Source organism: Cyclopterus lumpus, chromosome 19 (genome assembly GCF_009769545.1).
Source record: "Cyclopterus lumpus isolate fCycLum1 chromosome 19, fCycLum1.pri, whole genome shotgun sequence".
Classification (NCBI taxonomy): Eukaryota; Metazoa; Chordata; class Actinopteri; order Perciformes; family Cyclopteridae; genus Cyclopterus; species Cyclopterus lumpus.
In genome coordinates, this window is record NC_046984.1 from 5,444,365 (window position 1) to 5,505,312 (window position 60,948).

Below are 60,948 nucleotides of genomic sequence, written 5' to 3' on the forward strand. Positions count from 1 at the left end.
TCTACCTTCCCTATTCAAGGTATATCTATCAAACAGTAGTTGAGATACTTCAGTTTGGACCAAAGTGGTGGTTTGACCAACTGACCCATTGACCATTGCTGCCATCCCTAGAGCCAGAGTTGCTCAAAAGTTAACGATTAACTGGTTTCCAGCAACAAACAGAAGAAGAAGCATGCTAATAGCAAACATCATCCTTTCTCAATTTGTGATTCGACAGCCTCGCCAATCTCAGATGCACTGGACTGTGACTTTGCTGGCGAGCACGAACGGGAAGCTCCAGGAAAGAGTGAAGGAATGACACATTATTTCTAAACAGCAACATAATCTACATAACTGCGCAGAGCATGGCGGAAAATTACGGAACTATGTACAGCTGTGTGTCTCGATTGGTTTGCGTAATGTCATGATGGCTAAAAGAATCTCCCGCAAGAAGAAGTCAGTGGAACATGCTCCCAATATATTAAGCCAACATATTCTACATAACATTTTCTTCAGAGAAAGTCGGATAAAACTTTCGGGAGCTAATTCCTTGTTTTCCACCGTTTGGGCATCATGACAGTTGCATTTTTTTTGTGGAAGTTACTCACATCTGTTTTCTTCATAGAGAACAGTTCACAACTTCAAAATAAAGTTCTCGTAAAAAGTTTTCTTGTTTTTTGTTCGACTATAGTGTCTGAACATATGGCAGCTCAGCATGAGTTCCTCCTCAGAACACCATGGACCTTGGTGTTTATTTCAAAACATGCTTCCCACTCAGATGGCACATGTGTGTTGATGTGTGTATGTGTGTGTGGTGAGTGGGATCGTCTAGTTTGTCTGGGAGCTATTGGCTCACCTTTCATCGCTTGTCAGTTCCCCCTGGGCTACACGATGAGCTGGTGAAAACAATAGCGACCCATCCAGCTGTGAATGTGAAGATTGAGAGATAGAGAGAGGTGAGAGAGAGAGAGAGAGAGAGAGAGAGAGAGAGAGAGAGAGACGGGAAAGTGTGGCTTTTTTTGGGAAGCTCTCTGGGTCCCTCATATACTGTGTATTCCAGCAAGAAAGTGAACACCTGTATCTGTTGGATCTTTTTGGGGACTTGTGCAAAAATGTTTAAAGCTGAGAAGAAGAGAAGTAGACAAATAGAGAGCATATGGTGTCAATACTGTATATTTTTTATTTATTGCCACTAATTATCTCTTTCCTGTAACAGACGTGCCGAGGCGCACATCTGTTACTGCTGAGAAGTGAACTTTTACGTGGTCCTTTACTACCCCCATCAGGTCAGGTTAGAAACGGCAACTTAAAAGAAAATATTTGGGCATTGAAGATGTGACTTTTGTTTCCAGTAACGATCAAAACATAAACTCATGAGTAAGGTGTCTTTTCCAGAGTACTTAGCAATTACAGTCCGTAACCTTCATACAGTATATGAACTTAAGAGGGAGGTCCCCACCCTCACCTGACCAGAAAGATCACTACTGCTACCAGAAAGATCATCCTACTGTAATTAAAGTTAAAGTAAAAGGAAAGGGTCAAATTTACATTTTTCAATAAAAGTATCGACTAACTAAGTTCTTCCATTGGAGCTACTACTGCAACTCAACCAAGGAAGAAATGTCTTCTGGGAATAAGCACACAGTTTTTAAAATCCCATTTCGTACATTTTTTTTACAAAGGTGACATTGCCTCCTTGGTTGAGGTTATCGGGGCTGAAGAGATTAATAGACAGGGCTGGGAAAAGCTGTTCTTCCTCCTCCGCGTGATTTTTATTTTTTTTCAAAAAGCAAATATTCCAAATATTCCTTATTTGGTAGTAATTCGTAGATAAGGCTGTATACGGTTCAATTTTAAGTAGATAAGTGCAGTAATGATGAAGAGATTTACACACAAGTTTCTTCTTCTGGTGAAAAGCACCCCTCACTGCGCTTGACAAGTAAATAGTGCCTCTGTACTATTTTCACTTATTTAAATTTGGTAATATGCATGCGTTGACCTTGAGACAGGGGCGGGTAGCGGTTGCACGCGATGCACAATTCACGGCGCTAGAATCGGCCTCTGTGTCTTTACTAAGAAGGATATTATCTACCGATATGACTTCTGACGGAAAGACTCGTGATGAGAGCATTTGACCATAATCACGAGGACCGTGGTGATGGAACAGAGCCGGCTGGACACGGGACCAGATTACGGACTCTATAAGTCCTAAAGGCCCATCCCCCTCTCCATACTTATCAGCGACTATCACAGACTCCACCTGACAGAGAGAGAAGTGTAACGTATTAACGTCCACCGATTCTAAAACGTATCTACTGGATTGTTGACTTCTTTCCTGCATTCAAAAAGCTCAAAGTGCTGCACGTTGTCAGCAAAACGAAACAACCGACAAGGAAACGCAGACTTCCCGAAAAGGATCCGAACGCTCCTCGCGGCGCACGAGGCCGCGGCTGCTCTCTTCCCACACGACTCGGTTTTTCTGTGCTTTTCATCAGCACTTTGAGCACCACGCGGTGCCCGGTCACGCCTTTTCAAAAACCAATGTTGACTTTCAGTAGCATTAAGACACCAAGAGAACCCTGACACATGTTAAATAAATCTCAGCTGGGATGGATTACCCATCCGCAGTTTAAAAAGTCTGCGACTGAAAAAATCATTATGATCTGACTCCCTGTTCGCGCAAATGGTCCATAGAAATACATGTTTGAGATTGTGCTCGCACACACACACACACACACACACCACCAGTCACGACTCATTAGGATAAATTGTCGCAGGGGGAGTGTCTGTGTTCGCGTCTGGGCTGATGGGTGAGTTTTAAGCAAAGCCTGCACGGTGATCAGGGTCCCGATTGAGTTTGTAGCGCTGCCTTTCCCTGTAGTTGTAAAGGAATTTGGCAACTACGTGGTTAGAAAGTTCTCTTGTAATACAATAGAATTTCCGCTCAGTAACACACCCAAAATATCCACTACGTTGCTCCTTTGTGTTCATTTCTTCTTCTCTTAAACAAACTCTAAACACATGTACCATGTCCTGTCCGACAGAGAGAGTTCACTGTGAGACCACGACCTCTTGCAGATGGGTTTTTTCTTCTTTTTTTTTTTCTGTGCCTGGATTGTTCTGGAAGACAGTCGGAGACAGAAATATAGTCCAGTGTGGCATGGACTATAGTCATAACCTTCATTGGCCATTCATGGGGCAGGGTGTAAGATGTGGCTCCAGGAGGACCCCTGGCGCTGGGTCCAACCTGTCCAACGGCAGCAACAGAGGTGTTTACTTTCTTGTCTGTCTCCTGGAGCTGCCCCCCCCCCCCCCTTGTCATTCTCTCATTTCTGCCGCTTTGGATTTAATCCAATAAAAACGAAATGTAAAAAACGTATGCGGACCCTCCAGCCCGCGGCTCGTGGCCCAGTAAACACACAGATGGCTTACCTAAACCAAACCGACCAGCATGAAGATTATACGATGGTAGTTATATTTTTAATAGCTCTGTGAGTTTCAGCTGTTTGTTTTAATTTGACGTATTTCTGCCCGTCTGTTAGTTACTGAGTAGCTGGCTTTTCTTTATATATCCGATGACTGTAAACTTAGTAGAGGTGAAATGCTGCCCCCTATTCCTTTGGAGTATATTCACCTACATCTTTGCACCTTTTTAAATACAAAATGAAAAGTAACGTTCAACATTTTGCTCATTTGTGATTCATAACAGGACACATAATTCATAATTCATGAGTTTTCGGACACATAATCACTTGTGAATGAGGCCCTTTTGAGGCGGCTATACAGCAGTTTCAGGGAGAAGTGTTCAAAACAATAGATTGAAGTGCTTTGTGCTGTTGCGCTCACTGTGAATTGTTCTGGATGAGAGCAATCAGAGAAGCGCCTAAGTTTTGTCTCCCAGTAGGTGGAACAAAGCAACAGCAATGCTCAAATCTCCTGCCAGATGAGGCTGCAGAGGAGAGCCGGAGCAGATGTCTGATGGGAGAAACTTCACCAATTCTGCCGAACCTTCCAGGGAGTTGTACGCCGACAAACGGCAAGAGATGCCAGAAAAAGAGAAACCGAGGGTGGAAAAGATTTGATAGAAACTCCAAATTTAGAGCGGGGTCTCGTCGTAGGTTTTTGAATTACAGTTGAGCGTCGGATGTCACACCTTGATATCCCTTCTGCAAGACATGTGTCGTGTATGATCGAGGCAGTTTTGTTTTTTACGTAACACTACAGTATTCCATTGGCTTTCTCCCAGCACTATTTCCGCTCATTCTGCACATTGAAAACATATCCTACATGTTTGTATTCGCTGAGAAGTTGAGCTATTTTGAGTGAGGGGAACGTATTATTACAAGATGAAAGTTGTGATTTGAAGAGAATCAAGTCGTAAATGTTTAAAGAACAAATGTAACTGCCCTATAGTCTGCTCTGCATTATGTAAATGCTCAACTGATGTTCCCTTCAGACTCTCTCTGGATGAGATAAACCTCCGAGAGCCGCTTCCCCTCAGCTTTTCAGTGTGAAGCATTCTGGACAGACAAGAAAAGCTCCAGTCAACACAACTACAAGAAGTTATCAAGGAAACTCAATCCGACAAGAGTTGTGCAAGATGGCAATACTACAGATAGCAGCGATAGTACCGGTCTGTGTCAACGCAAAATGATTCAAGAAAGGGAGTTCTTGTCTATGCTCTGCTAGATTCACAAAGTGATTCTTCCTTCATTCTTGAGGAAGTGGCAAACGTTCTAGATACGAACACAGAAGTGAAGCTGAATCTATCTACAAAGTCGTCAAAAAGGACAATTGTACACTGCAAAAGAGTCAAAGACCTACAAATAAGAGGGATATTCTCCTCTAAGAAGATCACAGTGCCAACAACGTACACTCGTGAATTTATCCCTGCTAATTGGACACACATTCCAACTTCAGAGACCGCTAAAGCATGGCCTCATTTGGAGCATCTTGCAGAACACATTGCGCCGCCAACGGAATGCGAAATTGGTCTGTTAATCGGGTACAATTGCCCACAAGCGCTAATGCCTAGAGAAGTCGTATGTGGAAAACCAACCCTTTGCTCAGAAAACAGATCTAGGTTGGAGTATAGTGAGTTATGGTGACCCACGAGAGCACTGCAGTGATGCAATTGGAGTAAGTTACCGCATCATTGTAAGGAAAGTGTCACCTGAACCCAAACCAACAATCGAGCTCATAGGTGAAGTTCACTATGAATGCAAGACTCAGATCAAGGAAATGATCAGTCCAGATGATGTAAAGAATCTGATTTCAGTGAAAGAGTTGAAGAAGATGCAACCGTCTCTCAGGAAGATCTTCACTTCTGGACTAAACTGAGAGATGAAATCTTCCAACTGCAGAGAAAATCGTCTTCCTTCAGAAATATGTGGGAGGAGCCGTAGAAGGTTACGTTCTGATTGTATTTACACCTGATAGGAACTATTATTACGTTCTATGCATTTCGTAGCGACCAGCTCCTGAAGACATGTGCAGCGGAAGAAGTTTTGTACTCCGCTAAAAGATTTAAGTTAAAGAAGTTAAAGTGACAACAAAGTGTTGGATTCTCGAAGATTCTTGTTTTCTAAGTGGACCCATTTCGCTCTCGGTTGTGTGCGACAGTTTTTGCGTAATGTGAACGCCAGCGTATATGTTGAAATGTATTTATACAGTTGGATTGATGACGGTGGCGTTGGCTGAGGTGCACGTTAGACGAATAAATCCATCAGTAACCGAAGAACCTTATAAGGTGTTGTGTATTTCCTGGAGGGAGTGATCAACGCATTTGACTAAAAGTCACCAGATAACACGGTTAGCAGACACTGAGACACCATAACATAACACTGGAGTAATGGCTGTTGAATTGAAAAACAAAGGTTTTAATGGTAATGAATTTGACTTTTTATTTGTAACAATACGTTTTTATTATTTCTTATGTAAAAAGATGCATAGTCTCTTTGTCGATCAAGTGGGCAATTAGTACTACTAATTACAATACAAGGGTCAATTGTTGCTACGTTATTTATTAATCATTTCACTCTCAACTTCAATTGACACGTTTATCTAGTTTGAATCCACCTTAGAGTTTCAACTAAAAAAACAGAGCAAGTAATTCCAATGTAAACTCGGCAATACACAAGTAATTATAAGTGTGCACACTCTATTTATGCAAACCATTTGCAGATATTTAGGAGTATGGGATTACCCATTCGTTTCAGTAATGTGTAATTCTTCAAAAGTCATGCTGGATAACAGAAACATTAGTGCAGTAATATGTCACTATAAAGAGTGCAGTAAAAAATGATGCTGCTACAGTAGAATGCACCCAGACAAAGGTCATTTTGATAATGATTATAATTCATGTGTGTGAATTAAGGGCAGTTTTGGTGGGGGGTAAAAAGAGCATGTGTGCTAACTGTTTCTGAGCTTTGTGATTTAAAAAAAAAAAAAAAAAAAACGGATTCAAGAAAGCTTGTGCAGTTTCTTTATGTTGTTTTTGGCACTTTTTGCCTCTGAACAGAACCGCTAATAAGCGGTGGGCGGGCACTCTGTACCTCCAGCCAGGCTTGGCTGTCAAAGCCAACCGTTTAAAAGGATATCATTTCGATACATCCTGGCATTTTGAAACTATGGACAAAATCAAATGTTGGTTGTTTTTAAGGGGAATGAGTCCCTCCCCCCCCCCCCCACCCCAAGCTGAATGACACACACACCTAAACACACACACAAGCTTGTTTCTCTCGTGTCCCACATCATATGATGAAAGGTTAAGACCGGCTGGTTATATTTGACCATGTTGGTGGAAATGGTAGTAAAGGCATTCCAAAGCAAGCTGAAAAACATCCCAGTGTTCAGCGCTTTTCATCAGTAACATCTGCCCAAACCATCTCTCTCTCGCAGTGAATGAAGAACATCGACAGCACAATGTCACTTTTAAGGTCCATGTGATCCTGTGCAAATGTTCATGTTCATGTGATCTTAAATGATGTGTTTGCCATTAAGGCTGCAAAGCATAAGTGACTGGTGCGGCTGGATGCAGAATCGGTGGACCCCAGCCCCCAGAAGCCCACTGATTTGACGAGGCCGTTGCAAGAACACCCAGGACTATAGTGATAAAAAAAAAAAAAACAGCTTCCAGGCGGAATTTCAGGAACAAATTGCAGGAGCTGCGACCGTTGTGTATCACCGGATCGAGCAGCACTCCGAGGAACCAACACAAGCAGAGCTCCGTGTCATAAATGCAGAAGTACAGCCATAAACACAAGCGAAGGAGACGTTAGGATAACAAGACTGCTGTCCTGCTATGTGGCGTCCACGCTGTCGGGGCCCCGAGACTCCTCTGTTTGTCTTGGACCAGCTACAGCAACACACAGATGACCCCAGTGAACTCTACAGTGTGATGTGTGTGTGTGTGTGTGTGTGTGTGTGTGTGTGTGTCTGTGTGCGTACTAACTTCTCACATAATTTATCCTAAACTACAATATAATACCTATTCTAGTTTAATGGCTATGTGTCGTAGCCATTAAAGGCAGTAAGGTGAAGCTAAAAATGAGCATCGAGGACATAATGAAGGAAATTAAATCATATCACATCTGCATGATCGTACCCTGAGAGTCCATTTGGTGCTCTTTATGTTTAGTTTGACTTGGCTCCATCAGATCTCACATTTTCTCATCCCATTGCCTCTTACCTTTTCCTCTGAGTGTCCTCTGCCTGTCTCCTTCCCGTCTACAGCTCTGCTTTAAAAAAATTAATAATAGTTACTATCCACAACTTTTGCCAACGGAAAACAAAAAAAAGAACGCTTCCAAGCTGTATCGTACCAATAAGTGGAAATCTGGCATAGAAGCACATTCAACATTGGCTTCAACACTCAGGTGGGATGGTTACCTCTTTGTGTGTGAAGTCACGTTTGAGGATTTTTTGATAGTGAATTATGCCTCAATGATGTAATTTTTACTTAGATAAAACATAAGACGCCGTGTCCTCTGTTGACGTATGGCTTTGAGCGTCCTCCTTCTTGCCTCTGTCTACTCAAACTTGGGTGTGATGTAACGTTAAAAAAAGAAAAGAAAAGAAAAAAAACATTTGAAAGATTAGTTATTGTTTGGCAGTGAAGAAATTGCAGAGATTAAACCATCACGCCGACTTGTAATCTATGTGTGAACGCCCGTTGTCCCGTTTAAACAAACCCAATGATCGTCACTCATTAGAGCCTCGACGGCCGGGGAACGTGATCCATACTGCTCAGCAATCTGAGAGGCGATAAACATTCCTCCGATGTAATTATCCATTAAAGAAGACGTCAAATAGCAGTAGCTGTTCCAGAGCCAGGCCTAACACCTCAGCCCAACTCGTGTGTGTGTCTATGCACGTGCTTGTTTGTGTTTCTGTGAAAATTGGGGTTGGCAGTGGCAAAAGACTTTTTGGTCATTAATTAAATGTAATTGCAGTCAAACCGAACTGTTATCGGCTTCTCCTCAAAACAAGCGTTTTGGTTGAAACTCAAGATCTTCGCAACACTTGGCCCCGGCTGTCCCGCTCACACTTTATATAAACACTTTGTAAATCCTTCTAACTGGGAGTGTCCACACACACACACAGTATCTCCCGGCTCCAAGCAATCAAGGCACTTATTTATAAACGAGGCCTGTCTCAGATTGTTCATGAAGGCTTCGCAACGAAACCACAATCTGCCTAGAGCGAAAAAAGCCAAAGAGGTTATGAGCCTTGGCCAAAAGCTTACATAAAAGGAATATTTAGGTGTGCGTAACGTTTAACCGGCTGATTGGACAGTACATTTAGTTTCAATCTCACTGATTAACACAATGTATCCTGAGACAGGTAAATAATGTCAACGATGTCATGTTCTGAAAGATACCGCTGTTCGAAATAACCAACTTTACTTTAGGTATCCGACTTAGTTTGACTACTTTCGTTCAGTTCTTTACTGTTTTGAATGCCCACATTTTCCTCAAACTCCAACTTGGACATGCTGGTCAAAACTCACCGGTATCAGAATCAGTGTTTTTTTTTTGTTAATATGCCACTTTCATAAATCTGGAGAAAAACAAACACTTATTGGAGATGTGTAACGTGTCACGTCGTATTTGCATTTTAGACAAACCATTGCACACTTTGTGTTAACGTTACAGTCCTTTGCACAGACGTCCCCTTCTTTACTGTTGACCCTGGTTGCTGCTCTCATGTGGCTGGACTGAGGCTGTTGCCACGCCCAACACCTCCCCAGGACTCCAATGAACTGGGCTGACACACCCCATGATTGGCGTGACAAGCTCCTTCGTGAACTGCTTGAGGGAACGTCGTGATGCTGAAGTGATAGTCTGGTTCTTTTCATAGGAGATGTCTGATTCTAAGTCGAACTGATTCCTCCTCCAGTATCTCTGAGACTCTTCAGGCTTGTTGAAAGTACAAGAACATCAAGAATGTTCCAGAGAGAACGTCACTCAATCACTATGCATGCATACAATTGTAAAACTATGGACGGTACGTAATCTCCCACGCAAAGAAATTGATGTGAAAAGTACAGATAATGCTTGTGTCAAATATGAAAGTGTCTTGCAGTGTAAAATAATGTCGCTGACAACGGATCTCTGCATTTTCGGATATACTGTCCAGTCGTGCTTGGGGTCAAGGGTACTCGGATCCGGGCCCCGGGTCCTTCCTGTGAAAGCATCCTCAAAGTGAATATTCTTGCCAAAAAAAATAACCTATAAATATGACCCCCAAAAAGAAGAGGGTAAAGAAAACTTGGGTTATTGATCAACTTTATTTTTTCGTAATTTAAAAGAGCAAATCAGGACGACCAGCCGAGTTCATTTGGATCCACACACGCACATGAGATTAAATAAAGGACTTTATGAGCCAGTTAAGTGATATAACCAAGCAGGATATCTGGATATTGTTACCTCATAATGCTTAAGGCCTTCTGTCGTTTAAAGACCCTTTAGAGGACCGAGAGCCATGAGGATGAAAGAGTGAAGAGCATTCGGCGTATCACCGGCTCACCGGTCAACCAGAATCCCAATTTGGCACAACAATGGAGAAAGGAGAGGAGGGTGATTATGAAAAATGGATGTATGTGGTGGATGCGTTCCATATGCCTCTCCCCTCTCAGACGGGAGCAACAGGCCTGGATCAGGTTCCCCGTCCTAAATCCCAATACTAGACCATCAGTGAGAAATGCAAGAAAACTGACCACAAATCAGCATCTCCAGTTCCTTTATCCGCAGGCATCGAGCTTTTTGTGTATTACATGTATGCATGGACTTTATATTTTTTACTCAAGATGACATACAAAGAGTATTAGTGCATCAAGCTTTTGCTCAAGGGCAATCTGACGACTAGGCCGTGTCACATCAGGCTAAGGAGCACAAACGAGATGCTATATTCCACAACGTTATCTCCTATTTCAAGAACAGATTAAATCATCCCAACTACTGCATTGGTAAACTGGTCGCCATTACGTCTCTCTTTATGTGCTGCTTCAGCATTTACTTTGCCTCGATACTTTGGATTTGAAAAAAAAAAGAAGGTCTGTAGGCTGACGAGCTGACTGGCATGCACCGTCATGCAGGTCTCTGGATTTGCGGCATGACTGAAAAACCCACTGCGCTGTAATTAGGTTTTACAGTTCATCCCAACCCGGGGGCTTGGTCGACTTTTGGGACCGCAGCCTTAAAGACTGTGTTCCCCCCCCCCCCCTCCCCCGACATAAGTCTCAGATACTGCAGGTAAAGAAAATGGAAAGAACAAATTGAAGCAGAGAGGCAAAGGTCCAGATTTTCCTCGCACCATTTGTGATCTTTTTCTTTTAATTTTTTCAAACCAGTGACCAGTTTATGCAAATAAAGAACACAAACAGGGAGCTGGAGATGTGTGGTTCAGATAGTAGACCTCAGTAATAAGTATGATGTATGAGCCAATATAAATAGCATAAACCCTCACTTCATCTGGAAACTTGACACACACACACACACACACACACACACACACATGCACACACATATCATCTAGGTATGTGCACACAGTGGTACAGCCCACATGGCATTAACAAACAGTTGCTACTCCACGGGCCTGGCTCCCTGGAGCCACTGGAGCCTTAACTGCAACAACTGGGCTACTTCAGTCTATTTGGCCAGTCCACTTTAATCTACATCAGTCTGTCAGGAGCCAAAGGGTGTTGGTACATAGAGAGAGAGAGAGAGAGAGAGAGAGAGAGAGAGAGACAGAGAGAGAGAACTTCCCTTCCTGCTCCATTTCTTTGAATAACATCTTGAATTTCTTCCCTGTGAGAAACAATGACTGTCCACAGGTAAAGCTGCATTCATTTGTGTTTTGGGCACATCGGGGCATCGGAGATAACCAAAAACACAACGATGAGATATTGTCATCTTATTTAGCTGTTATGTTTTCCTGATCAGCGTTAATATAGAGTCACGTTTCTGGACACTGGAAAAAAAAATAAGTATAATATTCCTTTATGACTTTGAGCAAACCCAATCACATAGTACATAGTCATTTGATCCATTGTTTCTTTTAAATACATACGTATTAATGCAGACTTAAAGGCATAGTTAAACAACAAAATGGCTTTATAAATCAGTCACTGAGGAAATCTGGCAATTATATTTTGTATATTTGGCTTTCTATGTATCTCATTCTTCTGTGTTTGATCACCGTTTTACGATATTTTGTCACATACTTGGTTAGTTGTCTTGTAATCTATTTGTGATCTTGTTTACTTGTAGCTTTTATTGACCGATCTTTTCTGCATCAAAATTGTCCAAATAGATCTGCCCCCATCTTTTCTTTAAGTAAAAACTGTTACATTGCCATTTGGTTGCCTTACTTTTTTTTTGTTCCTAATGTTGAAAAAAAAAAAAAAAAGTGATTAATTTTTCTTTGGCTACATTTGTGGAATCTGTTGTGATTTGTTGAAGAAAAAAGAAAAAAAGAACAGCCTTTAAGATGCTCCCTCCTTTCATCCTTCTGCCACCAATGTACTCATTGGTGTCCTCCGTTCCACCATCACTGACATCAAACTGGCTGAATTAGCCCTACATTATTTAGGTTTTTTTGGGAGGGGGGTGGGGGGGGGGTTGAAAATCCCAACACGAGCAACGCCTACTGAGACGCAACAGAAAAGTCGGCTCCCACCTGCAGTGGAAAATAAATCCCAGCAATGAGAGCTCAGCAACAACAATGGAGACCAACTGAGTAAGCTCGTGGTCATAAGCACAGCCACGGAGTGCAGACGCACTTATGCAATCAAATATGAACGTGTATCCCTGCAAGAGAACTCTCGCACGCATGGACCACGCAGGTGGCTGAGCATGATAACAAACAGCATAATTAGGAACAGGTGAACGTTATGAGGCAATTTCTACTGCAAATATTGGACGAGTGAACACGGGGCAATGAGGGAAACGAGTATGTTTCAGCGATCAGGAACATCATCGAAAACCGCAACAATTTGCGAGATGAAGTAGCGTCTGGCTCGCTTAATGACAGAAAGGTGAGGTCGCCACGCTGAACAGTGGAGGGGAGGCATGGCGGAGAGTTAGAAAAAAAAAGATTTGAGAAAAAAAAAAAACATAACTGGTCTGCAGCCACATGCAATCTGTTGCTTCTGGAGCTCGAGCCCAGACTAAATGTTCTCTCCCTTTCTTCTGAATTAAAGCTTGAATGAGACGAAAGATTGATTTCAGACGTATGGCTAAAGAAAATCTAAATAAACGTTGGAAAGGGAGTGAGGAGGAAGTGGGATGTTATTCACTATCATCTTCATGCTGCACTCACATGGAATCAGGCAGACGGTCAACAGTTTCTGGACGGCAAGTCCAAACCAACGGTTGGGCAGAATGCTGCATGCAGTGCCTCCTCCTCTCCTGGAGTATTTATTGAGCTATATGGAACAATATCGCCAAGGCGTCTTGTCCTTTGACATTTTCGTGAATCCACTTTCACGACTTCCTGTCTTGCAAGAGTCACGTGAGAAGAGAAGGTGTGAGTTGGAGAGCTTCGTTGTTGCTGTTTTTACACTTTGGAGCGAGCCAATCGAGCTGTTTTCGGGCAATATTTAGCTTCATATTCAGTAAAGAGATATGACAGTGGTGTTGTTGTTGTTGTTGTTGTCAGCAAGACCCTGAGATTACCTTTCAGAAAATGTACAACAAGAACTGATTTAGGCAGAGTTGCCCTAAATCATAAAAGAAAAATTTGGAGGTTTTATCATTTAGTTTTATACATATAGTAATTACTTTTCTATAGGCCTAATCTATTTAGGGTTTGTGATCTCTGCCGTTTTCTTTGGTTGGATTTCTTGAGGGGTAAAAACTACCAACTAAAAATCTTCAATGTAGTCGATTTAATTCTTTTATTTCTTATGTCCTCTTACTTTATGAAATGCCTATATAGGCTATGTGTTCATAGGCTTTACAGTGGCCATGCACACATAACCATGCCTGCTCGCACGCAATATACACATTTGCACACGGTTGTAACTTTTGGGCTTTATTAAAATGATGTATTTAAAGGCGAGCCAATCCTTCATTTATGGACAGATGAAACAGGAAGTCCTCTAGTCCCTTCCTGACCAGCACTATACACTCCTTTTCTCATCAGCTCTTTTGGGGCTGAGGAGGATATCCTCTCGTCATCCTAATGGCTCCAGTGAGCATTAATCTAATACTCCTGTCTCAAGTGCGGCAATAGAGGCTTACGGAAACCTGGCTGCATCAGTCTAAATCTTCACTTTTCTACGTCGCTCTGTCTTTTTTTTCTCTGTCTCGGACTCTCTTTTCTGTCATCCCCTATCAATGTCTGTCATTTCTCTTATTAGTCCTTTTACGATGTGTCTGTCTCTAAACACTCTCATTTTCAGCTCGCCTTACTGCAAAATGTACTTAACCGGCATTTTGACATTTTTATGAAGCAGAGATTTACGAGAAGGTATGTCCAGATTGACCTAGAAGGGAGTAAATAGAGGGAAAGGGGAAAGGAAATTGTATAGGATGAAAGGCAGACAAAGACCTGACATGTTGGTGTTCATACAATCAATGCAGTTCTGTCTACTTGCTGGACGACCACTACTTTGCTCCAAACCCCGAGACTTATTTTTAAAAAAACGTGATTTTCTTTTTTCTGAGCTGTTAGGGGCTGTGAGCACTTTTCTGTTGAATTAGGTATATTAATATAGTTTCACAGAAGAATAAATATGGTCATGCTCACCACCAGGTTCGTTAAGGCCCCCATGGACGTTGATTCCATTTGGCTCAAAAGAGAACCAAAATAATTTGTCCACATCCAGGTAATGTGGGTCTGCCTGTTGGGGACCGCTCCAGGTTCAGATGTTGGGGACCATGTTGGCGAACCTCTGAGGCCTTCAGAGACTGGAGCTCACAGCTAACTGGAAGTAACACAAATGTATTGATGAAAACCACTGTGGTGGAAATGCATGTGAAGTGAAAAATGTATCGTTGAAACGGGATGAAAAATTAAAAATTAAGGGATTCGATTAGTTTGAAGCCACGTTGATTAAAATGGTCGTAATAGGAGAAAGAAATAGAGCCATGCTTCCTAATTTTCCCCATCTTACTTGAAGACATAAAACATAAAAAATGTAAGTGGTAAAAATGCTTACGGATTAATAATGTAAATGATGAAATGTATGTTTTCTAAAATAGTAATTAATTGTCAATTGATTTGATAAACTTCACAGAAACTTAATTTGAAACAGTGTAGCTCAGATAATCAACTGTCTACCAGTCATCTTTCACCTCTCCTGACTGACATAAAGCATGTGCAGCCAAGATTTGTGTAACTCTCAAATGTCAATCAAATACCATGCCCACTGCATCAGAGCACACCGCAGACAAATGCTTCACAGAGAGGTAGAACACTTTTCTGGTTTGGGCAGGTTGCTTTGGGTAGGCCCCACCCCCATTGTCTAAAAGTAGATATGTGGCATTTAGTAGAAGATCTTTAGTGTCGAGCCTCCAGATTTTTAACTTTTAAGGGAAATTTGACCGGAAGGTAAAACATGTTTCATGCAAATTGCTGGTTAGTAATCTGTGATTTCATATGCGTGTATTAGTCATTGATTGATTGTGGTGAAAGTTCTAGATCAAAACACATTTTCAATAGCTTTCACCAATAGTAATCAATGTTTATGACAAGGCAACGTGGGCAAACACAGAATATGTAATTATACACAGGCCTATTGTTTCTCGTCACACGTTTCACTTTCACTTTTTCCTTTCAGTTTCACTTTTTACTTCAATATTTTGTTTTATATCCACTTTAGTTTTCTAAACTATTGTGGCCATTTCTTTACTGACTTTTTTTTTTTTCAATTTAGACATTTTCATTTTATTTCATTTTGATTTTTAAAATTTGCAAAAAGAGAAAAAAGCTTATGTAGCATTTTGGTAAGATTTTCCCAGTGCTTCTGCTGGGTATTTCCCAAGATGGTGGGGTGTATTGACTGAACACTTTATAACCACATTTCTACAACTTTGACACATTGAGTTTTTTTTTCCTTTCAGTGCTCAAACACCACTTACATTTTTGCTTTCTGTTTCATATTGAAAGTGGTTTGATGGCTTTATATTGGCATGTGTGACAATGGAGTCATGTGACTGACGTGTTCTGTATAAGAAACAAGCCGTGAACAGAGAGAGACAGAATGCCTTTGCAAATGAAAGTAGTTTGTGAGACGGTACAGAGGACAGAAAGGATTGACAGGTAACTTCAGGTAAGATGTTTTTTTCCTCAATTTACCTCATTGTTTTTGTGTCCTGTCCGTAAATATTGCCTGACTTGCCCTTTTTGATTAAGGTAGTGTTAGCAGAGTGCTCTGAACTTAAAATCCTCTTGAAATACTGTCAAATTGTATTTTCTTTAAATTTGTCAGTGGCTAAAAATAAGTTATTATGTTTGGGATATGTGATGTGATTTCAGTTTAAGATTGCAGAAGCATTAAAGTTATGGGATCAAGAGGAATCAGGGCAAGTTGGATAAACAAGCAAACGTATGGGCCTTTGTGGCATACTTACTGTCTCTCCTGACATCATCTAGATTTCTGCATCAAGAATGACCGACTACTGCACTGAAGACACCTATTTGTATCTGCTTCCTTGATAGCATCACGATAAAACCATTTCAACGTGGAAACAAGGTGTTATTGGTTGCAGATTGTTTCGACTACTTTACACAATGCCCTTGAAGCAGTATTTTTTAAATAAAATGTTTATATCATGTAAAACTGTTCTGTATTTAATCTTTCAGTGTTTTGAGGCCGCAGGAACAAGAACATCTGAAGCGGCAGTGTGAATATCTAATGCAACATGTAAGTAGAAGTCCATGAGGGCAGCACAGCGTATGGACATGCCACCTCTGTTGCTATAATGTTATCTGGTAGTTTTTGTAGCATGATGAAAGTGTAACTGTGCTTCTTTTCGAATTACAGGCAGGCACTTGAAAATCTTACGAAACAGCCAGCGGACTGAAACCCCGGCCTTTGCACACTCACATACATACACACAATCAATTGATTTAAGACTTTCTGAAAATGCCTAAAAAGCTACCACCTCATCTGTCTGATCTGCTACACAGATTAGGTGAAGCTGGGAGATTATTTATTGAACAGTATGACATCAAGAAAGAAAGAATGCAAGCCATTGCAAGTGAACTCAGGGTTACATCTAAAGAAGTGCAAGAGATGCAGAAAAGCGCAACCACAACCAGAATGATGGGGGCAGTTTTAGGAGGACTTGGAATAGCTGTGGGAATAGGTGTAGCTTTGCAAACAGGAGCTGAAAAAATGGCAATAGCAGGAGGAATTGCAGTATTTGGTGGAGGTACAGCTGTTATTACCGCAAATGTAGCCAAGGCATTGGCAGAGATCACAGGTATACATACTGTGGAAGAGTTGGGGAAAGAATTCATGGAAATCATTGAACTACAAAAGGATATCCTGAAAGATATTATGGCGGTGTCTGAGGAGTTGGAGGAAAAATCCTCCTCATTAATAACAACAACTAAGACACAGACAAAAGAAAGTCTGACGAAAACAGAACAACTCCAGCAGGTTCTGAAGCGAACAGCTGAACTGTCTGAGAGGAGCAAGAAAGTTATGACCATGCTGAGTCAAGTGAGGGAACTAATCAACTTCATTGCCACTTTAATCCGAATCACTCCAAATCCTGAGCATGACGAAAAGTTAAGAAACTGCATCACAGATTCAGCCCTGCAGTGCGAGAGAACTGTTCATGAGTTTGCAAAGATGAGGAATACGCTCAAGGACTTTGAGGAAATGCAAACAGAATAGGAAGGAGCAACATTCTAACATTGCAATGAAGAACATTGTTTTAGCACAACTGGCTATCTATCTATTTAGCTGAAAAGCTATCTAGCTGAGTAGCTATCTATCTATTTAGCTGAATAGCTATCTAGCTGAGTAGCTATTTAGCTATTTAGCTGAACAGCTATCTAGCTGAGTAGCTATTTAGCTATCTAGCTGAATAGCTATCTAGCTGAGTAGCTATTTAGCTATCTAGCTGAATAGCTATCTAGCTGAGTAGCTATGCACTTTTCCCCAGAGAATGTGTGTATGGTGGCTCGTTCATCAAGCTAAAGTGTAGGACAAGACATGCGTTGTTGTTTGTAAGCAGGGTTTGTTTCAGTTGCACATTAGATAAAGGGATAATAGTGGGACAAATAAAGAAGGTTACATTTTATACATTTGGAGCATTATTTTCTGCACTTTTGTGCTTTTTTTTATATAATAGAATGTAAAAAAAGTGTTTTGGGAGGCATGACTAATCATTGCACTTTGTTGTATTTGTACTGTGCTTTATTTATCTGTGTTTTTATTCAATTTTTCTTTGCTTCCATATGTTAAGGTTGAAACACATCTCCCGGTAAAGGGTTGACATAGAAAAGTGATTTTCTTGATTTTCTTAGTTTGAAAAGTGTTAGATAGCTATGTACTTATTTTTCTAAAACATACAGATGTTAAGTTTTCCAAACCTATTGTTTTATAACATTGTCTGTGCTAAATAGAAATAGCTGCCATGGGTGATAACTGACTAATCAAAACAAAAAGTAATCTGCTAATTATTTATAGCCGTCGGAATGTCAAACTGGTTTAACAAGGAAGTTGTTCCTCAGTGAGTGACACCATAAAGCATCCAGAAAATGCCATCATTGTCATGTTGTGTTTTCAGATTAAAAAATACAAGAATACAAACTTTAACCATGTCCTTAACCTACTTGGAAGGTACACAGAGTAGATAGTTTTTTTTGCATTCCTATGATGAATGAACCAAATAATCAACTGATCCTTAGCCTCTGACTTGGTGTGTGGTAATAAAGACGAAGACAGGGCGGTGACATTTTAGGATTTCTGCCAAAGTACTCCAATGCTTATTCATACAGTCATACCTGTACAAACTGTCCTCTCGCTTTCACTTCAGCGTTTGGTCCAAAAGCATTAATTCATCAGGTGATTAGAACAATTGCAAAAAAGAAAAAACATAGGAAAAATTGCTCCAGTCTGCCCTCGGCATAGAAGAGCTAGCTGCTAAAAGCGTTCCTAACCGACTGGGTAGACATCCCCGCTGACCCAGTGAGCGTTATATCCACAGATTGCTCACTGATGTAGCAACACTTGGAAAAGGGGGGAAATACTCCTTGGACACTATATCTTGTTTGCTTAATACACAAAGGAAGTAGTACACAAAGGAAATAAAACGACAATTTGTCATTTTATGAAAACTTACAAGTGTGGACTATATCTTGGACGGGAGCAGTTACCTCCTGTTCATTAGCGAGCTCTAGAGGTGCTCAGCAGTCGACTTGTGTTACCTTTGGACACAGTCGTTATGCTAAGCTAACATCTTAGCACAATAATAACAAGTGAATTCCTCAATTCCAAGATTTCAAACTGTGCCTTTTAAGCATAAAGAGGTAGAACACAGTGTGTTTTTACAGTTCACACTCTTCACCAACCATCTATCAATGACAATCGTGGTGCCCCTGTGATTTCACCAACACCACTAAACGGGAACTGACCCTGCTTGTTTGTGGTCGAAGCCAACAAAGATGCTTTTTTTAATCACGTTGCATTGTGGCTGACTCCGACACCCTTGTCATATGTTTCCACTTTTGGTGTGATTGTGTTCCTCTTCATTATTCATTCAAACCGAGTTGCGGCGGTGGCCAGCACTTGAGGCAAATGCCTTCCATGTGTCTCTAATTGCCTCAGTAGAGGTATTTAACACGAGGTGAAGTCATTAACACGCAGACACACTTGTCAGATGTGGAGCCAGGTGGCCAACAGCAAGTTAAAGCTAATGCAACATCCACCGTGCCCGATAAAGAAGTCTGAGGGCGTCCTCGCCAACATGCTGTGCAACAATTCTCAAGGGGAAGAAACTGCAAGTTCAACAATTATTCAAATGTAATATACATACGGAATATACAGAAGAAAGTCTGTAACAATCGCACCAGTTCAACAGCTGGGGACATAACACCAGATCAATGGATACGAAGGACAAATTTGCCATGCAGAGTTTAAACTGTCCTTTTCAATGATGTGACCACAGACATAGTATAACATCACTGTGGGGTCTTTTCCACTTAAAAACACACGTTATCCAACACACAATGGGGTCTGATGGATATCAATTCAACAAAACAATTGAAATTAAAAAATTAAAACCACAGAACTGACAGCAATTCCATTTAAAAACCATGATATGGCTGCACTTAAACATCACACGGCATACTACATGTATACTGCAATAAGACTATATATGATCCAGAACTCCATGTCTTAGTCAGTATCGCCATCTGCTGTTCAATTGAGAACACTGCATCAACCCGGCATCAAGCGGATCGAGTCTACTGAAGCACTGGCAAACTAATGCTGAGATTATGGTGTAAATATCAGTGTTTTTAAAGTACGAGAATACATTGTTGTAAGCTGATTGGGTAGCTAAGGTAGTGAAATAAGTACAGGAGTTTACAGTGAGACTTCCTGCACTTTGACTTAAAAAGAGGAGGTGGGAAGGCTTATGGCATGAAGCGTAGTTCTGTTGGTTCTAACAGGGAATGCTTTGCTAGTCACACCAGACCATGTATCGTAGGGCCTTTATCTTGATATTGTTATTATCTAAATAGCCTATTGTGGCAGTCTCTCTGCTGATCCAAAAATGGGTCAGATCCATGTGACACAACAGAGAAAATAGCTAGCGGTTAGCAGCCTGAGACGGCCCCCACCTGTCACTCATACTTTAACAGTTGTCATGAACAAGAATAGCCAAAGAGACCACGAAAGGTTTTTTGTACCATGTTTATTTCTGCTGTAAAGTGGGACATTTCAACACAGGGTTTCTATGCGGATTGACTCGCTTTTGGAATTATTATTTTTTGGGGCCCTTTCGCGTCGTCGGCTTCATTTTTCATCACCTGAGGTTGCTGCTTTATCCTGAAACTAGAGACCACCTTGGGATCACACCAGCCCTGATGCCAAATTGGACCAGGGGTGTAATTCTTCAAACTCTGCCCTCATTTAGAACCTCAACTTCACACCTTTTAAGAGTTTGAGACTGAGACGAGAATATGGATACCACTCTTCTTATATATAGAGCGGTAACAATCTTCTCATCTACGAAAGCGAAAAAGCATATTTTCCCAAAATGGCAAACTATTCTTTTGAGTTGAAAATAAAATGACACTGTATCTCAGTGCCATCGAAGAGATTACTGTGTGTCCGCAAATCCTCAGCCGTGGGGTGAAGCTCTGCACAGATCCACGTCAGCGGGCTTCCCTTTAAGTCTATCTGCAATCAGCACATGGTCAGTGTAAACATTTGAGGACACCCCACACCCACCAGCTGTCTCACGTACGTTCACATAGACGTCACGCACAAAACCTAAAGTACACGTGGACAGAGGAGCACAGACGCACGCACCACGCACTGGGCTCCTCTCCAACTTCACTTTGAGTAATGGCTTTAAGAGGCACACCGGCCACGAAGACACTGCTTTTCCTCCTGATATATGACCTTAAATGTGTCATTAAACATTCCAGTAATCACATATAATACCCCCCCCCCCCTCCCCCCTCCAGCCCCCACTCTCCCCTTACAAATAACAAAGTCGAAATTGTTACTTTTAATGATACATACATGAAGCATATAATGCACCAAATGAAAATGCAGTTTTTAGAAGATCCAAATAATTGGATCCTCTCGTTGTTCACGGTGTTTATAGCTCTAATCTATCAGTCTGACAGTGTGGCTGCTTAGTGCTACAGGAGACATCAGAAAAGGGCCCATGGGGTCTTAAACGTGAGTAATGGCCCCTTAATGAGGGGATCATCATTCGCCATGAATTTGATCAACACTGGGGTGGTGGGGTGGGTGTTGTTGTGTGTGGGGGGGTGGGGGGGGGGTGGGTGGGGTGGGGGGGGGGGGGGGGGGGGGGGGGGGGGGGGGGGGGGGGCGGGGGGGGGGGGGGGGGGGGGGGGGGGGGGGGGGGGGGGGGGGGGATTCGAGGCATTGATCAGCACGACGATCTTGGGAATCTGATCCCTATTGTTCGACCTGATTGATTGGTGATCATCTCGGATTCATCTTAAACGGAGGAATAAACATGTCATGCTGACTGAGTCACTGTCCAAACAGTAGGGGGGTTGGGGGGGGGGGGGGGGGGGGGGGGGGGGGGGGGGGGCGCACGACGACCGGCGGCGTTTTTTTTGTGTCAAATGTGCGCATTTAACAAGCAGCTTTTGAAAACGCGCTTCGTTTGCGTCACGGCTCTTGTGTTCGTTTGCTCCTCTCGCGACTGGCCTCACACTGATAACAGACACGCGGGCCGAGAGACACGCGACCAAACGTCACGATGGGGGGGGGCGGGGGGGGGGGGGGGGGGGTCACTTGCTTTGGTCGGCCCGCTAATTGGTCACCTCCTGCAAAATCAACCGTGACGCAGCAGCGTAAAGGTCCAATCCATCACATTTAACGTCCGATCCATTGTATTCAATCATATGAAATGCATCATATTTGTATTCAACATTTTCTTTGGTTTATTTTAACTGCGTGTATCCTTTTTTTTTCATCTATCCAATTCTCCATCCATATTCAATGTCTAAGGGGTTATTTCGACACATTATCATAGGCTCGTGGTTTCCATGGTGCCTATCGGGGGGATTAAAGTTGCATTCTAGCAGCCTGCATTAAGAAACCTCGAAGTGTCAAACTAAACAAATGGCCTTTGACCTACTGTAACCCGGACATACAAATTAAGAGGAATTAGTCCTTTATTTATGTGTTTGTTATCTTTTATAGCCGACTCTCGGGTCATTTTCACCTTTCCATTGTGTTGTCTTCCCACCACCATCAATCACGGCCCAATCATCTCCTGTTGTTAGCGCTGTGGGACGGCCTGGCTGCTCTTATCACCCGTCGTCCCACAGGTGTCGAGCTCACTCCGCTCTCACTAAAAATGACAACAGGAGCTCTGCGCCTCTGGCTCGTCCTCGCTCTGCGGCTGAGATGCGTCGCCGTCCCGCTGGACAAGGGGAGAGCGGGGCGGCACGACGGCTCGGACGCGACGAACGCGGCGAGCGAGAAGGTGGACGCGTTGATGCACGTGAAGGATTTACCTCGAGCAGCGGTGGCTCCTCATAAGAAGGCGCCTCAGTTCATGTTGGATCTTTTTAACGCGGTGTCCGTCTCCGACGGGAGCCAGAAGGACATTCTGGAAGGAAACATAGTGCGGAGTTTCGAGGATAAAGGTGAGTAAAAACAAAGTCACGTGCGCACGAACTACTAGTGTTTTGTAAATATTTGTTTTGGAGAAAGAAAATAAAGCCATGCAGCATTAAAAGTGATTCATTAGAGTGCGTAATTCTCATCCAAATTAATGACGTTAAGCAATTACGCACGAATACGCGCAGCTAATGTCCCGTTTCTGGAGACTTTGTGACATTTCATTACCAAAAGATAACTGTAACGTCTCACTACACATTCGTCCCCGCTGCAGGTCATGCCGGAGAGAGGTTTCACTTCTTCAATCTGTCATCTTTCGGCAGAGAGGAGAGAATGATCAAAGCGGAGTTCCGTTGGTTTCGAAAGAAACAGAAGTTTTTCTTTGGAAAGTCCTATGGGCCACATTTCTACAAGGTAACATGACATTTACTTTTTTCTTTCCTGTAGATATTTGACATTAAAATATTTTGCATTATAATGAGCAGTATTTTGAAGCGTTATCTACAACTCTGACCAAAACAGTCCTCTTGCTTTCATGTCTGGAGACATTTAGTTGATGTTGGCCTTTAACTGTTTGGACGTTCTTCCCTTTTATGGACACAGTTTAGTAAACTAACAGCTTTGTGTTGTGACTCCAGGTGGATCTGTATGAGGTGCTGGACAGCCGAGTGAAGCCATGGAGAGGAAACCTCATCACCTCCAGACTGGTGCCCCTTTACACACAAGGATGGGAAGTCTTCAATGTCACTCAAACGGTAAGACCCTCCTCATTGTTCAATACATTTTTTTGCTATTTTCTGGTCATTCCTTTGACTTCTTTTGCATAAATGTATTTAGATCTGTGTTTGATTGCAGTGAAGATATTCAGATTGAGACGTTTATGAAGTATTTCTGATGTGTTTAAGCCTGTTCAATCTTATTTATGGATGTCAGGTGTCAAAGTGGATCCGCAACAGCCAGGAGAACAATGGCATCCTTGTGGTGACCACACTTCCCTCTGGAAACTGGATGGAGTCAGTGGTGTCCTCGTCGAAGCGGAACGGAGGGCTGACGGACACAAACGCCTACCTGGTCATATTCTCAGATGACGGGAGGACAGGAGCATCAAACCAGTCATACCTGGGTACAGTGATAGTCATAATGGCATAAAAGACAGTCATCAACACACAAAAACAGTGACTAAGCTTCAATAGCTTCTTTAGTGAAACAAGGCTGCTCATGCTCCATTGCAGTGTGTTATAAACCATTTATGAAAGGTTTATACATACTGCTTATACATGCTAAATAGAGGGACTTGAAGTAAAGTGTTATCTTATTTTTAAAAGTTGGACATTATGGAATTCAGGAATTTCATCCATCTGTGCATATGAATATCACAGATGCCAAAAATTAAATAATGTTGCTATCTCTAAGCCAATGTGACCACCTCCCTCTTTCCACAGGACAAACCCAACCTGCGGCGGCGGCCCCTGAGCTTCACGATCACCGCAGCCGGAGACGACGTGCGTCTCCAGGTTTCCTGCCCTACGGCCGCTCCCAGTCCTGCCAGCGGGTTCCCCTCTTCGTGGACTTTGAGGAGATCGGCTGGTCCGGCTGGATCATCTCCCCGCGGGGATACAACGCCTACCACTGCAAAGGCTCCTGCCCGTTCCCACTGGGGGGGAACCTCCGAGCGACCAACCACGCCACGGTGCGCTCCATCATACACGCGCTCAAGCTCTCGGGCGACGAAGTGGGAGCCCCCTGCTGCGTTCCCGACAGACTCCAGTCCATCAGCTTGTTGTATTTTGACGACGAGGAGAACGTGGTTTTGAAGCAGTATGACGACATGGTGGCACTCAGCTGCGGCTGCCATTGACTGGCTGAGCATCTCCTGCACTCTTTAACACTGGGACAATGAGGGATGGGGAGATGATGGTTTGCTTCAGTTGATTAAAACGCTGTATTTTTTTTCGCATATGTTAATTAATGTATTATTTTTGAGAAGGAAAAAAAACTATTCCTCAGCTAGTATCCTTTGATCATTTGAATAGATTTACAATAAAGTAAAAAATATGCTGTTTGTAAGGATCTTATTTTGAGATTATTTGTTGTTCTTAGTCATGTATTAGTAATGCACTAGTGATGATGGTTGGTAGGGGGTGTTACCTTTAAACTGAAGAGGAATCATAACTGCCTACTTTTTCTGAAGGTCTTTTGAAGGGTCTTGATTTGATGACACTCATCTAATAATTGGTCATTGCTTCTCCTGGCTAGCATTGGCATGCATAGACAATTTAGTTGCATGGGGGCCTGAGTGCTTTAAGTCATATGCTTATTCAACATAAACTTGAAATAAACTATGAAAAAATACTCAATTAAATTAATAATTTATAATAAGAATATGCAATAATGACTTCTGGGTAATTTCTTGTTGTTTTCTGTTTTCCAATGTAAAGTATAATCGTGACGAGACATTGTGTGTGTGTGTGTGGGTGTGTGTGTGTGTGTGTGTGTGTGTGTGTGTGTGTGTGTGTGTGGGTGTGTGTGTGTGTGCCACTGCTTGCCAGGATGTCGGTACTTTGATTTTGATTAGAAGCAGTATTAAATATTCAGGTTTGCAAGATGAGCAGCTGGTTGGTGAATAAGAATCCGGCCCTGGTGAACCTCTATAATTCAAAACACCCAGTTAGGAAAGGTAAAGTGTTTGTCTTAGTTCGTATTCATGTAGTGGTGCAGATTAGTAAATTAAAGCAACAGTTCACTCCTGTGGTTCGAGTAACTGACCAACAGATGGCGTGATAGAGGTCTGGTTGAAGACTACCTGCTCCTTTATCTGGATCAGGTTAAAACCTTATAGAACAACTTTAAACTTGTTCCAAACATAGAACCACTTTAAACCTGTTCTAAATATAGAACCACTTTAAACCTGTTATAAATATAGAACCACTTTAAACCTGTTCCAAACATAGAACCACTTTAAACCTGTTCTAAATATAGAACCACTTTAAACCTGTTCTAAATATAGAACCCCTTTAAACCTGTTCTAAATATAGAACCACTTTAAACCTGTTCCAAATATAGAACCACTTTAAACCTGTTCCAAATATAGAACCACTTTAAACCTGTTCCAAATATAGAACCACTTTAAACCTGTTCCAACAATTAGTCACTCGTAAATTAATTTGTCTTTTTTAATTATTATTAAGGAGTTGATACTAATGTCACAATAATGTCAATCATGTAATTTGTGTCTTGATTGTTAGTATAATTGAATCACCAATCATAACAGTTCCAATCGTTCTATTTTAACGACATGTGCTTTCAATGAAGAATGAACATGCAGTGAAATGAAAGACTCCAGTAGAATCTGTAACAACAGATGTTTTTTATTGGAATGGATCACAGACACAATACAGCCCTGCGTTAGTCTAGTTTCGAAAAATGCCAATGCAGCAAACGTGCAAAACCAATTCTCCTTCATGTTCTCTGCATATTAAAAAAAACATTTATTGCAACAATGCCAGTTCAAGCTTTTAGACAGTATAAATGAAATGTGTTTGTATCAAACACATTCAACAGGTGTAACTGCAATTTCCACTTAAGCATGCAATATGTTTCTAATGATTTAGTTGTGTGAACACGATCAGTTAAAATCAATAACATACAAATTAAATACGATCCTTTAAAGTGAGTTATATTTGTTTCAAGTATCTCTAATGATAATGATAATTTAAGTTACTGCAAACTGCCTGGTGAATAAAAAAATGTCAAGGAAACACACTTTTGCAGGTAATAAAACAAAAAGCCACAATACCTGAAAAGCAATAGAGACCCCAATAGCACTGTAGTTGTATATAACAAACTCTCAGCATTTACAATAAATATTCCACATTTACATTCAAGCTTACCCTCTCTGTTTACACTCAAATACATTATGTACATGGATTGTCCATGTCCGTTATCTTTCTCAAAAATTGCACATTATCTTACACATATCCAACACACAATCGGCATTCAACAAAAAACTATCATTAATTCACAAAATAATTATCCTCCATCAGTTTACATTTAAATCAAAATCGTTCCTCCCCACAGAGCCAATTGAGGCCTCGGCAGCTTCACAAAGCCTGTGCAGCTTCTGTGAGTTTATGTAAGTCGAGGCAAGGAAAGCAATACAAGGATCAGACACTTAAAATCCAACCTGAAATGCTTTAACACAAAATTAGATAGGTATTGGCAAAACAGCCTAAACTGATGGTGGATTTGACCTTTCATACCCGATGGTCTATCAGCTCGAACAGTCCAGCTCCTCAGTGCCTAGAAACTCCCCTAACATGTGGTTGTGTTGGTGGCCATAGACAGGCTCTAAATAAGGATTTCCTTCCGTATAGTGCATTTGCCTCAATCTTGGCTCCATATGAGGGGCCAGGATGGTAGCTTTCTGAGCCATGGGTGACAAAGGCACCGGGACGAAGCTGTGGTAAACAACCAGAGGTGTGGTCAAAACTCCCAAGGGGGATGCCTGAGGAACAGCCACTTCTGGAGGCTGGACTGGCAGCTGCACATAGCTTCCTGTTTCAGGGTCAAAGAAGGTTTTTGTCTTGACCTGAAAAGGCATATCGACAAAGAAGTACTGCCCGGATTCTGGATCCTGTAGGAGCTTACGTTGCGTCAAAGGAAAGGTCTGAGCAACAATGGTGTGCTCAATACTAGACTGGCGAGAAAGCTGGCTGGTGTGGCTGGTGTGGCTTGACTGCCGGGAGAGGGTTGAAGGGGGAGAGGGATGGGGAGGGGCAGGGGGAGGGTATGCATCAATGCTGCGACTCCTTCTGACTGTGTTGTCTCTGCTTGTCTTGTCTCTGGCTCTGCCTCTCTGCTGAAGCTCGTCCATGATGGACCTCTCAATGCGCTGGGTCCTCGGATCAAGCTTCTCATTGCCTGACGTATCGGCACTGAGCCTGCGCTCTACTTTACCTCCTAAGTACCTGTCAATGCTTTGTGATCGGTGGAATGGCCTGTCCGACGAGGATCTGTCGCTGAGCTGAGTTTTGTACACAGGTACATTGCTGATGACCCTGTCACTGCTGTAGTGTCTTTGCTCCGGCTTTTCGCGTCTGCTGCTGCTGCGGCCCTTCCTCTCCATTACAACACTGGGTAGTGCCTCATTGTTATGGTTGTTGCTTCCCACCAAATCACGGCTCTGTCTTCGAGTCTTATGACCCACCTCTGGACGATCATGATGGTTGTTCTCCCCATTGTGGCTTCGTCTTTCATAGGCTAGTTTCTCACTCTGGTCATCACCGTTTTTGTTTTTGTGATGACTTTCACTTTGACGATGACCATCTTCAGTCTTTTCTCCGTGATTTCTCTCACTGCTCTTGTTACTTCTACCGCTGCCGTTTCCGTGCTCATGTTTGTCACTCTTGTGTCCATCCACTCGGTGTTTGCTGCTGCTTTTAGACGACTGGTTGTAGGACTTCTGGGCCTCCTCCTTCTTCATCCTTCTATTTGCCAACTTAATGGCTTTAAGAACAGCCTTTTCGGATTTGGGTAAGACCACTGGTGGTTTAGCCAGCCCCATTTGGCTTTCATTACCACTGCAGGTGGACCCAGACCGTTCACTCGGAACCTTCAACACTCCAGTATTCATTCCTATCTCATTAGCAGTATCAGCTGTGCTGGCTGTAAAGCTCTCCACTCCTTCAGAATATGGACTCACCCCAGACCACCTGTCTTCCTCCTGTGGGACAGCGAGGAACGCTCCAACTTGTGGTTTCTTTGGGTTTTCACTTAACAGATGTGAAGTTGACTGCAGCATCGGTGTTGAACTGTTTGAAGGACTCTCTTTAGGTTTGAAGATTTCATCTGGGATGGCTGTGCTGCCTCTGGTGGCGTGTTCATTCGCCTGAGGGAGCTCTGGATTGTCCATTACCTCCTCTCCCCTCTCTGAACCACTGAGACTCCCTCTCGGTGACCACGGTTGTACACTCTTCAACTTCAACTTATTAGTGAAAGTGTTGTCTTTGACCTTAAATAAGGCAGGGATCCCCAAAGTTGGTGACAAAATATTGGAGGGTGATGTTGGTGTCAGATTATCTTCATCGTGAGCTAAGGGTTGATCTGCTACAGGGTTATCTCTTTCTTTACTGTCCATGTGCAATACTCCTGTCTCTTTTTGAGGAGATTCTAGAGGACGTTTTACAACCTCTGGCTCGCTTTCATGGTCACTTAAAGAATAATATGCCGGTTCCATTCTGTCTAAAACCTGTTTTGTCTTTTGTGAAATATTCTGCGTCTCATCATTGTCCTCCTCCACCTCTCCAATCAAGTTTTCCAGAGAGTGGTAAACATTTGACTCCGTCTCAGTATTTCTGTGCAGTGCACTGTCCACAGAGAAATAGGATGATTTTGAGGACAAGCTGGCTTGATCAGGTGGGCTCTGATTGACACTAAGACCATTTACCAGAAGTACGGGTGATATTATATGTCTAGGGATTTCACTAAAAGCCTCTGCATCCACATTTATTTCCTCACTAACTCTATTCATTTTGTCAGGTTCTTCTGCCACTAAATTATTAGTTCTATAGTCCTGTGGAGTGTTTAGATGATCTGGTTTTAAAGGAGCCTTCTGTTTGACCTTTGTTTCCTGTGCCCTGGCAATGCTGCTTGTTGCTTCCTTTGTGGGGCTCATATCTGCTTGCAAGTTACTTGTCTTATTTTCATTTCCTCCAAATTCAGAGTGTGGGTATTTTGAATGTAAAACAGACTTACATTTAACCACATCAGTTATTGTCATGGATGTTGTATTGGCATTGTTTACTACATCCCACCTTTCTTTAAGAGCACTGGTGTCACTTTGATAGGCCTCTCTTTGGGACAGGTCACCATCTACTTCTTGTTGTACACCTTTACCCCGCATCGCTGTTAAGCCAACCTCAGCATTTTCATATTTTACATCTATTACATCTTTCAAACTATCTGTCTCCTTAGTAGCACTTCCATCTCTTGTACTACCTCCCTTTTTGCTCCTCGGAGGAACAGGAGGAGCATCCCCCTTTTTGTTTTCAATTTGGTTCATCAGATTCTCTCCTCTTTCTTCAGATATCTGTTTCACTACGTACCTGATATTCACTTCTTCTGATTCATAGCTCGGATCATACGTCTTTTCAATGCCAGGCAACGCTAACCTACCCCCTGATCGGTGAGTCTCACCAAGTCGAACTTCAGTTTGGGACAGGATCTGTCTCATGTGATTGTGGTCTCTTAGATCACCTAACCTCTCTTTTAAATTGTTCCGTTGTGCAAGAATGCTGCCATTTTGTTTTTCCTTGGCCTCCGTCATAGAATCTTTCAGTTCTTTTTTACGTTGCTCTACCCTTGTGACATAACTTTCATCAGCGCTCTCATCAAATATTGGATTTACATCTTGTTCTGTGAATGTATTGTTTCTTCTCTGTCTGTCTGAGATGATCTCTTCCAGCGCCATTTTTGCTCTGTCATATTTGTCATTTATAAGAGCTTTGTTTACTATGACGTTGCTGTCTAACTTTGTGAAAGTCTCCTGCTTACTCTGATCCTTCTCTTTCTGTGCAAATAGTTCTCTTTTAGCTGTTGTGTTCCCTCTCATAGACATCATACCCTTCTTAATATTCCTTAGCTCCCTTGAGATCAAATCATTCCTAGCCCTAGCCTCCTCATCAATGTTAACAACACCTAATTTGTTCTTTGCGTTCTCGAGAACACGATCGCCGAGCCTTGCTCTCTGCAGCTCTTTCAGAGCGTGCAAGTCATTAATTATTTGCTCCCTATCTTTCATTTCTTTGAGTGGCATCGTCTCCTCATCCGCCTCCATTATTGGGTCCACTTTCAAATCACCATCCTCAAACTCTTCGCCTTGTTGATCACCCGTCTCTGCGTATCGCTGATATTTTATGTAATTGTTCTGTCTGGCTGAGAATATATGTTTGAGTTTGCCCTGTTTCTGGACAAATTCATTTTCGCTTGGGGATGAATCTAATTTTGCATCCTTTGAATCGCCATTAGTGAGCTTGTCGACATAATGTATTTGCTGTTTGTCGAGAGAGAGCTGAATATCAGATTTTGCAAAATTTCTCTTTGGAACTGGTGGGGGCTCTTTCTTGACATGACCCTTTTTGCCAACCAGTGATGCTTCATTTCTACTTTGAGATAAAATATTGTTGTTTTCTGGTATTGAACTCTTGCTGACAAACATTTCTCTAGGATCTGCAACCTTTTTATCTGTTTCTCTCTCCCTTACTTCTTCTCTGTCTGAAATGTGCTTATTGATGCTATATGACTGAGCTGCAGATAGAGCTTTATTTTTGGCTGCAGTAATTGCTTCCCTTGCTGCTCTGATCACATCTATTGTAGTCATGGGTTGGCCACTAGTATCTTTTTCCTTAGAGCTGACGTCTTTTTCTTTAATGTCTTTGGTAGGTTGTTTTGCTTTGTCTGGTGCATTTGGTGCTCTTTTCCCTACTGACACATTTGATGAAAACCCTTTGTTTTCATCCGCATTGGATGAAAATAGTGGCGAACAATCTTTGTTCTCATTTAAAGCATTTGATGAAAACCCTGTGTTTCTTGGCAGTGCTTTTGGAGAGAGGTCTTTGTTTAGCGTGCATGGTGAAAGTCCATTTGCCTCAGTTGGTTGGTCTACATGTAGAGTAGCAGCAGTGCTCAGGGGGACTAGAAGATGTTGCATATCACTGTCAACAGGGATGGCTTTCTTGTACAAATTTAGAGATGGGTAGTTTTGCTTTTTAGCCTTGGGACTCTTTGTCTTTTTTGACTGTATTAAGGGGGAAATGGGATTCTCCTCAACAAGGCTACCTGCAGCCTCTCTTTTGGTTTGCAGTAGATTTGATAACAAATAATCATCTGAAAGAGGTCTATCACTATCATGTTTGGTATGACCAATAGTTGGGGTATTGATAGATTCTAAAACAGGACTGCAAACTGTCTGTCTGTCTGTTGAAATGGCAGGAGTGCTTAAGCCAGATGCGTAGCCTTCAGAGCCAGCTTGCAAATATTTCAGATGATCTGATTGTGGGGATTGGGTGCCACCCTCAGGCACTTCTAATGTTATGAATTTGGGAGGGCTGTAACGGCTTTTAACCCTTTTCCTGTTGTCTTTGAGGTTGAAGAGGATGCTCGAGGCGAGTGATTTGTACCCGTCCCGCTTGAAAGAAGGTTCAGGGGTAAGTTTGGCTTCAGAGTTTGGTCTTAGTGGGAGGTCGAAACAAGAGGGCGAGAGGACAGTTTGGAGGATTTCAGATGTTTCCGTTGGTTGTCTGGAGGGAATGACGGGAGTCATCAGCTGGCAGATGCTGAACGGAGTGGAAGCTAAAATTCTTACTTCCTCAACTGCTGTCACGTCCACAAATCTAGCCTCGTTTTTGACCAACCAAAGATTTTCATCCACTGTTTTTGAACTGTTTTCCGGAAGCCGCATCACAGGTTGATTTAATGGAATCACACTTTTTGCCCTGGTTCTGTTGCGCCTCCAGGGGGCAGCACTCCCATCCCCTCTCTCTGAAGAGCACCTCTCCTCAGCCAGAGTAGCTGAGGGCTTTGGCAAGACCTTCGGCGGAGGAGGGGGAGGGATGGGTTTGGGAGCAGTGGGAGGAGAGGGCTCAACTGCTGCTTTCTGGCGTGACTGCACCGCCTCTATACCCAGAGTCTCTTTTCTGTGTGCCTCTGTAAGATCCTTGTAAAAAGGCAAGTCGTACCATTTAGGGATACTATCTATGGGAAGAACAGAGGTGTCATCTTGGCCAAAGGGGAACTGGTTGAAATCTCTCCATGTTTCGAAAGGACTAAACTCACTGTGGAGGAAAAAGTTTTTGATGTTAAGTTTCCTTAGTTTGATAGTGGATTTCCCATGTTTGCTCTTTAAGGATTTCCCAGAGACAATGGCAGCATCTTTGCCTGTTTTGTTCGATGAATGGTTCTTGAAATGTCCACCTGTGAGATCGGTGTGATAATCCGAGGAGAATTCCGATAGCTCTCTTTGGATGCTGCGAAGTGCAGACTTATCCCATGATTCCCCGTTAGAGTCTGTCATACCTCCATTTTTGATCAACATCCCCTCACGGCTTTCCTCTGTAGCACTGAATGCCTTAAGGATAGACGACATGTGAGACATATTCTTCTGTTGCAGCTGTTTCCACGGCTCGGCACAGTTTTTATCAGTTTTGTTTTGCCTTTGCTTTTTAGATTCCTTGTGATGAGTCTTTTTAAGAGGCTGCCCCACCAAAGGTTTGTGGCAGCTGAAAGGTGAGTATCCATATAACACCTCATCATTGTAAACCGCCTCATCACCAACGCAGAGACTTCGGAAGGCCCGATCGGTGAGGGTGCTGACCTCTCGATCCGTCTCGTCCATGACCAAGTCGGTGAAGCCGTTGGGAAAGCGATGGTGGAGCATGCTTCCCACCCGATGGCTCATGTGTCGCTTTTCCACACAGCTCATGATGTCAACAACCTTCTTTCAGTCTCGTGCATCACCTGTCTTGCCTCCTTTACAGCTCCAGCTCCTGCAGCTTTGTAGATCCGTTAGTTTTTGTCCAGCTCAGGTCAACGTAGTGCAATTGGTTGGGTATGTAAAGTTCCTAAAATGAGACAATGAAATTAGCGTCTGTTTAGAAATTGTGGTTTTAAACCAATCTACTCAGTCACACATTGTGAGCAGTTATCTTTTCAAAATGTGTGCAGTTCAAAAGCTCAGGAACAGACCGTTTGATGACTACTATAAAAGGTTTCCAACTCTGCAGTTGCACCAATGACCTTTATGTACACGACATGTGCCATCTTGAGCCATGCGGTCATTGTTCATGCAGCATACAAACACTTCATGCCATGCACTTGGCTATTTTAAGCTCTGTATGGTGCCTTAAGCTGTGAGCACTCAGCATACTGTTGGTGGCTATGAGAACAGCTCCTAGCTCGTTTAGAGGAATTTAATTAGAAAAACTTTAAAGGAAAGAACCCTACTTTACATTGGTCCCTTTCAAATGCAATCACATTTAATGGGTTGATATCTAGACAATGCAAAGCTCCGGAACAACATCCACGCCTGCAGGTTTACGCCACATATCGCAAGTATATCATCAGTCACAGAGCGCCTTGGCAGCAGCTGCTCTACTGTAGCTTACTTTAGCTATCTGGGTGAGGTCTTAGAATAGCCCATTGATATGTCCTAACCTGCGAGCATAGCCACTTCCATAGAACTCAACTCTTCAACTATCTACATTACCATGACTCTCCATATGAGCAGAATGGGTTGAGACAAATATAAACACAGTCATTCAACAATTCAGTTATGTTCTTGATTGTATCCGTACATTAAAAGTGTATAATTTAAAATCATTCGCAGTTGTTAAGAGCAATTCATGTTCACAGTTCACAACAAGAATTTGAATTTAGCAGTAGGTGAGTTTACAAAAGCCGATAAGACAAATTATCGTTACTTTTATTATTGCTATTATTATTCCTATTATTTGAACTTAACAAACCAAGAACCTATTGACTTTACTGTATCTTTAGCCTGACTTGCAGAATGTTTTGGCTTTCCAGTAGACATTGGCCGCCAACAGTCTACCAGCTCTCATACCTACAGATCAGTTCGCCACCACGGTACTTTCCCAGCATCTGCTTGTGTATTTATACCCATATAGCCCAGATAACTGTACTAGATATATGTGCAACCATTCGAAGAAGTATTTTCTATTGTCCTAAAAGATGTGTAAATATTTGTTTAAATGATTTGATATTGTGTATGTGTAATGCTTTTATAGCAATAAAATGCAGAGGCCCTTGTGCTGCTGGTCTTTTTGGACATAAATGTTTAGAACACATTTAAAACGTTGTATATCTTATCTTCTCTCTCGGCCTCAGTATTATTCATGTCTTTGTAAACATCCATATAATCACACTGCTGCCTCACCTTGTCAATGTGTCTTTCATGCTGAGTGTAACCGTCCAATCGAGGCGGTGGTGTCAATCACAAATCATCAGTGAAGAATCCATTGCAAAATTGCAACCTGGTGAGAATAAATTTGAGTTAGTGTTTGTCATCCATGGTAAACAAAGTCTTGTTCTTGAAGTTGAAGAAACAAAAGAAAACTCACCCAAGTGTCTCAAGCCCTCAGTTCCATGCTCAAATGCACTGGTGTGGCCAAGGTTCTGAGAGCGAGCTCCAAAGATACCAAAATAGACGCACAAGTCGGTGTGGCCAAACTAAGCAGCAACACAGGGCGCAGCTAGCTAACACACATTGGAATAAGCAGAGGGTGTCGAGTGGCAGGGCAAGGAAGGGAGCAGGATGAAATGGACACTGTCATTGGTTATTTTTGTAACTAAGCAGTGAGGACTGATAGGGTCCTTTCTTTACCGTTAAACACCTTTGAAAAGATGACGGGCCTTCGTGTCCCTGAAGATGAGGCACCGATACTTTGAGTCTCGGTGGGGACAATACAGACCGGCTGGGTGTACTTACCATTGGCTAACTTTTAGCTTGTGACTCATTTGGCTTCTGTCACCCAGAGAAACAAGCTTTATGATATAGCCCATTGCATCACACAACTGACAGTCCCTGAAGCGGAGGATTGGTAGCTGGAGGTGGCTGTATGTCTGCTGACTTTGGTGGGGCTGGGCCAATTCTTGTTGTTCAAGCCATGTTTACAAGGCCGTGTTGAGAACATGAAAGGGTGTGACTGGGTAGTCTAGTTTTAGGACCAATGCAGCTGTTGTTGCTGTGAGATTAAGCGGAAATGGAGTGGGGGGCATTTTGTTGACGTGTAAGCCTACGTGAGTCAGAGGAAGTCAATGGATGAGGTCAGATGTGGAGCATTATGTTGTGCATTCCCTAAATGGAGAAAGTGGAGTGTTTAATAAATACTGTGTGACTCAACTTGGTGTAATATGCCTTAACCTGTTTAAATAAAGTATTAGACAACAAATTAGGTTGAAAAGCATGAAATCACAATCTCTGTTGAGCCGTAGTTTGCTCCAACAACAACCCGATGGCCCGGGCATCCACAGTGGTGTGGCTGTGCTCCATCAAGGTGCCATATTTAAGCCTGTCTATTTCTGTCATGTTGTATTTCAGAAGGTAACAGCCTGCCTCTCTGCCGACTGCGCCCTACACACTTGCTAACCTTGCACATGTATTTGACTTGTTTAGGCAGTAAAACATGCAATCTTCAACAATGGACTAAGGCAATTATATTCATGTTGAATGGACAAATACTGTCAATTTGCATTATTGAATGTATCAGTCAAAGTGCATGAATAAGGGATCACTTAAAACAGTTCTCCCTTGATATACACAGTTATATGAATCACATTTTATAAAGTCTAACTTGTATTCCAGAGCATATGATGATTGCACTTGCAGATCAAGTGGTGTGTTCATTTTCAAAAAAACAAAAAGGTCCCTGCATTGTTCTGGGGTGTTAGATTTAATTGCTGAGCAGTGTGGGAATATCTTGCTGTGAGCAGAGATACGGTATGCAAGGCCATTTCCGTGTTACTCTCTTGCCCAGAATAAGACCTCACATGGGCCTGCTGCCTCCTCCTCCAGCCCCTTTCTCACCTTTCTCTTTTTACCTACAACCCTCCAACAGCACATTTTACCCAGTGCTTGTGCCAGCTGCCCATGTATATAAAAAGTGAAATTCCAAACCAAATGGAACTTTAAAGGATACCAATGCACTTTCTCTCCAGCTTGTCACCTATGAGACTTTAGGATGAAGCATTATATTTTATTCTTTTTTTATTATCTGTTTGGTCTTTTTCATTAGTGCTAAGCTTGCAACAGTTTATTGCATTTAACAATAGTGCATGAAACAACGTTGAGTAGTTCTATTTTCTACCAGTATCTAATAATCAATGCTTCAGATTGATTTGGCTCGGATATACCTGCCTTAAACACAAAGAGAGGTGATTTATACAACAGACACCAAAGAATGAAGTCCAGCCCACCAGGGTAAGGATTCAGTCTTTGTTTGTGGCATCATGACTGACACCCACATGTGTTCCGTTTGACTGTGAAACCACAGGGAGCCATCAAGCTGGCTGGCTCATGCTCCTTCATGCCCACTGAGAACTGGGACGGACAGGCCTTCAAGGCTGAGAGGCTAGTAAACCCATGTATGGTAACACTAGGACAGCTGACGCCAATCATGAACTCTGTGACAGAGAAACAATGTTAACAAATTGCATTTCTATAAAAAAGAAATATCTCTTCATGTCAATGCAGTGGCGTGGTTATGACGGGCCCCAGTTCACACCATTATGACCATTAGGCCCTAGTGCATGAAGGTTAGTAGATATGAAACACACACACACACACACACACACACACACAAACACACACACCTCATCGTATCGTCACATGATCAAATACATTACAAATACAATGGACAATATCAACAAATATATTACACATCATCAATCATCTGTATATGACAAAAGAATACCAAAAACATGAACAATGATTCATTAAGGATAATTAATAGTTTTATAGTTAATTTAGTTTTAATTTGGTAGAATAACTAATTTTAGTTTTTCCCTTCTGACAATTTGACTAAATATATAAATATATATATTTGGATTTATTTATTTTTGTGAAATTGCCACCGCCATTTCCAAATGGCCCAGATATAATTGCACTCAATGTATGATTCTCGTCAATATATCTGATTAAGGCCTAGTGGGCAGTAGAGTTACCACGAAGACAATATATGTTATGATGGTAGGATAGCGTTGTGTTGTAGATGTCCTGCATAACTTTTTTACATGGCAGCAAAAACAAGAAGAAATGACGCATTTAATTATTGTTTCCCGTGCATGGTGAAGTGCAGTGTCTCCAATGTAACATAACTTTCACCCACACTATTTGCCTTGTGTGAGGGGAGTGATGACAGGACCGTAATAACTGATATCCCCCGAGGTCTAGATACGGCAGGTGGCCGACCAATCAAAGAGGAGCATTTTGCAAGCCGCAAATGCGGTTACGTCATCTTTGCATTAAGAAGTGGAGCTAAAAACCAACTGCCAGACGCCGTCTCAATAGGATGCAGTATATGTTGAGCTGCAGTCATAAATCTCAAAGCATCTCGGTAACATATGGCCCACAAATCTCTCGATCCAAACAACATCAGTAACCTACATCTAACAATCTATGTCAACCAGTGTCATTCCCAACCACTCATTGTTGCTCGTCAGCGCGCTGAAAATACATGAAAGGATAAACTGTGCTTACGTGTTTATGGATCTTTTGCACTTGCTTAGGCGCTCTTGTGTGTTTTCTTTTGACACCGCCAACCTGCCAGGGACTGACACATTTACCTGGTGGCTGGTGGAAATGTATGTCCATTGTCTTTTCTATCAAATAAAACATTTTGCTTCGATTTTCAGAACGATTCAATCAGTGTTGAAACGGTGGCTACAACTTCCCCCCAGTAAATGGGAGGGGCCTTTGCGTCGCAGGTAGGACATTCAACAAAAACCAGAAAAGACGCGCAATCTTTTCATCAGCAAAGCTTTGAAACCCAGAAGCTCAGGAAACTACTCGTCATCGTATATGAGAAAAGAACAGAAAAGACAATCTCACAGCGCTTCACAAAGTCAGCGAGCGGACCAGAAACGCCACAAAAGACATGAGAGCATTTCAGACGTGTGGGTGTACGTCGGCGGTCATCAGGGCCGTCCTCATCACTGGTGAGTACAATGTAAACCCGTATGTTGTAAATGGTAAATGGACTCGCGCTTGTGTCGCGCTTTTCTCAAAAGTGCTCTTGACACTACATGTCATCCTTGACCCATTCACACCCATTCATACATAACTAGCATTCATACGACATTCACACACCGCTCCGGGGGGCAACTCGGGGGTCAAGTGTCCAGTGCCCAAGGACACATCGACGTGGACTGTGGCGCCGGTCCTCCGATAGAAGGACGACCCCGCTCTGCCACCGAGCCGCAGACGCTCGTCCAGAACATATTTTCTAAAACCTTATACAGAGGTGATGTAATGCCAGCCAATAAATTCGACTTTGGCGTGTGCATGCCAGCTCCAAAGTTATTTTTCTGGTCTTTCTGGAAAGCCTGCGTTTGTATTTTGACTTTGGCCGTGAGTTGACTGCAGACTGCGGACAGCTCATGACCTCTGCTTGCTGGATACGACACATTATGTAAGAGGTCGCGCTCTGGTCACTGGAAACTTTATCTCCCCCAACACTCAGGGTGCGTTAAGCTGAAACGACCACAGACTGAAACACAACACAGAGATTGTCCCATGACTAGTCACAGGTCCACTCCCTGACACAGCCAGCTCTTTGAACTCCAGTGTGTGACCTTCAGCAAGGTACTGGTTCTCGGTACCACCGAGCGGAAAACAAGAAAATCGAATCAAAGCCTACAACGCGCTGACAGAAAGAAGACCACAGAGAATCATTTGTTGATCGTCTGATTCCCGTAGAACTTTAGTTCTCATTTAAGATCTCACACACAGGAACAACAGGCCAGCTCCCAGAGCTGCCAGAGGAATGCGACCGGGGGGTTGTAAAATGTAAGATAGCCCACCTGCCGAGCATGTTTGCTCTGTTTCAGCTAACAATCTGCTCCACTCGCTCAGTCGCAGTCATGCCGAGCCGCCCACAGGACCGCTCCTCCTGTCTGGTTGGCGTCCGAGACCGGAGCAGCTGAGTGTCTGGCTCGAGGGCATCTCGGATTTCTCTTTCTACAATTTGCATTTCAAACTTTAGTGGCTAGAAGCAGACGCTTTGGATGTCAGAATGACTGTCAGGGTGCGATTGGGATCCATATGGAGCTGGTGGGCACCGAGCCGAGGAGACAAAACACGAACCAGGAATCATCGTCTAAAACCCGTTCCGCATGCCTGATCATGACCTTCTCAAAGTGGCCTTTCACGGCCTTGATTCCAAACACATAATTGACACACTTGCTCACGATGAGCCGACACACTCCTCAATGGACAGTGTAGCGACGATTGTTGTTTGTGTAGTTGTTTCCATTTCTCTACACCGCGTTCCCATTTCCCATGAACTCGATCCGCTTGGTCACTTTTGCTTTGCAGTATTTTGTTCTTTACAAAACATTGGCATTGTTCTTTCTGCTCTCGTGTCCAAAGGTTTGATTATTTTGTTACCTTGAGTTTGTGTTTTGTATTTTAAAAAGGGGAAGCCATGAGGGCTTCGCAGTCGCCACATAATCGTCTGGCAGCCAAGTCTAAAACAAGCTTGTGGGCCGCATGTGTTTGCCTATTGACGCGCTTCTGCGTATGATCCTCAAAGCCTTTATGTATCGCTAAATGCTGCGAATGAGTCCGCACCTGTTACTTAATCACTTCCTACATTGAGAGCCACGTGTCTTCTGAGTCAGGAGCCGGAGGTCAAGAGGTTAACCTCTCTCATCACTCTCTGCTCCTTACAGGGTGGCTCATATCTGGAGTGGTGAAAACTCAAGATATGTCCTTGAGCGTGGCATTTAATTTGCTACTTCCCACAGCCACCAGCGGTCTTCACTAGACCTTTCTGAAGCTTCAGACGGTCAGAAACTGCACCTCCCGAATCGCGGTAAAGTGAAAGTGAATCGTAACGTTGAACCAACAAACCGACTTGGTTAGGTTAAGGAAAGAAAAACGGCGTCTATGTAGCAGGCCTCCTTCACGACCGTATCTCTGAGGCTGATGGCCGCTGATGACGCCCATTCAATCGGGCCGATTCGAAGCGGCTCGCAGCAGCGATGTTCGAAGAGGAGCTGCAGAATACTACAGGCGCTTGAATGCAGCTTCACTTCACCGCTGAGCATTGAGCAAACTCTCTGTGCTGTGACACTTATCTGATGTCGACAACCCTGTGGCTGTGCCTCCTTCCTGTCTGTGTGAACAGTCTGTTTTTGTGACCTGAAAATAATTCGCCGTCAACAATGTGCTTTCAGAAGGTCTGCTGACGAGCGTGAGAGGAGAGGGAGCCGACTCTGCCGAGCAACTAGGTGGGTCAACAGGTCAAACTGAACACACAGCGGTTTAGAGGTTCATTTACAGTCAGCCAATCAGTATAGGCTTCACATACAAATCGAGTCGTGAAAATATTTGCTCAGCGATAATATTGAAATAATGAGACTGTAAATTCCTTTGAGTTCCGTATTACATTTTGTGAAAAAAGGTTTGAGAGCAAGACCTGAAAAGGTACATTTGGCTTTGTTATCTAGCCATTCAGACAGATCAGGTTTCATGTGCCGGGGTTTTTATGGTCTCTGGGCATCTGACAGATCCAAGGAATATTAACTTTGAGTAGATCAATGGCTCCTAACCTTTAGGGGGTCACAAAATAAATGTTGATAATTAAAAAGGGAGGTACTTTCTACTTACCTTTGCTGCTTTTTGTTGTTAAATAAATGGATGATAATCTTTTCTTTGTGGTTCTAAGAATGTAAATGGGAGGGCCCAGAGTGTGGACTGGTAGCTTGAGAGGTTCACCAGTTCACCTCCTGGTCTCTACAGAGGCCATCTTGAGGCAAGGGCACCGAACCCCTGATTGCTCAAAACCCCATCCTATGAAACTGAAATGTCATGTTTTCTTCGTGCAAAATGTCATCACATCATCATAGTATCCCATTAAACATTTGTGTTAAACTTTAATAATTACCATATGAATGCGTGATTTAGGGCCAAATGTGTATCGTGATGTCACAGTGACCTGAAATCCAGTTCATCCTTGAGTGCAAGTTGACGTTTGTGCCCAATTTGAAAAAATAAAATAAATGTTGATGTTGCATTCAAGAAAATAGGTTGGATGTGAGGTCACAGTGACCTTGACCTTTGACCTTCAAAATCTCATCAATACAAACACATATTGCCTCCGGTGCACACACAATTTCCCCTTTAAGCTTTAAGGATCAATAAAGTATGCCTTCTTCTTCTTCTTCTTCTTCTTCTTCTTCTTCTTCTTCTTCTTCTTCTTCTTCTTCTTCTTCTTCTTCTTCTTCTTCTTCTACTCTTTAAGTGGATGATAGACACCATAGGCTTTATTTTGTGCGGTCAGACGTGTTTTGTGCTTGTTGTGCTTGACGTTGATCTGTCAGTGATAAACATCAAGACAATGTTCAGAGCTCTATTTTCTGGAAAGGGATCGCTCCCTCTAAAAAGGTCTATTTCAGTGTGTTGTTGAAGAGGGGAGCGTGTTGGCTCACACTGACTGGTGATCCCCCCCCCTCAATGATTCTTAGAGGGTTAGGATTCAAATTGCAAAACACAGGAACAGCGATACCATGACTGAGACTTTTACCTTCCACGGAGTAAACAAGTTGTGAAATCAAACATTCCCCGCCCCCCCCCCCCCCCCCCCCATACACACACACTAACGCGCTGGTTAATGTGTGTCAGGAGGGCTGAAGATGAGCTGGCATTCCCAAAACTAACGTTGCATCTTGTTTGTCGAATGGCCCGCGTGACGTCTGACGCTTGTTTTACTTCCAGATATCAAATATGTTTTGATCGGAGGAGGGATGGGCCTGTTCTTAGCTGCCGGGTATATTATTTTCAAGGTCTGTCTCGGTCACGTCCACAGCACAGGTGAGGTTGAAAAAAAAAACATGTCTCCGAACTTTTCCATCGTATATTAACTTAACTTAAACGTCAAACTGTTCTTCTTCCCTGCAGATGTTAGCGTGAAGAAACCTTCAGAGGCAAAGATTGGTTGAGAATTATAGCACTGACATAATAATGATATACAATCGCAACTCATTTAATTCAATGACGTCATCCATGAACTTTGTTATGTTCCAATGACACAAAGAGGAGTGCACTTTCTAGCTTTCTAGCATCTCGTCAACTGAAGGAAACACGTTTGCATCAAAAGGTGCAGGTTCCCATAACCTTTATTTACTCTCAGCCACAGCCTGATATGCTCGCTTTGAGCCACCTCAGCCAATCAGAGCGTCCCGAGGAGGCGGTTTCCAATGACATGCGATGTTAAAGGTCAGGTGATTTGCAGGATGATCGTGAACCCTGCAAACGTGGCATGTGGGTGAAAGGTCAACCAGGCGGCCCAGTGTCCCCTCACGAGAACTTATATCTGCATCACCCTTGTAATTTGGAATGCAATAACATGTATCATTATGGATTTCATAATACGATTTGTAACATAGCATTTGTATTTGGCCGTGGAGTTGTTGTTGTTGTTGTTGTTGTTGTTGTTGTTGTTGTTGTTGTTGATGTTGGAAACATAAAGAAGGTTTCACTCATATAAGAGCCTGGAGATGTGTGTATTTGTGTTTCTCTTCCATGGGATAATCCAACTGCTCCACTGACACACATACCGCACAGGGATTATTCAGCACCACTCAGCAGAAAACCTCCTGACTAATAAGCACTTCATACATTTCCCACAAGGGGGCGATATTTACCTCAGAGAAAGAAGGAAAAAAAAAAAAAACCTGAGACCAACTTTCCCCTCATGAAGCATATATTGGACATCTAAAATTCCTTTCTACCGTACCTTAATCGTAGCTGTTTCAAAGCATTTGTCCCCACTTAAATGGGGTCTTTGTAATCAAATAAGTTAAGCATGGCATTGTGGGTGTTTCTCACCACCGAGCATTTCATGGTGAGAATATGTGCCGATCACGACACCATATAGCATTGCATTGTTCTATCAAAATCATCTCCAGGCTTATTCGTAACGCACTTTAAAAAAGTTGCACGTATACAGGAGAGTGCAAACCTGAAGGATCCTCACACTCCAATAACATTTCACTTCCAAGTTTGCTTTCCAAACTAAATAATATCCTAATCCCTCAAAGGACTTCTTGCCCATAGCTTTAAAGCCGAGGTTGGACCCCTCTCAAACTTTATAAACGTACGTTTAATATGAATATATCTCTATAACTCATTGTACTGATGCACCCTCGCCGTCTGTCTATCTAAGACGTGTGTTGGCACTGTTTCACCGATGTACCATGTGACATCATCCTAATCAGGAGTCTGAGTGTTCTGTTGGTGAGACTGCCTCCTGCAGCCCACAGATGGATTAACAAGAACCAAGACAAGTCTTCTCTAATATCCTGGTATCTCTATATTGCCAACAAGACTAATAACTATCACTGCGGACTCTTCGGAATACAGACGGGTTGACGGACAGAGGCCAGAGTATTTAGAGCCACCGGCCAAGTGTTGGGAGTGAGAATTTGTTCCGATACAAAGACCAAAACAAAACTAAAGGAGAGGGCCGGATTAGATTAGCCCCTTTTTGCGTCTTTACGCTCATTGTTTTGGTTTTATAGCCCACAAATTCAAACCTCGATCAAAGTAGCCAGATCATTTGGAGACCATGTGGAGACCAAAAGAGAGCTAAAAGGATGTGATGTCATGTTGTTAGCTTGTTGTGGAGCTTCTCTTCCACCAGAAAAGTTAAAGCAGTTTTAAGATACAGTTTTCATACTAATGCACTATTCACTTTACACACTTTCCAGGCGGTTGCAGCGGACTCGCTAGTTAAGGAAAACAGGAGTTTTTTTGCGCTGGACCGTTTAATTTTGTTCACATGTAGAACATCAGGTCAGATCTCTCTGCCGAGCTGATGATGAGCAGCACACATGCATGAGCACCGTGTTGAGAGTCCCACTTTTGTGAATCCCACACCATGTTATGCACTGAATGCCGACTACAGAGCTTTGGTAAAGTGGGGGAGTTCTTTGTGGAAGGAAGAGCCGTGTTTGTCAAACGTCGCCAGACTGGATGCACTTATGAGGCCCCCGCGGGCCGTCTCCTTTGTTATCCGTTCATCAAAAGTGTCCCAGATCCTCACGGCCCATGCTGTCTGAGTGTTTGGTGAAAGCCCGCAAAGGTTCTACAAAACCCTGCTGTACAAAGATTCACTGCAGGATCCCGTTGCACGAGACGAGAGATGAGGGGAGATAGATGTGGGCACACACGCACGCACACACACACACACACGCACAGACACACAACAATATAACAAATAAGTGTTTTTTGGACCCATTTTCGAAAGCAGGACGAGCAACCACAGGAGTTTAACTTGAGGGTGATTTAGAAACTTTGAATGCGGCTACAAAGTTGCCCACCCACAATCAGACTGCAACCCACCCCCTCCTACTGTGTCAGCATGTGTGCGTGTGTGTGTGTGTGTGTGTGTGTGTGTGTGTGTGTGTGTGTGTGTGTGTGTGTGTGTGTTCAAAAATAAAAGCCCTGACGTTGGTCTGCACCCGCTGTCCTCCACAGCTGGAAGTGTGATTTGCTCGGTGTCAATCTCAACAACACACAGGCCCCGCCCCCATCCTGCACAGGAAATTACATTTCCCACTTACTCAACGGAAGCAGAGGTGTGTGTGTGTGTGTCTGGGGGGGGTGCACGTGAGTGTGTGCGTGTCCTCGCACATTTTCACCTGTCTATGTGTGTGCGCGTGTGTGTGTAGGTGTGTGTGTGTGTGTGTTGGACTTGTTCACACTTGTGTGTGCGTGTGTGTGTGTGTGTGTGTGTGTGCACGTGACCCTGCCAAATGGGCTTTCCCTGTGTGTGACAAGACGGGGGGGGGGGTTCTGAGTAGAAACAGAGCGTTCAATGTTTCATGTTACACTCCCCAGCTTGGAAAAAAAAAGAGAAGAAGAAAAAGAGGAGGAGGAGGAGAAAGAGGAGGAGGAAACCTGGCGCTTCTTTTCTTCAGAGGCATTTAACTGGGAGTTTATGGAGGCTGCAGTCGTGGAAAATGAAGATCTCCTCTGTGGTCTTCGCTCTCCTGACTCGAGCACTGCTTGGAGGTAGGAAAAGCTTATTTTGCTTCATACCAAAGTGGAAGTGGTGCAGACAAAATGTGTTCCAACGTCTGAGAATCAGAGAGGACGTTGGGGTGATGGGTGAGGAGATGGTGAGCACCAACGGTTAGAAAGGAACGTCTCGAGCTTCTTTTGTGCTAAAGTAAACATAGTCCATAGAGAGAAAGATTGCAGGGTCATGTTGGCAAGAAAATAACACGTTTATTATTTTTAAAGTTGCGTGTAATCACAAGAGATGAGAGAGGAAGTTCCAAAAGGGAAAAGTGGTGCTTTTTGAAGTGGATCAAAGCTGTTTGTTACACTTGAACATTTAATTTACGAGGATTTCAGTGATCTTCTTTCAAAACATTTTGAGAGTTCAAAGTCAACAAGACAACACTTTTCAGCCCCTCGGCGGTGTTTTCCTTGTCTGGTTCTGTCACTCAAAACAAACAAAAAAGACCAAATTGATTTTTCAATTATGTGTAATGCAATGTACATTTTTTGGATTATCGGGAACATTTCAGAAAAAAAACATTTGAAACAACCTGAAGCTTCAATTAAATAAATTTTTTTCCTCACATTTGACACGTATTTGACACCATCTAGAAACTGATCTGAACAGCGTGAATATATGGTGACTCCCAAACTGAATACCATGAGAGGGTGATCAACCTTTGACGTCCTGTCCATGTTATCTAAAACATTTTCTCAAGGGGGTTTATATGGGTCAGTGGTTAGCATGCCCGTCTTTCAATCAAGGGGCAGTTCAATCCCTGCCCTAGTTGATGTGTCCTTGAGCAAGACACTTAACCCTGCATTGCTCCCAGTAGCTGTGTCTACGGTGTATAATGTAAAGTGTCTTTGAGTATCTTGAAAAGCACTATATAAATTAAATGGATTATTATTATGTGTCTGTCTGTGGACAGATTTTGACACATCGCGATAGGCCTGAAAGCGTTCAAAATGCAGTCGCAAAACTTTACAGGCGTGCAGTTGAGATCAAAAGGAAAGTTCGATGTTCCAAGACGGGCGCGGCCTGAGCAAGAGGGGCGTAGAGTCCATTGGTATCCCCCTCTTTATGCCTCTGGTCCAATTATGGCGTTCATTTACCATTTATTTATTTATTAGATTAGGTTATTAGACAGTTTGAACATGAAAGTTGAATTCACATTTCAAATAATCCTGTTTCCATGACAGAACTTGCCTTTTTGTTCTTGAGGCTTAACATATTCAGCTAAATGAATGTATCGCTGTTGTAACTAAATGTCTCAAATGAAGAGAGTTACGAAAATGTTATTTTATTACTAAACCCGGACATAATGATTGTACTGTTTGGGGATTTAAATTCTTAGTTAAATTCTTACTTAAGTCAATGGGGTTTACACTCGAACAACTAAATTACAATCCAACAAAGTAAATCAAGTAATAAACAATAGAAGCAACAACAATATAACAAGAGAGATGACATGACAGTAAGAAACCAAACAAAAAGATACTAAACTCGCATCACAGGTTAAATAGATAGTATTCAGTTTCAGTTCTAGCACTTGGTTTGACTCTGTGGCAAAGACAACACAGTTGAGAGGCAGAAAACAGCTGAATGTGTTTAAAGTGAAAATCAAAGGGTTGCTTTAACCAACAGGCAGTCAAAACCAGAGAGGAGCATGGCCATCACATGTGTTTGGTTAAGACATAACCTGCATCCACTTCTCTGACATCTTTTTTCAGTTTAAAAGAGGTATCACATGTGTATATTATATACAAAAAGAAATCAACAGTCATCCAGACATCTTGATACTACGTGCTTCAAATGGTTCTAAAATGACTTGTATGAATCTTCTCCAGATTTGTCTTTTGCTATCAACGTCACCATCACCCCTTCCCCCTTCACGGTGGCCCAAGAGGGTCAAAATGTCACACTCTCCTGCGTTGTGTCCCAGCGGCGTCGCAACGCTGCTTTGCCGGTGGTGAAATGGTCCTTCCTGCCAAAAGGCGCGGAACGGCCAGAGGACGAAGTCCTCATCGCCCGCGTCAACATGAGGAAAGCCCGTTTCTATGGCAACTACACCAAGAGTTTCCCCTGGCCCAAACTGAAGCTGGCGGTGGTGAAGCAGGGGAAGATATTTGACCTGGTGGTCTTGAATGTGTCCGAGGGGGACCGGGGGCTCTACATGTGCCGGGTGCAGGAGTTCAGAAAGCACCAGGACCGCTGGAAGGCCTCATCCAACTGCACCGCCGCTACTGAGCTCAGAGGTGAGTGCTCAGCTGACCGTTCTAGTTTTTCCTGGCCTTTTCTTATCCCTGGAAGATGTACCAAGCAAGCATTCTGTGAGCATCACCCTGTTGCACATTTGTCGAGTTGCAAGAGTGTAAAACTTTGTAAATGGGAAAAATAGCGTTTCCTCAACGGATGCTCTACCCAACGCCTTTGCTGTTAAGTTTGTAGTTTGCTCCCTCACAGAGAGCAAAGGAGATGTTTAGCTTCATGTCAGTTATATTATTGTATATAGTTTTTAAAGTTATTACTATTATTATTAGTTATAATAGATTCCAACATCATAACAAATATTTTAAAGAAACCCATTTCCCCAAATGCCAGGGTAGAGTTGTTCAGACCAATGGAAGAACAGGACAGAGTGCTCTAATTCACACCAACCAACCGCTGCCTCTCACCAGTTTGACCAAAACTGTCATTCAATACTAAGCTAAATGAAACACAAGTTTGTATGATGTGTCACTTTACTTGAGGAAACACAAAAATAGTAAATACATTAGTTGTGTGCACATAATGAAGACATATTCCTTATTTTAAGGAATCACCTCTTAAGCTATTAGGACACAATTTCCCAACCTTGGAGTCGAAACCTAACGACAGGTTTCTCAATATAGTGTCCACTGTGGTTAAGGACTCTTAAGTAGCATAGATGTGATTCCTGATCCCAGATTCCTGTCTTTTATTTGAAAAGTATCAATAGCAAAGAAATGTTATTGTCTTGAATAAGTGGAATAATAGTTGGGAATAAAAAAAAAGGTGGGGAACCTCTGGCGCTAGGCTGCTCCAATTCCCTCTTGGTAGACGAAACCAGTAGCTGTAGCCCAGTTTCTCACACAATGACATCACTGCTTTTGATGGTGCTGGGTGGTGACTTAACAGCTATTTCTAAAAAAACACAACAGAAGCAATGAGAAATGCTGATTTGATAATAGTGAAGCCGCAAAAGGTTTAACACAGATGCCAGGTTATAACAGAAAGCTATTGAGCAGTTTCTGAAAAAGCTCGGATGGCCTTTTAACTCTCAAACTCCTCGAAATGACCAAAGGAGAGAGACGGGGCGTAACAACTCTTTTGTGCCAACTCTCAGTTTGAAGCAAATTGGGCAATGTTTATAGGCTCGCTGATGTGTAAGTAAGCCAAGATCGTGATGACAATACAATGTCTTCGGGGAGCAGTTCTGCATCTCCAGTAGTAGCACTTTATCTTACAACTGGATGATGTTATCCATCTGGCTGTGAGGCTGCCCTGTTTTTGATTTGGGAGGCAAAATGTCATTGGTAAGGACCAAGTCTGAAGATAAAAGGTTCCTCCATCTCAATGAGTTGCGGCTTTGACTGAGTAGATGGTCTTGGAGAGTGAGCAAAGAGAATATGTGGTTTCAATGCCCCCGCTGGCACTGGAGACGTTCACACAACGGAATGGATGACAAATCCACTGTTACCAGATACTGCCCAGAAATCCCGTCACTTTCATATTACCAGACACGTTTAAAGCTATGAGAATTTTCCCCTTTACGTAATGTGAAATCTGCAATGATAATAATGATTTACCACACACAATTTTTCTCCTATTTTTTTCAACAAAGGGTGCTCAATTTAAGACAGGTAGAGGTAGGCTACACAAGCGCTGGTAGGCTGAAATGATGACTGATGCGAGTAGATCCGCTACAAGGACGTTACCTCAAACTGAAATTCGAGTGTTTTTGCTCTTGTGTTTCTGGGCTTTGAAAAAGGCTAGCAAAAAGGACAAATGCAAAGCTCAACAGACCTATCAGCTGCCATTAAACAATCATAATTCGGGAGAAGGGATTGGGTTTAACTTTAAAGATGTCATGACAGCTCCCCAAAGATGAAGCGAAAATATCTCGATAGCCCCCTGGTGGCTGGCTGCAGTATGGGTTTAAACTCCACCCTTCTCCATGTTAACGAATGGGACATGGTCCAAACAAAAAAAATTAAACTAGACGTCAATTATACAAATAACCTCCCAATCAGTTTCTGTTTCTAAAGCAGCTCCCATATCCGGGACACTTTGGCTTCACCTCTGTATGGCATGAGGAAGTGGGGTAAGGTGTCTACATTTTGTCAGTCAAGTGGGATGTCCTCTTCTGTGTGTGCTTGTATAAATGAAGGTTGGATTTGTGTGATTGGTGAGGCTAATGCTAATCCAGATTTCCTTTTAACTGGAAATGTGTCAAATGTACCCCAGAGATAACCGACACCAAGCATTTAGAGCAGCAAAAGCCGAAACCCTCATGGCTTGGATGTAGGTTTGGTCAGTGCTGGGTCACATCAAAGGTCCGCAGAAAGCAGTTGGAGGGACATTCACGTGAAATAGGCTCATTGTTTTTTAGTGGTTTATCTAAGGAATGAGTCCATGACAAAGTTTAATTCTTGCAACTATCTAAAGATGGGTAATAGTATTACCTACTGTCAGTGTTGAACAACACTAGACGTTACTCACCGCATTTTCCATGGAAGCGTTCCTACCGGCCTTAACTTTGGGGGTGTCCACGGCCAAGTCTGGGCCCGGGCAGACACGTAGTCCCTACCGAGAGCTGTTGACATTGGCCCGGACATGGAGTCTCCCTCCCAGATGTAGAGCAGACAGAGTCCCCGAGAGACTCAGCAGAATTGGAACAAGAGGTAGTTGTGCTGAGGAAGGTAAAGTTTGGATGTTTGTTTTCAGTGACAGTCGGGCGGGCTGCTGTCTTACCTCTTGACCTCTGTGGTCAAGGATGTGGAGAGCTATTTTAATCCAAGGAAGTGCAGTCCATTGTGGTTTCAGATATATTAATAAAGAAGCCTACTGCGACATTTCTAAATGAATACTGCAATTACATCAGGAATGGCAAGACATGTAGAAAATTAAGCCACATCATTTTTTTGTACACAATTGGGTTTACCTCCATTAATTAGCAAGCTGTTAAGAGTACTTTCAAATGCTTTTTTCACCCCTTAACAATTATTATATATATAAAGAAATATATATTTGTTGGCCCATTTTAAAATCGGGGAAAACTAAATGAACTCCAAGGTAAACTATTAGATTTTTCCCCATATGAATTAAGAATTCCTAAAACAAAACAATGTCCAGGATCTAGATTGAGTAATTATCATTGACAGTCCAGAGCTCCATCAACACAGGAAAACTGCACTATTTTGTCCAGCGGCTCAGCAGGCGCTGGTATTCCTTCCCAGTATCCACACCAACGGTTGACAGCTATGATAAACATCAGCTACACAGGTGGGGGGTTAAAGACCCTCTGGGACCATTGCATTGCTCCTGGTCCCCGCTTCACATTAGAAACAGCAGATAACTGAGCCTTTATGTGCACAAAAGTGTGCCTTTGCGGCGTCAAAGAGTTGGAATTCCTGTCGGTCGGCTAAAATTAGGGGACCAGGTGTTTCCACAATCACATGAAAATCCCATTACTCTACTTATTGCTGCTATAATAAACACATCCAGCGAGGTCAGAGGGTTTTGGTAGAAAAACCTAAGGCAGACATTGTGGACAGAGCCTCCTCTCGGCATAAACAAACTGAACTCGTAGGTATTTCTATAACACATGTGGGCGGCTGCCAGTTAACAAGGGTGCTTCCAAGAGGTGCACGGCACACGGATGTGGGATGGTTTTTAAGCTTAGCAACATGGAATTCTGGGTATTGTATATCGCAGTTCTTGGGTCACAAACATCGCTGTAGAGGGTATTTCTTTTAGAAGCCAACTAAATAGGCCTGTGTTTATTGCTATATAGTAGGGACACAGTGAGTATAATGTCCTGAAAGATGCTAATTATAAGAAGAAAAGAGGAAAGAGACAGCAGGAAGTTAAAGGGTGATTTATTCTAAGCTTTGTTAAGACACACAAGGTCGCTGTGTACTTACATTCATCTCTAGTCATTTGTAATACAGTGAGTCAGAGCAGTGACTGACTCAGCAGATGGTGAAGACACAGAGGTTTATTCACTCCGGTCTGTGTATTGATGTTTACAGTATCAAGTTTGTTGGGGCACATAAAAAGAGCCACAAATCTGAAACAGTCAGTCAAATGAATGCAACTCTGTTGCTTGGACGGACAAAAAGTAGCGTGTTTGAATACTTCCACTGTAGTCCGACGTGGTCTTCAGACATTTAAAAGCCATTTTCTAGATGTGGATAAAGGCCAGTTTAATGGCATACACCAGATGTATCCCATTTCTGATTAATCCAACATGCACAGCTGCACTGACAGAGCTGCACAGAACCCGAGGCGAAAGAACACACCACATAAACGTCAGAGATGTTATCGCTTTTTACGCTGTGATTAATTTACTGTGAAAGAAGATGATTTACATCAGCTGCCATTTCACACAAGTGGGAGAAAGTCTGTTATATAATATATACGATTTCATTCCATAAAAAGGCTTTACAGTAAATCGCGTTTGCAGTTCAAGCTGCAGTCGGTAGCTTGAATAAAAATAACTATTCGTCATGTTTGCTCAAATGCGTTTCCTCTGCCTCCTTTAAATACGGAAAAACAACCAATCACAGCCGAGGAGTCTCCAACACAGCTGTCAATCAATCACTGCTCGTGAAGCTCACGCACCATCAAACCGTCAAACTAGGCGATGCTGATCAAATATGAATCAAGATTATGAATCAAGAGTATTGCCTATTTCTCGTCTTTCCAGAGACATTTTGGGTCACTGTCAAGCTGTAACAGTAGAACGTGTTCTGGAACAGTGGAGCCAAAACCAAGCACCGGCCAGCTCCTTCAACTTCTTCATTTCACACTAAAAAAGGATTATTACGGCATTTCATCTTCTCAGTCTGATTTATATTTGTGATTGGTGGCAATCTTTGAAAGTCTGAAAAGTATCAAGACGAGCGAATCAGATATTATGGGTTTTCCCCTCACATTCTCCTGTAAGCACAGGCTTTGATTTAGCACAGTCCTTCAAACGACAAACCCTCTCATATTTTATAAAGTCAATATTTAGCAAAAGACGTAATGATCCACAACCAATCTTCTTGCCTTTTAATCGTGATGGAGGCTGGTACCTTCTAACGGCAGAATGTAGGTCACATGGGCAGTGTAGGGTTAGTGGTTTCACCGATGGGGACCGAAAGGTATCTTCCCCACAGAGGACCTTTTTGGTCCATAAAATCCTTTCGACCAAAAGTCGTAAAGGAAGTATTAACAAATCTGATAACTGAGAGCCAGAGGAATATTCACCTCTTTGGGCAAAATGCACCGCTGCTTAGTGCATTTTATCTTTGCTTGACAGAGCGCTCGGTGAACTTGTGTGTCAGCAGTTTGGTATCAGGGTACCCTGTTATTGCTGGTCAAGAAATATAGTAGGAAAATGAGTCGTTTTGAAGAAACTGAACTGCAGGCTGTTTGAAGTAAACATCCCAGAGCATCATGTGATGTTTGACGCTTAGGTCATCAAAGTCTTTTGTCAATAATCCCTCAGGAAGCTTCTGGTTTCTAGATGGTTGGAAGACATAGTGGAGTTGCGCTTTAGTTTTTAGAGTTGTAGGTATCAATGCTCTAGTCAAGAATTGTCTGAAGTACTAAGGATCAATGCATGCAGGGAGGATCCACGTAATAGCCCCTACAGCGTAGATGAGTTTTGGAATCATCTGAAGCATGCTCATATCTGCCAGTCAGCCAGCACAACAAGTCTGGCTGTGGGAAAGTCTCCACGGCGAGCCTGCCTGTCGTCAGCTTCTGGTGGTTTGGGGTATTTCAAGATGGCCCGATGGGTGTCACTACTTCACGAGCTTCCTACCACCAGCCCAGCGGCGTTAAGGCGGCTGTGGTCACAATGGGCCGGAGAAACCAGTGCGTTGTGCGGGAGCGAGATTTCAGGTTGAGTTTTGGAAACATATTTGCTCAGCCTTTTTTTGCACATAGCTGGGATTCTTCATGCACAGTTTAAGGCAGCAATCACATGCCTTTTATTCCCCACCGATGCTCATATTTGATTTTTTTTTAGGGTGCATTGGTCATCTACTCCGAAATGTCAAGTAAGCCACTCCCAAAAATGATATGGTGACGCTAAAAACATTAATTAAGTCAAATGAGCTTATCTTCATGCCCGTTATGGTGCATGGTTTAACGTGTTGCTCTTTAACTGTTGACTGATCCCGACTTATCCAGTCAATGCTTAACAATCCTAATTAGGCATGTCATCAGTATTCTAAATTGTGATTTATGCTTTTTTTTAAACGGACCAGGGTCAGAATGTTCCTGTCAATATTTTTGATGTAAATGTTGGTGAGGTCACAAAAAGGAAAACAAGGGGGATGTGAGGTGAAAGTTTACAATGATGACTCCCCCCCCCCCCCCCCCCCCCACCCCCCCCCCCCTCTCTCTCTTTCTTTCTCCATGTAGTGCATGTCATACCGGCCACCAAGGCCAAAGAGAGCTTGTGGAGTTTGTTTGAAGGTAAGACGTCATCATTTTATTGTGTGTGTGTGTGTGTGTGTGTGTGTGCTTGCGTGTGTTTGTGGTTGACTCGCTCTGTCCTTGGCAGGCAAAAAATAGCCCAAACCAAAGGATATATAGCACAGAGCCTTAAATAGCTCAGCAAAACAAGTACATATACTGTATTTTCAGCAGGAGGCATGAGGCTGATGTGCGTGTCTGTGTGTGTGTGTGTGTGTGTGTGTGTACATATTTTTGTTTTTCAGATGTGTATCTGTGTGCAGTGCTGATCTGCTCAGTGGGCTTGCTGTGTATGTGCATGTTCACGGTCACGGTAACTTGCCAGTACATACAGAGGAAGCAGAGGTTAAAAGGTAAGAAGCAAAATCAATATAACTCTCCCCTGACCTTTGACCTTCATCCTGTTTCTATTATTGTCTCCATCTTTTTTTCTATACGACTCCTCATGTTTCTTCATGAAGTTAGAACTCCATTTTGCATTTCTAAGTTTCTTTTGTCTCCATACCTTTTTTATGTTTCTAAATGTGTTATATCTCTGCAGATAATTACCTTTTGGTCAAAAGCCCTCAGAACAGGTACGATTGTAACACAGCCTCACACATGAAAGCAAACAAACACTCCAGTCTTTTTAACTGCACTGAACCTCTGATACTCTGGTCTCAATCCAGCTCAGGAGAGACAGTCACCAGTATGATCAATGGTTCTCCCGCTCTGCCGAAGAAGGAGAGGAGGTACAGGAAGAAGAGGAGCAGAGACTACCAAGACCAGATACCACCAGAGATCCCAGCAAAAGGTCAATAGGAGTCTATGGGTGCATTCACGCCTACCGTTGTGTCACGGGTCGCTCAAAGTAGCTCATTTATTCGACATCCTTCTAAATCAGATTATTTTTGCAGGAGTAAATAACCCTCGTAAGTCATTGTTGTCAGTGAGGAACACCATCAGAGATAGCTGAGCATGAGCATCACTCTGAGGTTTACTCTTGGTTCCTTTTGTTCCGCTTTGCTTTCCAAACATGAAGATGTGCTGCATTTGAGGTCAACATCCACCCCTTCCACATCAAAACTCTTGAGTTCCGCGTAGGTGGAAAGTAATAGATAATCTTGTTTACTGAAGAAATATATATATTTTGAGTTCAGTACCATCTTAATGGCCGTCACGTCATCAAGTGTTTTAGGGCTGACCTTGTTTTGTGACACTGATGTTAGATGTTGTTTCTGTTTTTTACACTTTTCCAAACAACCAGTACACAACTGATATAATATCCCAGTGCAAAGTCATCAAGCTCTCGGTTTGGGTGGTCGACAAGGAACATTTATCATTATGTACGTGATATGTTGTTTGTTTAAGCAGTACAAAAACCAGTGTAAAAATGCTGATTCATTATTTTACAGAGGGTAATATGCCAGATTATCTCCCGTTTTGCAGCGACCCAAAGAACTGGAAAGATAGTCTGGCACATTCCAAACAGGCCACTTTGGTTTTTACACTTTTTTTGTTTGAAACAAACGAGATATAACATATTAATCGGTGAGCGTTGGAGCTGCTGGTAGGTGGATTTTGTTAATGCTGCACAGCATTAGGCTACCAGTGTTTCTTCTGTATACACAAGAGTGCCGTTAATCTTCACATCTAACATGCAGGTAGAAAGTGAATAAATGTGTTCCCCAAAGTGCCCAACTATTCCCCTTAAATTGCAGGCTTTAAAAACAAAGAAGTCAGCTGAAAGATGCTAAAGTGCTGTTGGTCTGAGAGGGGCAACGGGGTCAGGTGACAATTCACTAGAGGCGATTCTGACATTACACATCGTTATGTGATGTTAATATGAAAACACAGATTAGTGCAGCTTTAAGCTGGTTGACTGGTTATTGTGCATCATTCAGAGCTCTATACTCAGAAGACCAATCCCATTGATTGAGTCTTGAAACTTCTCCTATTACTACTATGTCAACACAAAGTGAACATATATATATATATAAAAATCATATATATATACATATATATATATATATATATATATATATATATATATATATATATATATATATATATATATATATATATATATATATACACACACATTAGATTTGCTAAACAGATATCTGCAAAACCATTGACTTTTGATTTGTCCCTGCAGTTCCCATTGGAGACAAAACACGGAAACCCAAACTTTTAAAACCCCAACGGAAAGTAGTGTTGGTGAGTTCTGTGCATGACCTTTTTATACATTGTTTACTTCATTCTCATTCTGTATTGTTGCCTGTCTGTCTGTTTTGCATATATCACTTTGGAGAAAGCTTTTTTAAGAGCACACACGCATTGGTAGCTTTTGGCTGAAACCTAGCATACCTAGCAAGGCATTCATAGTGACAGGCTACAATTGTTTCCGTGCAACATATAATGAAGCGCAACCAACATGTGACAGGAATGCATGTATTCAAAAGTACCGGATAATGTCATAAACTGTGCCACATAACCAAGGTTTAATGTGGTTTACATTGTCACTGGAATGAAGTGTCTCTTTGGCAACTAGGCATTTTAATGGCATTTTAATGGCACTAAATGGCAGCATAAAGTAATTGAATTTTGGCAACCTCCACCCAAGAATCACGCAAGGTGACATCTGCACACAACCTGCTCTCGCGTATTAAAACAACGCTGTAAAGCAGAAACCAAGGAGAGACGAGAATATATTTTTCTAACCACTGATACCACTTCCCTTCCTCGCCACCTCCCTCTGCCCCTCTGCCATCTTCCTCCTCCATCTCCAGCCGAAGATAGTGGAGGAGAACCTGACCTACGCAGAGCTGGATCTGGTGAAGCCCATTCCGGAAGCCAAGGCGTCGTGCAGCGGCACTGTGTACGCCCAGATACTGTTTGGGGAGCAGCAGCTATGAGATAATAAACACCACTAATACCTGTGCCTTATGTAAAAAGTATTGTCTATTTATAGTCTGTGTTACGCTTCGTGAAGAGCAAAATGTTGACACAATTGTACATATGATCTTTAAATGTGCCTTGGTATGACTTCCTTTTTATGAGACCAGGATGCAAAGAGGAATGTACGTGCAGCTTTACACTAGGAACACAATACAAGACTGTGCTAATTCAGACCAGAGTTGTCCATCGTGACAATCGGAGGGGAGATTGGAGATTTTTAAATCGCAGATCTAATTTTTAAGTATGGAGAACCAGGAGGTGATTAGCTTGGCTTAGCATAAAGAATGGAAGCTTGGGAAAACAGCTGCCTCTAGCTAGCTAGCTGGCTAACATGACGAGGGAAATATAGGCGCTGTACCTGTTTCTTGACGAACGCCTGTTGTTGTTTTCCTTTCTTTATTTATAGTTTAAAAAATTTACAGAAACTCCCTCAACCACAAACGATTGTATTATACATTTATGTCTGAGTTTGGATAAAACAAATGAGTGTTTATTCGTGAGCTTTCGAGATGTAGTTTTCAACTTTCAAAAAAAGGATACGAGCTGTTTATCCCTTGTTCACAAGCTAAGCTAATCGCCTCCCGGCTCTAGCGTCATGCTTAATAGTACCAACATGTTATGGAGCTCTCGTCTAAGCTAATTCACAAGATGTGGAAATATTCTTTTTAAATGGCCTATATAAATATAAATTTACAATTTCAGATGCTGACCATTTGATTCATTTAAATATATATATAAAGGAACAAAAGAAGTCAACCTATATACTGATTTCTGAGATATCCTTCAGTCTTTAACATCTCTAACGTCCGCCAGTTAAGCTCAACTGTGGGAACCAAATGTTTATGGATGTGAACCAATGCATTTTTAAATGTGATTTACGTAGAGTGTGTTCCCAGTGTTATCTGCATCACAAGTTCAGTGTGTTTCTGTGTCAGCCTGCAGTTTATAACGACCACAACTCCACAGAGTTGATATCCCCCCCCCCCCCCCCAACCCCCCCGAGCCGTTTCATCTGGTGCCAACATCAACTTAGCAGGCTGTTAACGACACACAAACATATAGATGCAAAGGTGGAGTTAGATGAAGGCTAAACATCCTTGTAGGCTTTGCACAAAGGCACACACTTTAAATCCAAAAGGCTGCAAACAATTGTGACCTGATTTACAGACGGGGACAAACTTAAGACCTGTGTCTGGACAATCTCTCATAAATGCCTTCAGTCTGGATGTACTTGAAATCTGACAGTGATTTTGTTGTTTGAAGCCATATCTGCTGTAATCCCACGTACCTTCGTACGGTCTCCTTGCTTTCTCACTATGAATGTGACCGTGACATTGCTTAAGCCTATGTTTTTTTAACTCCATTTAATGATCCTTCTGGATTCAGGCATGGAAAAGCAAAGGAGAGGTTTTTTTTAAACGGTGAACTTGAAACCCAGACACAAAGGCACTGGATCCCTCCCTTCCCCCAATACTTCCACTATCTCATGTGGAGTTATCCATAAAGATGGAGCCCGTGACAAACATAAGACTCACTTTCCGCTGCATGCCTGCTGAAGTTGACGTTTTGCCCCTTTTTGTCGAACCATAAACTACCAAAAGATTAACCAGCTAACCCGGCTAGCTATCTGGCAGTTAGAGAGTATTTAGTTCATGAGTATATATGTGGTATTCTGAGTTGTGTAGTAACCTCCCATGGTTAGCTAGCTAACAGCTGATATACACATGGCATTCATTGGATTTGTGAGTCTCCGGTTACAAAAAAACAGAATTTGTCCATGTCTGTTTTGAAAAAGAAGGAAAAGTAAAATAGTGTATTGTAGCCTCAATCTGCAGTTGCGCTAACTTCCAATGTGGCTGACAGCCAGGTAGCGCTTGAAAACATTCTCGGTTCCCCTGCCTATATGTTACAATTCAATTTGAACCGCGACCGACCTCCATTTGTTTCCATTCCAATTTTCCCTTGTTGGTCTCTTATGTATGTACTTCAGTTGCACCGTGAGTATTATCCACATATGAAATGACTGAAAACGACCTTTCAGTGGCGGGCAGAAGTGTCTTATAAATGCCCTATGACTGTGAAATGTAAAGTTTCTTCCAGACCACATTGTCCGTAACGGGAGTCAACTAACTAGAACCATGTGTGGGAATTGTGCCTCTCCCTCTCCCTTTCTCTCTCTCTCTCTCTCTCTCTCTCTCTCTCTTTCCTTTCCCTCTCCTCTCCACCACTGACCTCTACATTCATCAACATTCCAGCATCTCTTCTCTTGTTTTGTTTTGTGCATTTTATCTGTACGGTGTGTAGTGAAATAAATGTACAATGTGAGCAGTTTGAAGCCAGAGAGGTGTTTTGATCTTTGGATGGCGATACTCTTCTGCCCCAGGGTGTGTAGGTGTGCATGTATTAGATCACTCCGTGGCGCCCTCACAGAGTCTGCGTCTTCAATACGACCTAGCATGCTAGCATTTGATTGGCTGAAAGAGGGGGCCATTTTAAAGGCAGATATCGTACGGCCGGACAAGATTTACGCCCGATCAGAAGTGTTTTCTGGTAGTTTCGGTTTACAACTAGCGCAACACCTCGACCAGTGAACAAGCAGGCACACCACAGCAGCAACAGAAGAGGAAGATCGGAGCTTCTATGAGGAATTGGCAGCATTGTGCACACAAGAGGTGATGTGTATCAAACCTGCCAGTTACACAAGCGTTTTAGTATGTGAAAAAGATTCAGCATGGTAAAAAATGAGACTCTTTTTCTTTGTCAAAGTGTTGTGATATTCTCTGTCAGACACATGTCATCTGAATTTTTTAATTTTTAATTTAATTGAGATCAGGTTTTTTCTCTTAATTTCCAGCAGACTAAAAGAGCAGCATGGGGCTCTTCTCTCAGTCTCGTATAATATGTTTGTTTTTTTATGTTACATGGCTTGCACCATGGCCCACTAACTCCATAGAAGTTCTTATGGATTGGAATAAAGCGTATTTGCACTTTCGACCCTGAACTCTACAGCAAGGTTAAAAACAAAACAAAAACGTAAAGGTTCCACCTGGTATTAATATGAATTCAGTTAAAACAATATCTACGTGATACAATAACTCAGATTCCCCCCTGCTCCTCTTATTTTTCACCTCCACGTTGACATGAAGAGGAAACATGGAGCAGCCGTTAGCCGCCTGGATGGGTGTCAGCTCCTCTTGTGGTGGTGGAGGCGCCGTAATGAGAGGGGGTGATTTAAACGTTGGGTTTAGTTTACTTGAAACCTCCACATCATTTTTTCGAAAAGGAAAAGAGAGAGGAAGCTCACTGTGTGCGTGGGACAAAAGGAACCCCAGAGGATTTATGAAAATGTCCCACCCGCAAAGAAAACAAGAGGAGTTGACAAAAGGAAAAGTCAGAAGACTTAGTTTGGAAGGAAGTGGTTCAATAGCAATACAAATATGATCAGTAAGGAAAATCATTCTAAAGGTGTGAGCAGGACTGTTGGAAGAGAAAGGAAAGGAAGTACAAGGAGGAGAGGAGGGATTAAAAAGGAGAGAAACCAGTCAAGGAAAATCCATATTTGTGTAAAGGCTTGGAATAGACACACACTGACGCTCGTTTCCTGTCTGAGCACAACACAGCGGGCGTTGCAGACGCTCCCTAAAAAACAGCTGATGTCTCCAGTAAAACAAAACCTATTGTTAAAGCTTTCGTGTGTCTGCGCTCGTTGCA

The 60,948-nt window shown here is 42.5% G+C and overlaps 3 protein-coding genes and 1 long non-coding RNA gene across 6 annotated transcripts; 3 read left to right on the plus strand and 1 right to left on the minus strand.

The window, feature by feature from the left end:
- Positions 1-15,468: 15,468 nt before the first annotated feature.
- LOC117748830 lies at positions 15,469-18,200 on the plus strand. Its single transcript, XR_004611666.1, has 4 exons — positions 15,469-15,757; positions 16,081-16,180; positions 16,291-16,351; positions 16,472-18,200. It is a non-coding gene; the product is annotated as an uncharacterized LOC117748830 (long non-coding RNA).
- A 3,855-nt stretch (positions 18,201-22,055) lies between these two features.
- On the plus strand, positions 22,056-24,842 carry LOC117748801 (bone morphogenetic protein 4-like). Its single transcript, XM_034558886.1, has 5 exons — positions 22,056-22,806; positions 23,055-23,194; positions 23,419-23,535; positions 23,714-23,903; positions 24,223-24,842. The coding sequence occupies exons 1-5, from the start codon at positions 22,515-22,517 to the stop codon at positions 24,636-24,638; spliced, it is 1,155 nt and encodes a 384-aa protein (XP_034414777.1). The 5' UTR covers positions 22,056-22,514; the 3' UTR covers positions 24,639-24,842.
- A 2,208-nt stretch (positions 24,843-27,050) lies between these two features.
- Positions 27,051-29,294, minus strand: LOC117749075. Its single transcript, XM_034559287.1, has 2 exons — positions 28,240-29,294; positions 27,051-28,128 (listed from the first exon to the last, which is right to left on the minus strand). The coding sequence occupies exons 1-2, from the start codon at positions 29,013-29,015 to the stop codon at positions 27,051-27,053; spliced, it is 1,854 nt and encodes a 617-aa protein (XP_034415178.1). The 5' UTR covers positions 29,016-29,294.
- A 15,852-nt stretch (positions 29,295-45,146) lies between these two features.
- Positions 45,147-59,576, plus strand: vstm4b (V-set and transmembrane domain containing 4b). Of its 3 annotated transcripts, XM_034558934.1 has the most exons (9): positions 45,147-45,154; positions 45,417-45,590; positions 47,433-47,840; positions 54,244-54,297; positions 54,543-54,650; positions 54,839-54,872; positions 54,966-55,090; positions 56,435-56,496; positions 57,069-57,194. In XM_034558934.1, exons 2-9 carry the CDS (start codon positions 45,539-45,541, stop codon positions 57,192-57,194), a joined length of 969 nt encoding a protein of 322 aa, XP_034414825.1. In that variant the 5' UTR covers positions 45,147-45,154; positions 45,417-45,538. The 3 variants fall into 3 exon arrangements, with proteins under 3 accessions (XP_034414825.1, XP_034414823.1, XP_034414824.1); XM_034558932.1 differs by lacking the exon at positions 45,147-45,154 and having other exon boundaries at positions 45,231-45,590; positions 57,069-59,576; XM_034558933.1 differs by lacking the exon at positions 45,147-45,154 and having other exon boundaries at positions 45,231-45,590; positions 54,971-55,090; positions 57,069-59,576.
- Positions 59,577-60,948: the final 1,372 nt, after the last annotated feature.

Bases quoted from the DNA above. Each gene is read 5' to 3' on its own strand.
- LOC117748801 (XM_034558886.1), top strand. From the start codon at position 22,515: ATGACAACAGGAGCTCTGCGCCTCTGGCTCGTCCTCGCTCTGCGGCTG. The intron at 23,195-23,418 runs GTAACATGACAT...TTGTGACTCCAG, and splicing joins ATGGGCCACATTTCTACAAG to GTGGATCTGTATGAGGTGCT. The intron at 23,536-23,713 runs GTAAGACCCTCC...TATGGATGTCAG, and splicing joins TCTTCAATGTCACTCAAACG to GTGTCAAAGTGGATCCGCAA.
- LOC117749075 (XM_034559287.1), bottom strand. From the start codon at position 29,015: ATGGAACCGGCATATTATTCTTTAAGTGACCATGAAAGCGAGCCAGAG. The intron at 28,129-28,239 runs GTCCTACAACCA...GAGCAGTGAGAG, and splicing joins AAGAAGGAGGAGGCCCAGAA to AAATCACGGAGAAAAGACTG.
- vstm4b (XM_034558932.1), top strand. From the start codon at position 45,401: ATGTTACACTCCCCAGCTTGGAAAAAAAAAGAGAAGAAGAAAAAGAGG. The intron at 45,591-47,432 runs GTAGGAAAAGCT...AATCTTCTCCAG, and splicing joins GACTCGAGCACTGCTTGGAG to ATTTGTCTTTTGCTATCAAC. The intron at 54,651-54,838 runs GTAAGAAGCAAA...ATATCTCTGCAG, and splicing joins GAGGAAGCAGAGGTTAAAAG to ATAATTACCTTTTGGTCAAA.